The 72,089-nt window shown below is 36.1% G+C and overlaps 3 protein-coding genes across 5 annotated transcripts; all 3 read left to right on the top strand.

Annotated features, from left to right (window-relative positions):
- The first annotated feature begins 15,587 nt into the window (after nucleotides 1-15,587).
- Nucleotides 15,588-33,096, top strand: LOC107814503 (gamma-tubulin complex component 2-like). 3 transcript variants are annotated; one of them, XM_075251543.1, is made up of 22 exons: nucleotides 15,588-15,878; nucleotides 15,953-16,029; nucleotides 16,455-16,500; nucleotides 17,329-17,463; nucleotides 19,159-19,290; nucleotides 19,780-19,863; nucleotides 19,952-20,050; nucleotides 20,468-20,559; nucleotides 21,089-21,161; nucleotides 21,236-21,388; nucleotides 21,510-21,629; nucleotides 21,756-21,809; nucleotides 22,313-22,396; nucleotides 22,502-22,576; nucleotides 22,661-22,792; nucleotides 24,737-24,862; nucleotides 24,962-25,069; nucleotides 25,359-25,421; nucleotides 25,567-25,641; nucleotides 25,939-26,141; nucleotides 26,218-26,340; nucleotides 32,831-33,096. In XM_075251543.1, exons 4-22 carry the CDS (start codon nucleotides 17,446-17,448, stop codon nucleotides 32,895-32,897), a joined length of 1,881 nt encoding a protein of 626 aa, XP_075107644.1. In that variant the 5' UTR covers nucleotides 15,588-15,878; nucleotides 15,953-16,029; nucleotides 16,455-16,500; nucleotides 17,329-17,445; the 3' UTR covers nucleotides 32,898-33,096. The 3 variants fall into 3 exon arrangements, with proteins under 3 accessions (XP_075107644.1, XP_075107646.1, XP_075107645.1); XM_075251545.1 differs by lacking the exon at nucleotides 32,831-33,096 and adding an exon at nucleotides 26,447-26,700; XM_075251544.1 differs by having other exon boundaries at nucleotides 15,644-15,878; nucleotides 17,378-17,463.
- An 8,862-nt stretch (nucleotides 33,097-41,958) lies between these two features.
- Nucleotides 41,959-44,364, top strand: LOC107763561 (endochitinase 3-like). Its single transcript, XM_016582048.2, has 3 exons — nucleotides 41,959-42,505; nucleotides 43,338-43,500; nucleotides 43,843-44,364. Exons 1-3 carry the CDS (start codon nucleotides 42,007-42,009, stop codon nucleotides 44,234-44,236), a joined length of 1,056 nt encoding a protein of 351 aa, XP_016437534.2. The 5' UTR covers nucleotides 41,959-42,006; the 3' UTR covers nucleotides 44,237-44,364.
- Nucleotides 44,365-45,059: 695 nt separating this feature from the next.
- On the top strand, nucleotides 45,060-71,319 carry LOC107763562 (flavonol synthase/flavanone 3-hydroxylase-like). The gene is given in 3 exon segments (NM_001324802.1): nucleotides 45,060-45,418; nucleotides 45,946-46,267; nucleotides 71,050-71,319. Coding segments are annotated over 3 exon segments (951 nt in total).
- The last annotated feature ends 770 nt before the right edge of the window (nucleotides 71,320-72,089 follow it).

Here is a 72,089-nt window from a genome sequence, read left to right as displayed (position 1 = left end):
GATCTCCATTGTATGGTTGATACCTGTCTCTATTCGATCTTGGTACACGATCAATGTCTCTCTTGGATCTGTCACCAACTCTGACGGGATAAACACACCCGGAAGGGGCCCCAAGCTGATCGTCTTCGAAAAAAATACAAAACCCTAGCCGCCGACCTCTTCTTCTCCAAAACTCCTAACAACCGCGCCCCTCATCTCTTGGCCAAACGCCGGAATCCGGCGAGTCAGCAGCCATCGGCGACGCCGCTCTCCCACCTATCTCATTCTCATCTCTCATTCTGACCTTCTTGGTTTATTCACACACACATTTGAAGAATAAATAAGCACAAAGAAAGATTAAAAAAACCAAATTCGAAGCTAAAAAATAAGTGAAACAAAAGCTTTCAAAAATGGATTAAGAGAATTTTCTACATGGATTTCAATTTCTGCTATTTGAAGTACTCTCACGGTTTAGCTGGGCTGAGGGCTACTCTGTTTCGGCCGCTACTTCTTTCACGGTCACTGCTGAGCTCCAATTCTCTTCCTCAATCTTTATTCGGCTTCTTTGTCTTCTAAATCACGTTATCTTTCAAGCTATTGTAAGATATGCCTTAATGTGAAGTTCTGATTGTTCTCTGATTCGTCTGCTGTCTACTGTAAATTTATTGATTTTGATATAGTTTTAGCATAAAATAATTGTCGTCTGCGCTAAGATGAAACCATGGTTGTTCAATGATGCATATGCTGTTATTGTTAGATTGGTTGATCTCATTTAGTTTAATATTGAAATAGAGTGATTTTGAATTTGATTTAGTGCCAGCCTCTGAGTGCAGCCTATGTTCGAAAGGAAATTATACATGAACAAGATTAAAATCAGTACAATTTGTTGTTGTATCTGGATTCAATTTATTGTAATTAAACTTCAATTCTTAAACTCAATTCATGAAGAGCATTCATTTTTGAACTTGTGTTGCTATGTGCATAAATGGCGAGTTGGGCCGGACTTGTACAGGCGGCCCAGTAGAGACAAATCTAGACCTAGGTCGGAATTTGAGCCTGTTTGACACTACCAATTACTGACTCAACATTGATTAGTTTTTTCCTAAAACGGCCCATACTTCCTTAAAAGATAAATGCATAACAGTCACTAGACTTTTCCAGCAATCCAGACTTAGTTAATTCTTCTAAACTCCCTTTAGTTAAATAGAGTCAAATTTCCTCGATTTGGGATTTGAAATAAACTGGTGACTTGGGATACCATAAATTATCCCAAGTGGCGACTCTGAAATTGAATAAATAATCTCATTTCGAATAATGTCACTTTGATTGGAAAAACTCCATATCCCCTCGGGAAAAAGGAGGTGTGACATTTCATTCAAGTTCTTTGTTTCCATCTTGAATCTGTTCATAGGCAAAAGAACTCTCGTAGTTGATTGGTATGAAATCATGATCTAGATTGTTGCGTTATATTTAGTTTAGTTTTAGGGTGTTAGGTCAGATCTATTGGAGAATCCTTGCGAAAGTTTAACAGAATAGGATACTTTAGGAGAATGTGAAGAATGAAGATTTGGAGACTCTTAACCTTCTGTCAATATCAGATGTCAATTTCCATGGACGAAATAAAGAACTTGATGAAATGGCCTTGAGCATAACTTTATAAGAACATAATAGCAGAAATAGGTTAATTAATGTTTCGAAGATGTGGCTTTAGTGGAATGGTCGGTGTTGAAGATTGGATATTGTTGGGCATTATTCTGCAGTGAGCCAATATTTTAGGAGTAGGCTGACATGTTTAGCATTTAGATTAAGTTAGGAAATGATGTTGCTCGTATGTATTCTCTAAAACGCATAAAAGTAAATAACACAAAGTAGAAACACTGACAATAGAGTAGGGGTGGCAAATGGGCGATTTGGGTTGAGTTTAAGCGGGTCAAAATGGACTAACTAAATAAATAGGTCATTAAGAAATCCAACTCAAAGTTTACTTGGGCTAAGATGGTTGAGTCAAGATGGACTAAACTATGGTCATAGCCCAACCTACCTAATTAGACCCAACTTTCTCTTCTTATTTTTTAAGATATCTTTCATAAACAATCTCAGCCAAAAAATTTCAAACAAGTCTTCAAGTGTAATATGTATGTATATTATGTAATATTTTACATGTGTTGTGTATGTTTTTGTATCAGTGGTGTCTCATCAAATATTAAATTTTGTAATAACCCTAATTTCTTCACGTCATTTTATGCCCAAATTTTTGTTTCCGCTTTTGAATGTATAAATTTTACATGGTAGGTAAAGTTCTAAAATGTATTTATATAAACATCATAACTTTTGGTTTGTTTCAAAAGTAACGAATTTATTTACTTTTATAGCAATTTCAAATTTTAGACGTGATTTTCAAAATGAATACTAAAGCATAAATTAAGCACAAAATCGGATATACAACTGCTTACCCTCAAAATTGGATAACAATTGAATTTGTAAATGGTTTTAAGGATACGTGGATTAAATCAATACAAAACAATAAATTAGATTGTAGCTGAAATAAAGTATGATGAAGTAAATTTAAACCACACGAATTGAACAGTTATAGCCTTGGGAGGTGGGCTACCCTTGAACAAGTTGTACTACGATTAGTGTCAAGACACAATTGAATAAGAACTTTAAAGAGAAAATGACAGTATATTGCTTATGAATGTGTGTAATGATGTCCCTTTACAAGTAATCGGACCCTCTTTAGAAATAGTGGACTTAATTTTTTCACCAAGAGCAAGGTGGGGGTTTTTTTGGAGGGAGGGATGTCGAGGGTCTATCGGAAATAGCCTCTCTACCCAGGATAGGGGTAAGGTCTGCGTACACACTGTCATCCCCAAACTCCACTAGTGAAATTATATTAGGTTGTTGTTGTTGTTGTTGTTATAGATTTGAGCATTTTGAAGCGTACAAATGTATTTTTGGTTTTTTATTTCATGGTAAAAAAAAGGGGGCAAGTGCACATATAGTCATTCAGAACGTACTAACTAATTCCTAAATACAGGCCCTTTAGAGTGGCTATCCGGTGTCATTAGCACATAAAAAATTGAGTCAAGTTGAAGATAATACTCTAATTGATATATATTCAATCAGACAAACAACTTGATTCTTTTTCAAGTGCTCATATTGCTTAAAGAATAGTGTTAACAGTTCATATAATAATTGCCTCACCGAAAGGAATTTTTTCAAAATTAAAATTAATAAAATCTTGCCTAAGATCAACAATGTCTTGAGAACGATTAAAAAAAATAGCTATATTATCATTTGAGAGAGAATTATTAGAAGAAATCAATTATAAAAAATTTATTAATAACTTTGCATCTCAAAAAAGCAAGAAAAATAGATTTAAATAAAAATTATTTTTTAAAATTTAAGTTTAAAGCCTCCAATTAAACTTTGGATTTAGGGCACAAATGTTGTTAAGCCGCACTTGCCTGTAAGGTCAATTTGTTTAAATAAATGCGGAATTATTCATTTACAAGAACTCAATATACTTCCAGAAGCTCTAGAAAGCTTGATTGTATTTGACCAAAATCACTTTCATAGGCAAGTAAACCAATTAAGAAGCCAACCCTCATGAGTAAAAGAAAGAGACAATAGCCAATTAGTTGCACTTTAGTTCATTTTGCAGGTAAAAAGACAATTTGTCTATCAGTATTTTGTGCTTGTTCTTTTTACTTATGGATTTTGACGATTTTGGATTGGAAAACCTTTACGAAAAAGACAACAAGACAATAATATATTTTTTCTTTGCATAAAAATGCTAAGTTTCGCAGAAAAATATTGCATAAGAAGGTTGTTGCTCCCATTTAATAGTTGAAGAGATATTGTCTCCTAACACTTAGGGGTCGTTTGGTTTGGATGCGGGTAATGCTGGGATAAGTTATGATGAGATTAGTTATGTTGGGATTAATTATGTTGGGATTAGTTATTCTGGTATTATTTTTTATCCATTGTTTGGTATGTTGTATTAAAAAATGACATTTGCATAATTTCTAAGAAGGTATAGGTTATACCGGCACTAATTACCCCATTCATACAAGGTATAAGTTATCGCGATACTAATTTTAATTATGAGATAACTTATACCAAGTTTGCTAACCAAACAAAGTACTAAGGTGGTATTAAATTTTATACCAGCACTATATCTACTTATACCTCATGCCAAACAACCCTTTAAAAGTTAAGTGGGTAAATTGAAATTTACTCAAAATATGGGTGTGAGCACGTAATTTTTGCCCGATATAAAAATTACTCCTAAAAATTCCAAAATAGCTTTAATTATTTTATAGAACTTTATAACTTCATTTCTAGAAAATACAACAACAACAACAACCTAGTATAATCTCACTAGTGGGGTTTGGGGATGGTAGTGTGTACGCAGACCTTACCCCTACCCTGGGGTAGAGAGGCTGTTTCCGAAGACCTCCGGCTCCCTCCTTCCAAGAACTCCCCACATTGCTCTTGGGGTGACTCGAACTCACAACCTCTTGGTTGGAAGTGGAGGGTGCTCACCACCAGAGCAACTATTTTGTCTCATTTCTAGAAAATACAAAAATAAAAAAATACTTTAATCTTTTTTATATTTTTTACATACAGACACAACATTATACACAAAAACGAGCTCCACGTCCCAAAAATGCCCATCCCTACCAAGCTCTGTATAATCCCCAACCAAATGTTCCCCAATACAATCCTCGCACAAGAGAGCCCATCAGAAGGAATTAGTTCACCCTTATTGGTGAATCATATTCTAACTTGTTCCAAAAGCTAACCATGCTAGGGCTGCTACAACCAGTGGCCCCGAACCCCAAGTCCCTTTCATACCGAGCTGATGCTAGATGTGAATACCGCTCTGGAGCAGTAGGACATGATACAAAAGGTTGTTGGACTCTTAAAAGAGTAGTGAAAGACCTCATCGATATGAATATGGAACCCCATTCACTAGATTTTAGTGCACTGAATAATTGTCCTTTTCCCGTACGGATTTGAGTACGAAAGGCCCACCCCAAAGAGCGAATAGTATTTTTTTGCCACGCGGCTTAATCCCGATCACCCCCTCAAGAATAGGAGGCAATAATAGAGTGAATCCGTCAGAGAGTACTCCACCACGAGCTGCCAAAGCACGCTCAGTCAATCGTCAATCTCTAGCCCAAAGCTGACCAGTACAACCATGTGTCACCCCGCAGGGCTTCGTTGTACCCTGCCTACTCGTCCCGGCCTATTTGTACCCAGCTACAATCTCTTCCCTTATAAAATAAAAAAGGGCCCCTCGGTCAATCGTCACTCGACAGCTCGAAAGCGGGTCAATACAAAACCATGTGATCTGTACTTGTTTACGTACTGCCCCTTAGGCCTAGGGCTTCGTCGTACCCTGCTTACTCCTCTTTCACTTTCACTGGCTTCTACTTATCTTTTTTTTATTGGCTTATTTATAAAATGGTATCAGCATTTGAGACGACTCTCTTCGGCCAATCCTCAGTCGTCCGTCCTTGCTTAGAACCTCTATCTCTTGATTGATCTGTTTTTTTGTACCTTTATAGCTCGCTCTGTAAGTTCACTCTCATCGAAGTTCACACAATATTGCTTAGGGATAAAGAAAACACTAATATGATGAACAATCATCTGCCTACTCACACCAATGTGCCAGTAGTCGGAATGATTTGTGAAGATGGAGAATTTGATCCGGCAGTAAAGGCCATTGCAGCAATTGCCGAGATAGAAAAAAAGCTAAAAAAAAGGCCGCCAAGCCCGAAAATTTCCCCATCATACGGTAGTCTCGGTAGCCAATCTTATTATTCTTTTTTTTGCGTCCGGATTATCTCAGGATGTGATTCGGATGTTTTACTTTTATTGTCTTACTTTTCCGATGTAAACCTTTTTATCTTTGAAAATAAAAAAAAATAAAATGAATTAACATTTAATTGTCGAGGGATGTCTCTTTTCTCAATCTTGTCACTTTTCTTATTCTCTTTTCAGTTCTATTAAATGCAGATTTCAATAACGTGACATGCTTGCGGACTTCATGCCCAGATCCTAAAACATAAAGTCTCCAATACATAGTTACGTTTTCCAACATAGGGTCTCCACTCCCTAGTTGATTTTATTTTAAACATAAGGTCTTCACTCCCTAGTGGCTTTTCCAACATAGGGTCTCCACTCCCTAGTTGATTTTGTTTTAGACATAGGGTCTCCACTCCCTAGTTGATTTTATTTTAGACATGGGATCTCTGCTCCCTAGTCGCTTTTCCAACATAAGTCTCCACTCCCAAGTTGATTTTGTTTTAAACATAGGGTCTCCATTCCCTAGCCGCTTTTCTAACATAGGGTCTCTACTCCCTAGTTTATTTTATTTTAGACACAGGATCTCCAGTACCTAGTCTCTTTTTCAAATGGGGTCTCCACTCCCTAGTTGATTGTATTTTAGACATAGAGTCTCCACTCCCTAGTTGATTTTATTTTAGACATAGGGTCTTCACTCCCTGGTCTCTTTTCTAACACAGTGTCTCCACTCTCTAGTTAATTTTATTTTAGACATATGGTCTTCACTCCCTAGTCACTTTTCCAATACAGGGTCTCCACTCCCTAATTAATTTTATTTCAGATGTAGGGTCTCCACTCCCTAATTCTTTTCCAACATAGGATCTCTACTCTCTAGTTGATTTTATTTTAGACATAGGGTCTCCACTCCCTAGTTGATTTTCTTTTAGACACAGGGTCTCCACTCCATAGTCTATTTTCCAACATAGGGTCTCTACTCCCTAGTTGATTTTATTTTAGACATATGGTCTCCACTCCCTAGTCTCTTTTCCAACATAGGATCTCCACTCCCTAATTGATTTTATTTTAGACATAGGGTCTCCACTCCCTAGTCTATTTTCCAACATAGGGTCTCTACTCCCTAGTTATTTTACTTTAGACATAGGGTCTCCACTCCCTAGTCGCTTTTTCAACATTGGGGTCTTTATTCCCTAGTTGATTTTATTTTAGACATAGGGTCTCCACTCCCTAGTCGCTTTTCCAACATAGGATCTACACTCCCTAGTTGAAGTTATTTTAGACATAGGGTCTCCACTCCCTAGTTGATTTTATTTTAGGCATAGGGTCTCCACTCCCTAGTCTGTTTTTCCAATATAGGGTCTCCACTCCTTAGTTGAAGTTATTTTAGACATAGAGTCTCCACTCCCTAGTCTGCTTTTCCAACATAGGGTCTCCACTCCCTAGTTGATTTTATTTTGGACATAGGGTCTCCACTCCCTAGTCGCTTTTCCAACATAGGGTCTCCATTCCCTAATTGACTTTATTTTGGACATAGAGTCTCCACTCCCTAGTCGCTTTTTCAATATAGGGTCTCCACTCTCTAGTTGATTTTATTTTAGATACAGGTTTTCCATTCCCTAGCCACTTTTCCAACATGGGGTCTCCACTTCCTAGTTGACTTTATTTTGGACATAGGCTCTCCACTCCTTAGTCGCTTTTTCCAACATAGGGTCTCCACTCCCTAGTTTATTTTATTTTTATACATAGGGTCTTCGCTCCCTAGTCTCCTTTTTAACACAAGGTCTCTACTCCCTAGTTGATTTTATTTTAGACATAGGGTCTCCACCCCCTAGTTGATTTTATTTTAGACATAGGGTCTCTACTATCTAGTCTCTGTTTTTCTCAAAGTACACCAATCCCGACCTTTCATTTGCTTTCAATAATAAAATAGTATAGAGTTTTGTTACAAATAACTCACGAAAGTTTCCTAGTAAAAACTCGGGTAGGAAGATTTCGTTTGTTTGTTGGTTTTGGGTGTCTGAGCAGGTTTTACCTCGAGGCACGAGTTCGAGATGACCAAAAAGAAGTCTCAATCAAAAATAAAGAAATAAAAGAAAAAGAAGTGAATCCAAAGTGCAGAAGCGGAGAAAAGATGTGGATTGTTCAAGACACGACTGAAGTCACAAGCTCTACATGTCAAGTCTTGATCCGAAAAAGCCGAAGAAGAATGAACTAGCACCTACAGCTAGCAAGCATCAAGATTCATATCAGAGTCTACATGAAGAACCATCCAAGACTTAAGATCAAGCTTCAGAAGACTTATAGATAAGAATCTTGTAACTCATAGCTCATATACTTGTTTAGTTCCTTTATATTTTGATTTTGATGTAATAACAGGACCACGGACCAGAGTCTCGACAGACCTCACTCGACTCTCGAACTTATCATTCCATTACTCTCCCAGAACTACACTGACATGATTCTTTTATAGCCAAGGATATGTAGGCAACCTCCGAAAGCAATGTTCGGTCAAGCTTTTCCAAAATGCTTCCCGTGAAGTATCAAATGGGCAAAAAATTCTCGTAATTGCTTACTTTATCTTTGCCCAAAAACCTTTCATGTTCTCGAGCAAAGAGGGGAAGATGTGAGCACGTAATTTTTGCCCGATATAAAAATTACTCCTAAAAATTCCAAAATAGCTTTAAATATTTTATAGAACTTTATAACTTCATTTCTAGAAAATACAAAAAGAAAATGCTTTAATCTTTTTTATATTTTTTATACTCCTAGGTCCAACTAGTTAGATAAGTTGTTAATTTACACTTTAATTAGCTTGATTGTTAGACAAATCAGTAAATAGGTTAATTTTACATATTAGGTTAGTTAATTAGTTGGCTAATTATCAAAATGAAGATGAAAAGAGAAGTTGGGTTGATTGGTCTTTCAATGGAAGTGGGCCAAAATAATTTTCAAATGGCCCAATTGTGCTCAAAATCTGTCCCAAACTTATCCAAAATTCCAAAGAACTTTCACTAGGGAGGTGCATAATTTGGTAAATACCGAATTACCATATCGAAATTAAAATTTTTGGTATTTTGGTATTTGGTATGGTATTTGGTTTACATTTTAAAAATATTTGGTATTTGATATTTTTTTTTAAATACCGAAATACCGATACCGTACCGGAATATATATTGGATTAATTTTAAATATCGTGTCATCCTTGTAGCCCCTGGTTACCAGAGAGCTTCACGAGAATGTTTCTAGTTCCATATTCTTTTGTTAAAGCATGTGCGTTACCTATTTTTGTCTATGTGATTAATGGATGTTACCCGAATGATTTATGTAAACAACACTTGTGAAAAACTTATTTTGGTCATATTTGAGAAGCTTACCAGTGTCTGGTATATTACGGAGATGCAAGTTAGAGCTTTAGACCAGACATACTTACATGTTGATGAAGTTTGTAAACGTTATTCTAATCTTATGCTCCTGTTTATACTTACATGTTGATGAAGTTTGTAAACTTTATTTTAATCTTATGCTCTTGTTTATAAAAGTCTCATATATGATGTGTAGTGTTGTTGCATTCATAAGATTGATTTTGCTGGCTAGTTATAATTTTAATTTTGCCGGCTAGTTAAGGTGTTATTCTCCCCTAAATATAACGTTTAGAAGCTGCTGTAGAACTGAATAAACTAAAGTTACCGTACCGAATAAACCAAAACCGAAAGACGAAAAATCGAACCATACCGAATTTAATTAGGTACGACATTGGTATAGAATTTTAGGATACCGAATACCAAATCGAAATGTCTAAATACCGTACCGACCGACGAACACCCCTAGCTTTTATCATTGTTGGCCGTTCGGGCCAAACCTTTAACAACCACTAGCCAGAAATTAATTAATTACAATAGCCAGCTGATGAAACAAAAAGCCCCATCAACCGCATCCCAAACCCGACGCCAGATATTTCAAATGCTTTTTTTTTTCTTCTAAGAATCTCATTTTTAGAAATGAAAAATATATATTTAATCCCCAAACAACATGAAATACAGAACTATTTTAATTTTCTAACCAAATCAAAAAAACTTTCAATTATAAAAAATAGAGTAGTGTACAATAAAACCCAAAAATATATATCCTTGTTATTTTTGACTCTTAATTTGCTAGGTGAAAGGAGTCGGTCATCTTCAAAATAATATATCCTTATTGTTATGGTTTTCGTTTTATGGGTTTATTTATTTGCTTAATACACAATAATATGTTCTTCACTCTTTAAATCAAATACCCCTTTACGTGTAAAGAACGTAAATGTACATTCAAATAAATACTATATAATAGATATAAATTGTCAATAACTATCATCATTGTAATTTTTAACACAATATTAAATTCTAGAAAATCTTTCATATATACATGTTACTACATCACTATGTAGTAAAATGCACGATACACTTTATATATATATATATATATAATTTATACATTGTAGAATAATCTATACACTTTGGATACACAAAAGCGCTCGGGATGCATTAATGATATATTATGGATACATTACAAGATGCACGTTACACTCTATATACAAATTTTATGCAATGTATATACTAAATAGTCTGTCACACCCCTAGCTTTTATCATTGTTGGCCGTTCGGGCCAAACTTTTAACAACCACTAGCCAGAAATTAATTAATTACAATAGCTAGCTGATGAAACAAAAAGCCCCATCAACCGCATCCCAAACCCGACGCCAGATATTTCAAATGCTTTTTCTTCGTCTAAGAATCTCATTTTTAGAAATAAAAAATATATCTTTAATCCCCAAACAACGTGAAATACATAATTATTTTAATTTTCTAACCAAATCAAAAAAACTTTCAATTATAAAAAATAGAGTAGTGTACAATAAAACCCAAAAATATATATCCTTGTTGTTGTTGACTCTTAATTGGCTAGACGAAAGGAGCCGGTCATCTTCAAAGTAATATATCCTTATTGTTATGGTTTTCGTTTTATGGGTTTATTTATTTATTTATTTATTTAATACACAATAATATGTTCTTCACTCTTTAAATCAAATACTCCTTTACGTGTAAAAAAATGTAAATGTACATTCAAATAAATACTATATAATAGATATAGATTGTCAATAACTATCATCATTGTAATTTTTAACATAATATTAAATTCTAGAAAATCTTTCATATATATATTTTACTACATCACTATGTGGTAAAATGCACGATACACTTTATATATATAATTTATATATTGTAGAATAATCTATACACTTTGGATACACAAAAGTGCTCGGGATGCATTAATGATATATTATGGATACATTGCAAGATGCACGATACACTCTATATACAAATTTTATGCAATGTATATACTAAATAGTCTGTCACACCCCTAGCTTTTATCATTGTTGGCCGTTCGGGCCAAACTTTTAACAACCACTAGCCAGAAATTAATTAATTACAATAGCCAGCTGATGAAACAAAAAGCCCCATCAACCGCATCCCAACCCCGACGCCAGATATTTCAAATGCTTTTTCTTCGTCTAAGAATCTCATTTTTAGAAATGAAAAATATATCTTTAATCCCCAAACAACGTGAAATACATAACTATTTTAATTTTCTAACCAAATCAAAAAACTTTCAATTATAAAAAATAGAGTAGTATACAATAAAACCCAAAATATATATCCTTGTTGTTGTTGACTCTTAATTGGCTAGATGAAAGGAGTCGGTCATCTTCAAAGTAATATATCCTTATTGTTATGGTTTTCGTTTTATGTATTTATTTATTTATTTATTTATTTATTTATTTATTTAATACACAATAATATGTTCTTCACTCTTTAAATCAAATACCCCTTTACGTGTAAAGAACGTAAATGTACATTCAAATAAATACTATATAATAGATATAAATTGTCAATAACTATCATCATTGTAATTTTTAACATAATATTAAATTCTAGAAAATCTTTCATATATACATTTTACTACATCACTATGTAGTAAAATGCACGATACACTTTATATATACAAAATTTATACATTGTAGAACTATCTATACACTTTGGATACACAAAAGCGCTCGAGATACATTAATGATATATTATGGATACATTGCAAGATGCACGATACACTCTATATATAAATTTTATGCAATGTATATACTAAATAGACTGTCACTATACAAAAAATATACTCAAAATAGATTGTCACTATACAATTTATATACAATAGACTGTCACTATACAAAATATATACAAAATAGACTGTCACTATATAAAAATATACTAAATAGACTGCCACTATACAATTTATATACAATAGACTGTCACTATACAAAATAGATTGTCACTATACAACAAATATACAAAATAGACTGTTACTATACAAAAAATATACAAAATAGATTGTCACTATACAAAAAGTATACAAAATAGATTTTTACTATACAAAAAGTATACAAAATAGATATTTCGGGATATTAGATGTAATATGTTTGGGCCGAAGGAATATTTCGTGTAAGTGAAAAATATATGGGCTATTAAAATTTTGAGGGTAGTTTTCTTAATTCCAAATGACCAAATCCCTTCCCCCCCATTAAAAAAAAAAAGGGGTTGGGGTAAGGGGGAGGTGGGGCAGACACTCACAAAGGGGGACACAGAACAAAAAGGGAGGGGCGGAAAACTTAAAGATCTGGAAAAAGGGGGCAAAAGAAAATGAGAGATCTAGCAGCTAAAGCAAAAGAGAAAGAAAACGAAGCAGCAAAAACAGCTGTAAAACACCACTCAATTGCTCTTCTTCTTCAACCCATCCTATCTCCTTCTCCTCCACTCACCAGCTGTAAAACACCACAAATACTACCTGAAACTCCCACAAAAACAGCTGCAAATACTGTTCAAAAACAGCCCCAAATCCCAGTGTTAACCACACCTCCAAACACTGAAAATATAGCACAAGAACAAGAACGTAGATCACCAATGAGTTCGATTTGAGTCCGCTCGAGTCGTCTATTTCGGTTTGAAGTTCCGTTAGCAGCAAAGTTCTTAATTGAGCTCGTTGAGGTTCACAGCGAGGTCTCCAGTTGGTTTCACTGTTGCTAGAAGAATAATTCTCTCTGTACAAATTCGCTTTATCAAATCATTGAAGAATTTCTTGAGTTTCAGGTCCATTTCTAGCCATCTCTCCCCTGTTTTAACGAGTTGAATGTCTAAGTGATTTTGTTTCAGTTATATGAGTTTATGATGCTTAGCTTCTGCCTGATTCGAATTTAGCTTCTGTTTGATTAATATTTGTTAATGCCAAAGCACTATATCAATATGTTATTTAGGGACTTAGAACATCAATGTATAGTGAAGGTTAGTCATTTCTTCAATATTTCTCGATGCTTATGTATTTAGGTGCAAAGTTAGCTTACTTTCATGTTTCATCATGTATTTAGCCAAGTTCCTCGATATTCTCATACGTTTTAAGCCCATTTGTTTTGCTCTGATGTATTGTGGAATGCCTTAGATTATTTTGTTGTCTTGATGAGGCAGCAGGAGGTATAGTATCTTGATAATCGACTGCGGTTCTTATAATCAGTCCGTTAATTAACTTAAAATAATTTCGAACCCTCTCCTAAATCAACTTCTCGGTAATATAAGGGAAATTATGCCATTCCAGTAGTTTAATTTGTAATTTTTTTTTTTTTAATTCCAAAAGATAGAATGCCATATTATAATTAGTGACTTGTTAATAATAGCTAAATCACGCCTCTTCCAAAAATAACTCCATATCCATAATTCATGACCTCACAACAGTGTTTAAAAAAGCCCTCGCTTCCTCGCTTTAAGCGAGAAGCGAAACGAAGCGAGAAGGAGCACGCTTCAGCTGTAGAAAAGCGACCGCTTCCCACTAAAAAGCGAGAAGCGGGAAAGCGAAGCGAAGCGAGAGAAGCGCCCGCTTCTGTGTTATAAAACAGACCCAGCCCTATTTTATTAAAAACAAGATTTTGTGATTAAACACTGGTCTTTCATTAATCGAACAACAACGACTAGGGTTTTAAAGCAGAGACATTGGTCGACTTCTTCTTCTTCATCGACTTCTGATTTCTAAAAGCATCAACTAGGTTTTTTCTTCTTCTTCTTCAACCTCAAGTTCAAGTCTTCAACAACAACAAGTATGTTCTGATTTTCCTTCTCCTTCTTCTTCTTCTTCTTCTTTTTCTTTTTCTTTCACTGTTTAAACGTCCAAAAAGCAGTGAAATGCTGGCGAATTTTTTTTTTACCTTCGGTTCTTTCACCGAGGAAGGGAAAAGAGACAGCTACCTTGTCCCTAGTTGATGAAGAAGAAGAAGTTGAAGAAGATGACGAGCAATATAATAATGATAGTGGAATACAAGAATTTGACGATCTTGTAGAAGAATAGGATGCTCATTTTGTGCTTTAATTGATGCTACTCTTTAGTTTTTTAATTGAAGTATTGAACATTTACTTACAATTACATGTGCTGTCTATGCAGTATTTTTTTTTTTAAAATTCCGCTTCACTTAAAAAAAGCGAGCGCTTCGCTTCTCGCTTTAAGCGAAATGGGGGTTGTCGCTTTTCCTCGCTTCACGCTCTTCACAACACTGCCTCACAACAAATCTCAAAGTAGTTTAAGAAAATAACTTATAAACATTCGTAGCTTGCTTTAGGTGTGATTAATAAACATCGTGACAATGGGTACGGTTCCTGTGGCAGAGTCATGATACGTAAACCTCAATTCGAGTGCGCGTTTCACGTGACTCGACCCTAACTTCAAGTAATAATAAAATAAATATGTTGTAAGTCGCGGGTGCATTTCATGTGACGCGATTCGCAATGTGTACAAAAACATTAAGTGCGCGACATCGCGACTTGTTCAAATAAATTCCAGAAACAACTAAAATCGGTTAAATAAATAATTAAAAGCAGTTGAAAATTAAAAATGCACAATATGTTTTTAAGCATGTAATAAATCAGATATTTAGGCCAATTATTAATAGTTGAGCGACCGTGCTAAAACCACAGAACTTGGGAGTGTCTCACACCTTCTCCCCGGGTTAACAGAATTCCTTACCCGATCTTCTGTGTTCGCGGACCAAAAATAGAGTCAATTTTCTCGATTTGAAATTTTAAAATAAACTGGTGATTTGGGACACCATGAATTATTCCAAGTGGCGACTCTGAATTAAATAATTAATCTCATTTCGAATAATGGTACTTTAATTGGAAAAACTCCCTATTTCTTCGAAAAAAGGAGGTGTGACAATGGGAATTAAGAATACAATGATTGGACTAGTTAATGACAAAAATATCCTTGAAAGTAGCTTCAATCATGACATGATTTGGCCACTTTTTTTTCAAAAATTATTTAAAAATATTGTTTGTTCATGTAATTTGACTAGTTTTTGAAAAACAATTTTGAAGAAAAAATTTCAAGTTCCAGAAAACTAGTTTGAACTAATTTTTGGATGAAATTTTCTTTCATTCACAAAAATTCAATATTTTTTCATGTAAAATGATGTCCAAATACCACTTTTAAATTTTAAAATTATTTTTCAATACAACTTCAAAACTCTTTTATTTTAAATTTCAACCAAAATTATGTCAAAACGCTAGATGAGTAATTCTTGTATACCAATTATACTTTATTATTAATTTTCGCAAAAATAAAAAAAAAGGATTAAAGGAGTATCAATTTAAAAAGCATCTCGACCTAAGTAGAAGAAAGTAAAAAGACTTGAGAAAAAAAAGCTATTTAAAGCGTAAATTCCCCTCTTGGCCCAACTTAGTTTTTTTTTTTTGAATTTATTTCGTGCGTAAACCTCCATTAGAAACCCATTGCGCGCCTGCTTTGCTTACCCAAAATTTTCATCTGCAGCTAAATCTAACCATCAAATTTGAGAAACAACTATTGAAAATCGGTCCTTTTGCGAGTTAACAGGTGAAATGCTGTGGCATTGTGGTTTTAACTGCTGCGGCAATTTGACGATTTGAGAAGATTAGAACATGGATTCAGTATCTACTCCTGGTTGGAATGTAGATCGTCCTTTTCTCACTGGCCAATTTTATCAGGTACTCACCCATTTTACACATCTTCTCAGTTACATGTCAATTAAATTTACTAAATTCTTCACTTTTTATTGCAGTTTTTCTGAAAATGTGTACAGGAAATAAAGGCTACACCTGGAACGGCTGAATCCAAGGGTTTTTCTACGGACTCAAGGTATCCTTAAATTTTCTTGGCTTTATGATTTCATATAATTTAAGTATTTTTGTGAATGTCGACAAGAGTGGGTTGCTCTAGTGTTGAGCACCCTCCGCTTCCAACCAAGAGGTTGTGAGTTCGAGTCACCCCAAGAGCAAGATGGGGAGTTCTTGGAGGGAGGGATGCCGAGGGTCTACCGGAAACAACCTCTCTACCTCTAGGGTAGGGGTAAGGTCTGCGTACACACTACCCTCTCAGACCCCACTAGTGGGTGTACGCAGACCCCACTAGTGGGATTATACTGGGTTGTTGTTGTTGTAAGTATTTTTGTGAATGTGTTTTAGCATGGTGTTTTTGATTTGCTATTTTAAAACCAAACTGGTGACTCCTATTTGGTAGGTCTCCTACTTACTTTCTGTTTCTGTTTGGAAATTTTTGTTCAGTTCTGGGACGGATAATGTGATAGGTACCTACCATGCTACCATTCAGGTATTGCTCTTTTGATGCAATTGGAGGTTCATCGTCATTCTTATTGGAGTTGTTATTATTGTTATTACTTGTTAGTACCATTGGTTATTGCACTTATTGACTATGTTGCTCAGACTAGGGGGTACCTGGGTGCGCGTCTAGAGGTTGGATTCTTCATTGCATAAATTTTAGGATTTTTGGGGTATGGGTCCGAGTGCGGATACAAGTGTTGGGATACGACCAATAAATGTGTATTACAAAATATATAAGTACATATTTCGATTAACTAAGCTATTGAACTAAAACTAATAAAATTTAAATCTCTATGAATACCTAGTAATGTTTTGTAAATAAGATATACCGTGTAATAGCAAAGCGTTCTCATACTTTATATAACTATTTATATATGACACGAACTCAAAAATCAAACCAAATACCCAATCAACCTAGACTTCTTTGTCATAGATGTAGTTAAAACACAAAGGTAAGCTGATCAGATCGGCAAGAAGTAACATATAAGCTTGGATAATAAGTTTTAACAAGACTGTAATAGTCAGCAATCAACATGCTTAATGTGTCATGTACTTCTCTTGTACATGCCAATAAGTGGTTCACATCCTTCTCTTTTTGTTTACAACCAATTTGTTTGGAATTTAGTTCCCGATGAACTTTTGCATTGTTTTATTTAAGTTATAATTTTTAAAGGTTAGGGGGAACAAAAACTATGATGTTGTGGCTCATCTACAAGTTTTTTCTTGTTTATATGTTATGTCATATATGGACTTGACGATCTTGGTTTCTAGCTCGGTCAGGGTCAGTCATTTATTAAAATCTTGTCGAAATATGTAGGAATTAATTGTTATTGATGATCTTCTATCCACCTTGGTTGGAATTGAAGGACGCTATATTTCTATTAAGAAAGTCCGAGGGAAGGAGGATGCCATAACTTTCCAGGTTGATGCATCTATGGATTTAGCTCTTCAGGTACATAATTTTGTTTTTTCATTCAAGTTCTTTGTTTCCATCTTGAATCTGTTCATAGGCAAAAGAACTCTCGTAGTTGATTGGTATGAAATCATGATCTAGATTGTTGCGTTATATCTAGTTTAGTTTTGGGGGTGTGGACCAGATCTATTGGAGAATCCTTGCGAAAGTTTAACAGAATAGGATACTTCAGGAGAATGTGAAGAATGAAGATTTGGAGACTCTTAACCTTCTGTCAATATCAGATGTCAATTTCCATGTCAATTTCCATGGACGAAATAAAGAACTTGATGAAGTGGCCTTGAGCATAATTTTATTAGAACATAATAGCAGAAATAGGTTAATTAATGTTTCGAAGATGTGGCTTTAGTGGGAATGGGCGGTGCTGAAGATTGGATATTGCATGGCATTATTCTGCAGCGAGCCAATATTTTTGGAGTAGGCTGACAAGTTTAGCATTTAGATTAAGTTACGAAATGATGTTGCTCGCATGTATTCTATAAAACGCATAAAAGTAAAGAACATAAAGTAGAAACACAGAAGTTGGGTAGATACCTACAAAAAAAAGGAGAGGAGTTGGGATTAAATGAGACATTTAATTCCTAAAATGTCTTAAAGTTAATTAGACCAAGTATGTTACATTGTCAAACTTGACAAGAGGGGTTGCTCTAGTGGTAAGCAACCTCCACTTCCAACCAAGAGGTTGTGAGTTCGAGTCACCCCAAGAGCAAGGTGGGGAGTTCTTGGAGGGAAGGATGCCGAGGGTCTATCGGAAACAGCCTCTCTACCCCAGGGTAAGGGTAAGGTCTGCGTACACACTACCCTCCCCAGACTCCACTAGTGGGATTATACTGGGTTGTTGTTGTTGTTGTTGTTGTTGTTGTTGTTGTTGTTGTTGTTGTTGTTGTTGTTGTTGTTGTTGTTGTTGTTGTTGTTGTTGTTGTTGTTGTTATTATGTTACATTGTCAAACTTCAGCTATTATCTTTTGATTGAATTATTCGCACGTGTGTAAGTGCAGCTTATGTTCTTCATAAAAGAAGTCCAACATATTTCATCCAGTAGTTGCTTGTGTTAATGAGAAGTGAAAGAATGTAAGCTCTTACTCCGTCCATGTTAAAGTGCTCGGTAGTAAGCAGGCACTAAGCGTCTAACTGAACCACAAGAAAGTATCGGAGAATTTAAAAGAGAAATGAAGCTAAATAACGCAAAAACAGAATGTTAGCTTTCAGTAGTTCTCTAAATAGACAAAATTTCAATGCTTGAAATAGTTAATACTACATTCTTCATTTTGTTTGTTCTTCCTAGAAAATCCCAAAATTTTCAAGGACGTCGGCAATTTTTGGTGCAGGGAACTGTCAAGCCGTCTCCGCAGCAAGTTTTTGCCTAACAAAAAATACGGATTAGTGCAAGAAAGATGATTCTCTCTTGCTTTCTGGTCCTTTTCCCTTATTCAAAGCTGTAGGTTTAAGTGGTGGTTATTTAGTAAGCAAAAAAGTAAAAATGTTATGTCCGTGGTTAGCTGACAAATCACAGCGCAACACTTTGAAAGTCTAAGGAGAAAAAGGAAGTAAATAAGTGTATATTTTAATAAAGTAACGAATTACTTTGAGGCTGAAAGCTGAGAACACGTGAAGGCAATTTCCAAGTCTTATATAGTTTATAATGTGTTGAAATAATTTTGACTATTACTGCAGGAATTTGCAAAAAGACTGTTCCCGCTATGCGAAAGTTATATCTTGATTAACCAGTTTGTCGAGGCAAGGTCACAGTTCAAGACGGGCCTAGTCAATCATGCCTTTGCTGCTGCTCTAAGGGCACTCCTCCTTGTAAGTTTCTTATTTATGGATCTTTCTGGTGTTGCATGGGGTATTATACTTTTCTCCATCTGTTAATCTGGTATATTATTCATCTTATGTATAAGCTCCTTTTGAGGATATATTAAATTATATATTTGAGAAAATCACTTCTGGGAAGACGGTGTCGTCTTCATCATTTGTTTACTCCTTTTGTGATAGATAAATTCAACTATATGAAGATTATCTCCTAGGAAGCTGAGACACCTGTCCACAACCTTTGATTTGGTTAGGCTGATTATTGCTAGTTTTTATAATTTAATTGGCCTATTGCATCGTAGATTCCTGGTGGCATGAGTTGTTTCTGTAAATTTTCCTATGCTGGGCATACATGTGCAATGTAGAAGTGCCAATATTTGGTTGCTTTATTAGGCTGAAAACAAAGGAAAATGTTAGAGAAAGAAGTACTTTAAGGAAAACCAATAAAGGAGAGATAATCGGAGCGTGGAATATCTTTTCCAGGATTACCAAGCAATGGTGGCACAGCTTGAACATCAATTTCGCTTAGGAAGACTTTCTATACAAGGATTATGGTTTTACTGTCAGGTAACACTGTTTAATTTAGTCTAATTGCCTAAGCAATCATTTACTTTGACTCGTCGTTTTTGTTGCTTAGTTAAGCTATTTCTTGCAGCCAATGATGGGTTCAATGCAAGCTCTGTCAGTGGTGGTGAAAAAGGCTGCAGCCAATAACTGTGTTGGTTCTGCAGTCCTTAACCTCTTGCAAAGCCAGGTATGGACTATGGCGTCTAATTAATGTCATAGCTTTAGGGGATCTATTGTCTGAGTTCCCCTAGATTTATGGAATTCTTTAGTAGTTCGTTAGTTAGTCTTTCTCGTTAGGAAAATCTTCTCTTTTTATGAAAAAATGCATATTGTTTAATTTCAATTGAAAAAAAGACTGAGGATTTCATTCAGAATTCAAGTTATTTGGATATTGGGAAGTATACATAATCCAAAAAAAGTGGTTTTTCTTTGACCTTCTTTTTCCCAGTTATTCATGACTTGTATTGGCAAGACAAACGGAACGCAGAAAAAAGTTTCAACCATTCCATGATAGACACTATTTTGAGATGTGTCGAATACAAACTACATATGTTATATTTTAGGAGGATCTACATTTATTTCCAGACTAATTATTCCGTTTTAGGCAAAAGCAATGGCTGGTGATCATGTAGTGAGATCTTTGCTGGAAAAGATGTCACAATCAGCAAGCACTGCATATCTTGGGATATTAGAGAGGTATTTACTGTAGATGCCTCAATGATTTTTCAAGTTTGTTTAAGGTCTGGTTGACCCACTACTACCTGGGCATAGTTGCCTAATCAAATTTCTGGTTATGTAATCTGATAATCATCAATTTGTTATTACTTTTTTATGAAGTATAAAATGAAGTTGGTGAGACATAAATTGCTATAGTTAAAATCTCATTGCTTTCTATTTCTGCTATTTAATCTTGGTGGGTCCTCTGATAATGTCTACTTTGGATATCACCTGATAGAGCTACTAGACATTTTAATAAGTAGTAACATATGTTTCCTTGAATAATGACTTTCAGTTAAGTGGAAATGCACAAGTTTGTATCTTTATATTTGTCCCATGATAAGAAGCAAGGAAAGTACTGGTTTTCTTGTTCCTTGTAGAGTAGTATTAGGTTTTCATCGTAGTGCCTTTTGTAGGTATTAGGGTTTTCATCACTTCTCTCACGTTCCACACTTGTATGCTCAACTTCCCCCCTTTTAAGGTGAATTGATATTGTTGCTCAATTTAGGTGGCTGTATGAAGGAGTGATTGATGATCCTTATGGTGAATTCTTTATTACTGAGAACAAGTCTCTTCAGAAGGTACATCTTTGTAAGTAACTCCACTTTTTTACTTAGTTGCTGATATCTCGTTGATATCTCTGTATTTCCCACAGGAGAGTCTTACTCAGGATTATGACGCCAAGTTCTGGCAACAACGTTACAGCCTGAAGGATGACCTTCCTAGTTTCCTTGCAAATGCAGCTGAAACAATTTTGATCACTGGAAAATATTTAAATGTCATGAGAGAGTGTGGACATAGTATTCAGGTTTTGACAAGATTTTATTGCTCGTTACATGTTTCACCCAATAAAGTTATTCCATATTTCTTTGCTCTACAAATCAATTAGTAATATTAGCAGGAGCTCTTGACCAAAATGAGTTTGTTAGATCCCTGTGGCAGAAAAGTCAAAATTGACAAGTGTTGGCTCAAATCATCTCTATTTGGAGTGCATCAAGTCTGCTTATGATTTTGCCAGTGGCGAGCTATTAAATCTTGTTAAAAACAAGGTGTGCTTGAAGCAAGAAAGTCATTCCTTGACAGTGTTTTTTTCTATGTATCTTAATTCGTGAATGCAAGTGCTTTTATTTTATATGAAACTCCTTACTGATAAAACCTTTCTTTTCTGTTGGTAGTATGATCTAATGGGAAAATTGCATTCAATCAAGCACTATCTTCTTCTTGATCAGGTATCAGCTAACAATTAAAAGATTATACATTTAAGCTTATGATAGTTTCGGGAGTTGGGGCTGGATTGGGGGAAGTACCTGGTATGGAGTTCAAACGCTACATGCAGCAGGGAAATGCTGCATTAACTTTGTTTATTAACTCCTCATCCCCTTTGTATTTCATTCCGTAAAGAAGATATTTCTTGGGCTAGTAGCTGACATCAAAAAGAGTTGAAGGAAGAGGGCAAATATGAAACATTTTTAACCCTATGTTGACCAAACAAGCATATCAGTGAATTAAATACACAAATTCAAAGCTATTGGATGCTTAGGTTCTCCGCTCTCTAGGCCTGGTTTCGAGATTATTCTTTGGTTTCATTCTTTATTTTCTTTATGCGTGCTCTCTGCAGATGGAATTAAAATATTGTTACCTGATTCTGTAGCCAGTTTTTATATCTTTTAGGTTAGATGCATTCTGGCTACTAAGAACTTTGTCTTCGTACTCACTTCAATGGGTCATGCAGGGTGATTTCCTAGTTCACTTCATGGATACAGCTAAAGAGGAGCTCATGAAGAAGCCTGATGAGATCTCTGTGGAGAAGCTACAGGTTTTTTACATAGTTGTTTCTTTGGTTTTCTGCTATCTGTAACATGGAGAAAACACTTGAAGCTCCCCAGTAACATGATGTTCTTCTTTTCTTTCTTCTGAGTAGTCTCTTCTAGACCTTGCTTTGAGATCTACTGCAGCTGTCGTGGATCCTTGCCACGAGGACTTATTGTGTTGTGTGGTGAGTTGTTATTACCTTAGCTTGTTTAGCCTTCAAATATGGGAATAATCTGCAGGATTTATGTCAAATATGGTATTCTCCCAGGAGCGGACTACTTTATTGAAAAGGTTGAATACACTGAAAGATTTTGAAATCAGCCAGTCTGCTCCAGATAGCAATGATTTAGAGGAACCACTAAGCATTACTGGCTTGGAAACTTTTTCTTTGAATTACAAGGTTTGTATTCTAATGTCTCTCTTTCAACATTTTTGAAGAAATATCCACCATTGCACCCACCCAACAAAAAGGAAGAAAGAAAAAAGAAATGGTAAGAAAGCGCAGACATTGCTTTTAGAAAGCAGTCTCTATGTCTTTTATATCGATCATAGATCCAGATTGTAGTTACTCATGGTACTGGATTGTTGTTTAAAGGGCCCAATTTTAGGTTTGAAATGTAAAACATATCCAGAGTGCGCAATTTTAGGTACTGGATTGTTGTTTAAAGGGCCCAATTTTAGGTTTGAAATGTAAAACATATCCAGAGCTTGGTTGTTGTCCCCTTCCACTTCCTTCTTTGGGCAGTCAATGAGTGCGCAAGAGAAACATAGTCATGTAAAATGAAAACAAACTAAAAATGCGAAGATGAAGAAAATAGGTAGGGTTTAAGAGCATGGCATGAGGAAAGAAGAAAAAGACAACTAGGAATTACAAGTGTAAAAAGCGTTGGGACATATGAAATAAAAATACGTAGCAAGAAAGTAAGGGTGGACGTCAAATTGTGAAGACGAAGAAATGAAGCAACTGAAATCTGAAGGTTCCAAAAGGAATTAAGGAAAAGACCTCCCTTCTTAGGAACCTGTCCACCAAGTCACCGCTAGCTACTTCCCCAGTTACAAGATCAGAGGGATCAATTGGCTTGAGAGGGGATATTATTATCCTGATCCAAGAGATAACATACATGTTTATTAGTTTTGGTGTCTTTGACAACATATTAATACCTCCTTTGTCCTAACTATCTAGATAGACAAAACTAATATTCCGCAGATGCTCATCACTTTGATCCGGATAGCTAGAGAGAAATGCATCTATGATCATCCTTTTATATTCCCGTAAGGGAGAGAGAGATGCTGCTTTAACACTGGATTGAAAGGAAGTCTTAGCTAAAAGTTTGTTTTAACAAAGAACGGGCTCCGACCAGCTGTAATTTATTTATTAGCATTCAGCTGGACAAAGTCACGGAGGGCAGCAATATCTGCACTGATTTCATGCTACTGTGGCTTTATCGGGTAACTCTTCATGAACAATCACCATAATCCCACAACCAACAGTGGTCTGTCGGCTTCTGGTGGGAGGCACTAGCATTGCCTCCACCATCTCTTGATCTTATGCTTTCTTGCTTCCTTTATGCTTACTCTTTTATCTCTTCTCTGTTTTGCATCATATTTCTGTTTTTTTACCAGCCTACATCATCTCCTTGAACATGTTTGCTTGAAGGCTAACATTTTGTATCTCCCCTAAAAGATCCTACTCCAAAGTCCCATTGGCAATTTCCAACCTTAAGGCTTAAGCATGTTGTTTTCATATGGTCTGCTTTTCTTATTTTTTTTTTTTTTTACTTTAATTGCATTTGTTCTTTGCCTTAAAAATTTTCCTACTGAACTGCAGTTTGGGTATTTTCAATACTTGTATTTAGATGTACGAGAAATAGTCTGCGACAATTTTGTAGTTCAATAGCTGGCCAATCTCCAAAAAGTAATTAGCTGGAAATTTCATTTATACTTTTAGCTAAGTTAAGAAAGTGGAATGGGAATAAAATACTCAATTCTCCCTCCTTTACATGAGTTCACATTGTCCTATACCTGGTATATTTGTCTAATTTATCAGTCTTAGGTTGTCTTTGTAGTTGTGTCCAATGATGTTAATGTGTTCATCACTTCAGTCAGTGCCACCTAGCAACAAGCATATTTAGCTTATGCCGATGGAGTGCATCTTCTTCTGTTATCTTCTTTATCTGTTTTGGGCTTTTGGCAAGAATGACAATTTTAGCTGTAGCATGAGTAATTATATTCCAAAAGGTCCGTAATAAAAAATAAAAAGCTCTTTTAAAAGGTCATGGTATCATTTCTGCTGGATAATTGTATTAGCATCTCCTGATCCTGGTTCCATTTTAATGTGTTTCAGGTTCAATGGCCGTTATCTCTTGTAATATCTCGGAAAGCCTTGACGAAATACCAGTTGATTTTCAGATTTTTGTTTCACTGTAAGCATGTTGATAGGAACCTCTCCGGGGCATGGCAAGTACATCAGGTATGAGATTTCAATTTCTTTTTTGATAGTAGTCAAATAGCTTCTCTTTTCCTTTCACTTCTGATAGATTTACTCATTTGCTTATTTTGTTTTTTATAGGGTCTCCGGAAACTTGACATGCAAGGGACTACAGTTTCTGTATCATCTTTGTTGTGTCGTAATATGCTAAAGTTCATCAATAGCCTCTTACACTACTTGACATTTGAGGCAAGTTTCACCCCTTCGCAGGAAACTGCAGTTTTCGTATTATCTTTGTTGTGTCTACCTGCCTTGGGTACATCAATCTCTTCTTGAATGCTTTGAATTTCCAGTTGTTTTTGTTATTATTTGTTATTTTAATTTGATGTTGTATACTTTGGTGGTTTCCCAGTTTTTCTCATTGTTCTTTTCGTCACCGTCACCACAGTGCTACTAATGTATCCTTTTTCTCCGTTCCTATTCGTTTTCATTTATCATTGCTATAGTGGACATGAGCAATATTTTGTTGTATCTTCAGGTTCTTGAACCTAACTGGCATGTAATGCTCAGTAGACTTCAAACAGCAAAAAGCATTGACGAGGTAAAAGGATTATGCCAAATTCTTGCTCTTGTACAAAGGAACCTTGTGTAAACCCATTTATAGAACAGAGTCCTGCTGGTATGCTCCTTTTTGTTTATACTTTAGTGTATTATCTCATTAGTTCTTTGATTCATCTTTGGGGCAGGTTATTCAATACCATGACTTTTTTCTTGATAAGTGTTTGAGAGAATGTTTGCTACTTTCACCAGCCCTTCTCAAGGTTAGTTATGATTTTTAATTCCGGTTATTGGTGGCCTTTAGTTACTTTGTTCCTAATTAGAAAGTCTTTCAAAGTGTTGAGATTGATGACAACTAGCCTTTCTACAATGTTCAAGAAGAACCTGTTAGTGGACACATTTCAATAGACAATACGTTTTAGGTTTCGACTCTGATAATATATTTGTTGTTATTTATTTGTTTGCTGAAGTTCCTTTTCTTTTTGGGTCGAATTTGGTATTTTGTTGTTCTACCTATTTTTCCTTTCCTGATTTTCTCATTAATGTTTCTCTAAATACAGAAGGTGGAGTGGTTGAAATTGATATGTCTGCAATATGCAGCTGCAACCCAACGGTTGATTACCTCCTCGTTGGATACTGCTGATACTAACATGTTGTCCGATGATTCTTCCAGTATAGAAAAATATAAGAACCTGAAACTAAGGACCCCATCTCAGATGCTGAGACTAGCTCCTGAAAACGTCACAGTATTTGAATCCGTTCTGTATGTTACGATGACTTGATACTTTTGGTTTTGATCTCTCTGTTTCTGTGTCTCATAGTTTACTAATCATTTGCAGGAAATTTGAGAGGGAATTTTCCTCTGAGCTTCATAGCCTGGGCCCGATATTAAGCAGTGGCTCTCGGGCAGAACCGTACTTGACTCATCTTACACAGTGGATCCTTGGTGTGGGAAAAGACCAGTAAGCTGTTTGTATTTGTCGGCAACAAACTTAGTTTTAAAATTGCAGTTTTAGTAATCTTTCTTTTTATCTATGTTTGTTAAGCTCCGGGTCGATTTCTTTCCAGATCGTTCTCTTTTTAACCTCGGTTGAGCTTGCAGAGTGAGCATTCTGAAATCAAAATCAAGCTTGTGAGGCCTATTTCCCTTTTTTCTTAATCTCTTTGCTACTCTTTTCTCTCATCAACACCACTGTGAAGCTCTTTTGAGAGCTTTCTCCCAAATACACGTACAAGTATATGTGGTTGCACAACCAAAAGATTGTACAACACCGTAACCTTTTCATTTTTATTTTATATAGAGCTTCTAATTAGTATACCTCTTATTTTTCATGTTCATCTTCTACTTCGAATTTTCAATTCAAACCACCTCAAAACTCTACCAAATCATCCCAAATTGACATTTAAACTCCTTAAGATGTATCCAATCTATTCTAACAATACCCACTCAAAAGAAAGTAAAAATTTGACATTTTATTTTACTACAGATAGCTAATTGGCTAATATTGGTAATATTTTATAAATTGGCTAATTTTTTTAAGTACTTATGAGCTGACATAATTGGTAATTTCCCTTTAAAAAATGTCCATCTGGCATTATTTCTAATAAATATTAAGGACGTACTGAATTTGTGTCGTCATATTTGAAGTTTTACAAAAATTGACTTTTTGTTTCCAAATTAATTTTTATTTCCTTTTTTCAAATTTAATAATTTTTAATTAGTGAGTGTTATGAAGAAAGATAAAGAGTAGTTTAGACAGATATTATGATGATTTAGGCTATTAAGTATAATTTTCATATGTATGGGGAAAACCTAAAAGGAAAAATAACATATGGTTAACTAAATTGTTCTAAAATGGCCCTGTGCAGTATGAATCTAAATTTGTCCGGCCAATGCCCAATATTACCCAGATACGAGATGATTAAACCCAAAAAATAAAAAAATAAATTGTGCTTTAGAAAGAAAAGAAAATCCAAACAGAAAAGTTGAAAATTGCCAATGTCAAAACAGTTAAAAAGGGTTAATGTTGACCCATAGGTAAAGAAGACAAAAAGGTCCAGTCAGTAAACAACAGGTTGTCTGTAATATGAGTAGTCACCACACCTGTAGTGTCGTACTCATGATTAGTTCTAAAGGGTTCTAACTTTTATTTCAAGGCTGTGCCATGCATGATTTTCATTTTCAATAAAAAATGTTATAGAATCAGAGAAAAAGAAGGGGACAAAAAGGGTTGGGGGAGTGGTTTTCACATGGGAGACATGTGATCGATATCCGTCACTAGTAGTCTCTTCGGTTAAAATTTGTTTTATCGGACTTGTCTAGTGCGATTTATATCTTTTGTGATTTACGAGCTATTACATAATGAACAGGTTATCCAGTGCGCACATGAAAGATAACGGTAGCGAGTTTCCCTGCAAATTTTTCAAAAAAGAGAGGATATGTAGCTAGTATGAATAATTAATAAGAGAGATAGAGTAGAGTAAATATGGATAAGGTGTTTCTTCTGAAACCTGATTGATAAGTTGTTTTCTTAATCCCTTTCTCCACACATGTACAGCCAGAGAAAAAGAGCCCTTTTAGGTGAGTTTTCCATCTGATGATAGGAAAGTGTAAGTGCCAAACTCCAAGAAGGAACAGAATAAAGCTATGGGGAATGGAATAGTCAAGAGTGGGATAGAAGGATTTCTTAATTGTTTGTGTCTGCATTTCAGACTGAAAGGAAAAGAGAAATATTAGAAAGAGAGGAATAGGATTAGTCAATTCTGAGTCTCTGACTACATGGAGGGAACAAGAACACGGGTTTTTTTTTCTTTTTTTTTGTGGGGGGGTTGGGGGTTTGGGGGGGGGGGGGTGTATTACCCCAAAAGTCACTTAGCTCCCATTTAACCATAAGTTATTTGCACTTTTTTTTCAAAAATATTTTGGAAATATTGTTTAGTTATAAAAGTGACCAGTTTTTGGAGATGAATTTCAAGTTTCAAAAAGTGGTTTAAACTAATTTTTATATAAGTTTTTAAAGTTTAAAACTCACAAAACTTCAACTGTTTGTTAGAATAAAATATATGTCCAAACACAATTTTAATTTTCAAAAACTATTTTTCATCTTATCTTCCAAAACTCTATTTTTCAAATTTCAACAAAATTTATGTTCAAATAATAATTTAGGATCAAGTGGTGTCATCCAAGAAATAAAGGGTGATTTAAAAGCCGAATTATGACAATAAACTAACACCCTTTAAATAAATTACACATGATCATCACTAGTTATACGTACCATATGGGTTGGGGGTGGGGTGTTGGCATTGTCCAATAAATGCGAGTTCAGAAAAGTGAGGGGGGTTGAATGTGGGGTGTGGAGGGGGAATAAGTAGTAGTACTACACAGTAATTGCTGAAACCAAAAAAGCATATCTTTTGAATATTTTGCATGAACAATAGAGAGAACAGTGATGGCAGAAGTATTATCACAGGGACAACCCGAAATTAAATGCTTTTCTACCAATCCTTCGTGTATTGTGTCGGGATATCCCCCTACTTTTAAAACTGTCCCTTTCACTTCTTCATCTCCCTACTTCCCTTTGTTTTTTAGTCTATGTTTGTATGGGATTTTTTGTATTCTTTTGGACACAATAGAGTTACTTTTTTTTTCTTTCCTTTTGGTTTTTCATCTGGTGATTGGATTTTATTGGAGCCCCGGCAAATTTACATTTACACCTTCGTAAGACCTATTAGAGAGGGAAGTGCATTTTACCTGATCTTTCTTAATTTACAAAGTTTTAGATCTCTGATTAAGGGTAGAGAGATCTGAGACAGAGCTACAAGCCGATAGAGTTCGATCAAACCCAATAGTTTAGTTTAAATTTAATATTACATTGAATTCAGAACCCATGATGTCTCTTCCTAGAATTTAGAACCTCTGGGGGGTCATTTGGTTACCAGGATGGGATAGATAAGGATATCCTATGGGCTTGGATATCCCATAGGATTAACTATCTCACATTCTATATAAATATGTAATTCTACCATTATAAAATTTATCCTACCACTAGCTAATTCACTTAAAATTTAAAAACACTTAATCTGCTTCAATCTATTTTCTCGAGCACCAAATTTTCAAGGGTTCCTTAGGACAACAAAACCACTAAATTGAGATTTAAGCAATAAAACGTAATCGAATTTCGGCTATTGTCTACATTTAATCGATCAAGAGGCATATTTTCCAGGGTTCCTTAGCACAACAAACCACTAAACTGAGATATAAGCAATAAAGCGTCATCGAATACTTGCGAATTGATTGCCAATGGATTTTGACATTTCTTTTTAATGAAACATTTGGAAGATATGGAGTGGCAAGCAGGGGGAAGCTAGGGGGACAAACGGGTTCACACTGAGTTACACGATATATATAAGGTCTAAAATAATTTTTTGACATAAAGAATTAAAAAATTATTTATACATTTAATTCTTTATATTTTGAATTCCCTTAATAAATTTTTTAACTCCTTTTGTGGTGGCAAGATCTTAAGCTCTCCTATAGAGTAGGGCCAATTAATTTGGACATGACCCTCTTAGTTTTGTTGCGGTCCTTAGTTTTAGAAGTAATGTCCCCATGGAATTGTTGTCGTGAAAAGAAAAGAATCACCTCAACGGTTTTAAAGATATCACTATTTTCCCTTCATTGTGTGCATTGTACAAATATCTAGGATTCTCTCTGTACAAATATATAAACAAGTTGAGGGTTGAAAAGTTGAAATAAATATTTTTAAAAATAGGTTGATGATTTAAACATTTTTCAACCATTGAAAAAAGAGTTGAAATAAATATTAAAACTGTAACGACCTGACCGGTCATTTTGAGCTCTAGCGCGTCGTTCGGCGGTTTGAGGCCATGAGCAACTTCACTTCGGGAATCATGACTTGTACGCATGGTCAGAATTGGAATTTCGGAAGTTCAGAGTTGATTTGGAAAGAAAATTTTCATTTCTGAAGCCTTAAGTTGAAAGAATTGATTAAGGTTGGATTTTCGAGTAAACGACCTCGGAATCGGGATTTAAAGGTTCCAGCAGGTTCGTATGATGATTCCAGACTTAGGCGTATGTTCGGATCGGGTTTTGGATGACCTGGGAGCATTTCAATGCCTATTGTGGAAGTTAGCATTTTGAAAGAATTTCATAAATTTGGGTTGAAGTATATTTCAATGTTATCGATGTCCGTTTGGAATTTCGAGTCTGGGAATAGCTTTGTATGGTAATTCCGGTATTGGGAGCGTGTCCACAAGTGGATTTGGAGGTCCGTAGGTCATTTCGGGGTCATTTAGCGAAAGTCAGAAATTTGAAGTTTTTTGAGAAGTTTGACCGGAGGTGGACTTTTTGGATATCGGGGTCAGATTTCGATTCCGGAAATTGAAGTAGGTCTGTAATATCAAATGTGACTTGTGTGCAAAATTTGAGGTCAATCGGACGTGATTTGATAGGTTTCGGCATCGAATGTAGAATTTTTAAGTCCTAAATTGGGGTATGATTCATGATTTTAGCGTTGTTTGATGTGATTTGAAGGCTCGACTAAGTTCATAATGTATTTTGGGATGTGTTGGTATAACTGGTTGAGGTCCTGAGGGCCTCAAGTGGAATCCGGATGGTAAACAGATCAAGTTTGGACATGGAAGAAAGGCTGAAGCAGCTGCCTTCTGGTGTAACCGCACCTGCGAGGTTTGGGCCGCAGGTGCGGAGCCGCAAAAGCGGCCAAGAAGGGCACAAATGCGATTTTTGGTGGGGAAGTACTGAGACCGCATATGCGGTCATCTCGCCGCAGAAGCGAGATTGCACCTGCGGAAGAGAAGGCGCAGAAGCGGAGCGGGCAACTGGGGGCATCTCCGCAGAAGCGGATCATTTGCCGCACCTGCGGAACCGCAGAAGCGGTCAAGTGACCGTAGGTGCGAAGATCGCTGGACAGAGGGGGATTTTTATAAACGGGACTTGGCCCATTTTTCTTCCATATTTCACTTGGTGGAGGCGATTTTGGAGAGCTTTAAGGAGGGATTTTCTTCAAGCAACACAAGGTAAGTGATTTTCACTTATTATAAGTTAAATACATGATTTGCATGAGGATTTAATTATGAAAATTAGTAGAAATTATGATTTTTTGTAGAAAACCTAAAATTTGATATTTTGACCACGAATTTGGGCATGGAATTGAGAATAAAGTATATATTTGAGTTCGTGAGGTAATGAGTAAAGTTTATCTTCGAAACTTTTCGAAATACGGGCACGTGGGCGCGATAGTGATTTTATCAACTTTTCGAACGGAGCTGGAAAATTATTTCAATTGAATTGTTGTGAGTGTTAGAGTATATTTTTATGGGTTTGCACATTTATTGATTAGTTTGGAGCGTTGGGCATCGGTTTGAATGGTTGAAAAGTCTTGGGAGCCGGCTATGGAACTTCGGAGCGAAGTAAGTCTCCTTTCTAACCTTGTAAGAGGGAATTAATCCCATCGGTGAACTAAATTAATACATGCTTCTATTTGTCTATTTGTGGGGGCTACGTACGCACGAGGTAACGAGAGTCCGTACGTAACTACTAATTATGCCTATGTCCGGGTAGTTCTAGGTTTACACTATGAGTTGCTAATACCGTTATTTGACCTTGTTATTTACTTGCCTTGAAAGGAATTTAGATCGAGTATGCTATTAAATGCCTTGAAAAGAGTTGAAACTGAGGATTTCAGGACTTGAAAATTTTCACTTGGATTTCATATGTTGGAAAGAATTAAAGAATATTATAATAATAATTATTTGAGAAATTCTATGTGTAATCGCGTTGTAATTATATTCCGCGAGCGGGGTAAATTTCTACTACTCTTATGGGATCGGGCCGTTTGCCTCGGCAGAATTATGTATTTCACTCATATGGGATCTGGCTGTTCTCCTCGGCAGGATTTATCTACCACACTCTCATGGGAGCGGGCCGTTCGCCTCGGCAGGTTAATAGATGCATGGTTCGTGTCGTTCGACCCTCGACAGTGCACAATTTACTTTTATGTTTGATCGGGCCGTACGCCTCGGCGGTTCCTATATCATATCATCATGAAATCGTGCGTGATATTCGGCAAGCAGCCAGTGTATCTGTGAGTTTTCCGAATTTGAATTTATGATAATCTACTTGATGAGGTCCACTACACCCTTATGTGTGCTCCGATTAAGGAGAAAATTTCAAATGGGAAGCTTGAGTTCATTGTAGGGGGGGAGGGGAAGGTATCACGTATCTTTATGTTTATTAAATTCATTTATTTACTCTGCCTCACATTTATTTTTCTCTGTACTGTACCTGATATTATTGAACTACTAGTAAGATCAAAGTCGACCTCTCGTCACTACTTCTTCGAGATTAGACTTAATACTTATTGGGTATGCGTTGTTTTCGTACTCATACTATACTTGCTATACATTTTGTAGTACAAGCACATGTATGGTCAGTGGCCTTGTGGGCATAACAGCGTGGTTGATGCAGGGATTTAGGTGAGCTGTACTCCATGTTACGATCCACATTCAGCAGAGTCTCTTTCAAAGTGTTTGTATTTTCTTTCCTGTCCAAATTTGTATTCCGGATAAATGCTGTATTTTATTTCATTTTATCTCCTAATAAATGTTCATGCACTTGTGACACCGGGTTCTGGGATGATTATCGGATATTCAGTATTGAAAGTGGAAACATTATTATTTAATTCTGTAAAGTTCATCTTTTACTAGTTAAATTGAAGGAAATTTATGATTTCAAAAATATTAAAATAAGAATTTAATTAGCTATTTTGTGTTGGCTTGCCTGACAACGGTGTCCGACGCCATCACGACCTTTAACGAATTTTGGGTCGTGACAAAAACTGAGTAAATTAAATTATTCTGCATACTCATGTGACATGATTCAATTGCAGATATATCCTTGCATTTTAAAAGAAAAAACTCAATTTTCTACATAATATAATAGTAGTATATTATGTAGAATTTTCATTATATAGGAGTTTACGTGTTAGGTTTCTAAATATAGAGGATGCATTAAAAAAATGAAGTTTAATTGTTGATGGCTGTATTATAAAATAAGAAATACGTAATATTACCACCAAAATTGTTATAGGATATGAATATATAGGATTCCTCCCTCCTTAATCAAATGTCTCGAATTCAAACATGAAAAAAAATCTTAATAAAAGATAATGTTTTCTTTTTAATGAGTCTTAATCAAAAAATTTAAATAACACCGAATGAAAAAGAAAGTGTTATTATCTTATTCTGCAGATTTATTATTACCATTATTTATTTTAGTTTAGTTATCTTTATTATTTTACTGTCATTACGTTTTCTTCAATCATGTTTTGAAAATATATTTTTTTTAGCCGAGAGTATATGAAAAATAACTTTTTTATGTCACACAAGGTAGCTACGGATATTATCTGCTTATATCTCACTACCCAGAACCCAATTGTAAGAACACATTATGTATGTTATTGTTATTGTTCAAGGCAACCCATTCATGGCAACATTGGTGGATCTAGAGCATTATATATACGTTTCGGGAACCCAGTAACTTTTGCGTAAACGTTGTATTTCTGAGTTACTACAACAAAATATTTATAAATATTTAATTATAAATTTAATTATTATTGATTAAAACTCATCAAATTAAAATCTAATTGTGAGACTATGAGATGTGTGAGAGAAAACATACCCACCACCCTCACTGTTGACTGTTCTCTGCCAACAATATTTACATTTCAAAAAGGGCAAAATACCATCATTGCGTTAGTACATCATCACTTTGACTACTATGTCCTTTTTCTTTTTCTTTTTCTTTTTTGCTATCCGAAATAAAAAACTCTAACCCTAATATATACTACTCCTTAAATGCTCCAACATTTAAACGTCTCTGGTTTTAATTTTTTGATTGTGCATTGTCCTTCACTACTTAATGTCTTCAACAACCCCTTCACTTGTGGATTTCACATAGGCCCTCAATCGGTCTATTCTTTTATAATTGTGGTGTCTGAATTAACTTGTGTACATCTCGATTACTTTTACGAGGTACATGTTACCTTTCTCAATCGATTTTTTTATAACTGTGATGTCCGAAATAACTTGCACACACCTCGACTAGTTCCACAAGATATATGTTACCTTCCTCAATCGATTTATTATCATAATTTGACTTTTAAGTGGTTCGAATATGAAGTTGGGGTGATTTTAAAGTTTTGTTTTATCATTAACATAAATATTTATTTTTGTATTATATATCTCCTCGCATGTACCTTTTTTAGATCGAAAAGCCGACTAGCAAGCTAACATTGTGTATATATACATATATATTAAAAATCATAAGGATTATATCATGACCTGACTTGTAACTTGAATTTCTCAATTAAACAACAACATAGAATGAGTTTTTTGGGATAATTTTTTGTTTATTTCATTAATTGAAATGCGAATACAAAAATGAAATATCTAATTAACTGAAATTAAGATAAACTACAGAGTCTCCTTGCATGGCTGAAATCTGCAGAATTGAAGAGGGAATCACTATTAGAACGAGAAGAGTGTAGAAGAAGAAGAAGAGAGAGGAGGAAGGAATTTGGATTTATCGGGTGTATGTTGCCCTTCGTTGCATTCTGTTAGCTATGTAACAGAAAGGCTGAGTTGGCCCAAGCTGAGTTGGCACAATCTCCTCCCTCGAAGCTCATTAATTCACTTACAATCTGGATCGTTCGTTTTCAACTACCAAATCTTCGGCTTCTTTCTTCACAACCCCTCATCGACTCTTAACAACTACACTATTTATTTAGCCTAATTATTCAGTTCAATACATGGATAATAACAGATTACTTACGGCAAATAATTAATTAAGGGAGTTTTTAGGAAAGATGAGTCAAGTTAAACCCTTTACTAAAGAGTATATCCGTGTTATTGGTGAAATAAAATAAAATAAAGAGTATCTCCGTCACTATCCCACTCTCTGCCCCAAACTCAACACATCGAATCTGTGTAATCCCTAAACTTTAGAGTTGTGATGACTTATTTTTGCTTCAATTTTTTTAGATGTCTTTGATGTACCGATTCTCACGTGTGTGTCCAAAGGCGGACCAAAGATTTAAATGTGGCGGGGCAGCACAATCGAATAAAAATTTGAGCAATGCTGGATTGGAATCAAACCTAGACATCATACTAAAAAGTCAAGTTATATCATCCTTTCAAATTGACCAATATAGTTGGCTAAGCTTTGAATCTTTGGGTGCCAATCAGAATATATATATACATGTTATTTAAGATATATACACATATATACATATATTTTTTCTGAAATTACAGCGGAACACCTTTATTGACAGTGTCACACTAACGTCGTTATAGGAAAAATTCTCTTCATATATGTTCATGTAAATAATATATTTTTGAAAAACAATATGAATAAATAAACTAGACTGCTCTTACATTAAACTGAACTCTTAGATATATATAGATTTTTTACAACCAATTATTACCTATAGTTATCCTAAAGGTAATATGATAATATAAAGATTCTTTTATATGAGCTCATTTGGTTACCGTGATTATGAACATAATCTTTTAAACCTAATATTGGACAGGATTATCTTATGCTTTGTAATTTGGGTGGTTTATTTTTTTCAGTATAAGTAATACTGGTATAATTTTATACCATATCCATTGTAGAATAACAATTCAAGAATTAGCTAAAACCTAAATAAATAACAAATGACTAAATTATCCTTCTTCCAGCCTTTCTGTTATGAAGGTTAAAGTTTGAAACTAAACTTTATTCAATTAAAAGCAAACATATGTTTTAAATCTTGTACACTGTATAATCTATTTTTTTCATTATAATGAACTAAACAGATGATCATACGTACTGAATAATTCAGGAATTATTAATCTCAATATTACAATCTGTATATATAAGCTCAACATAATTTTGCCTTTAAACAAATAATTTCTCAATGTGTAAAAGTTAAACTCCAAAATTATTACTTCCTCCTTCAAATCTTCATATAATTTTTTGTTGTTGTTGATGTTGTTGATCTCTAGGGAAAAATTGATGGTGATACATGTGGTGGTTATGGTCCGGCCTCCCACCCCCTCCTCCTCTCATGAATAACAACAACAACAATAACAACAACAACCCAGTATAATCTCACTAGGGGAGTTTAGGAAGGATAGTATGTACGCAGATCTTACCTCTACCCTGGGGTAGAGAGACTGTTTCCGATAGACTCCCGGCATCCCTCCCTCCAAGAACTCCCCCCTTGCTCTTGACGTAACTCGAACTCACAACCTCTTAGTTGGAAGCGAAAGGTCCATGAAATTGAACCCCAAATTATGCTGGTTGCTAGCTGCCAAGAGGCCATAACGTTCGTACTAGCAATGCCCCTTGTTGAATAAAATAAAATAAATAAATAGAAGTTTGTTACCTTTACTAACTTAAAATTTTAAAGTAATAATTAATGGTCATACAATTCAATATCCATTGTAAAAAAATTAGGCTCGCACATGAAGAAGCGTCCTGATGATGTATATTGAAGGGGCAACCTGTGCACTAAGCATGGGCTGATTTAAGGGGGTGGAAGGGGGTTCACCCACCCCCATACCAAAAATTACATTGTATATATAAGGCAAAACTATTTTTATTACCTTTATATATTATGTTTTGAATCCCCTTGACACAACCAAAAAGCATAGTTTTGTGATCGAGGGGGTTCAAAACCTTTGTGAGGTAACTAGTTCAATTTTCACTAGCGATAATTTCTTTTAATTTTTTAACTTTTTCCTTTGTTGAACTCCCTTAGCGGAAATTCTGCTTCCGCCACTAGCACTAAGCTTTTACTATGCACGAGATCCGAGAAAAGGCTGGGCCATAACGGTCTATTGTATGCAGCCTTACCCTGGTGCGACAGCTGGTGCTGTAATCATAGGTTGAGAACCCTGATGTACTACATTGCCCCAAAGTCTGGGACAAAACCTCTTCATGTGGCCAGGATCCACGCACTCGTAACAACCCCTCAGAGCATTGTAGTGCTGACCTAAAGTCTGACCCTGATGGCCTGAATACCCACTAGAGGAACCCTGAATAACTGGTGGGCGGTAGGAACTCTCTGGTATGGCGCTGAAATAGAGTCGCACTGGAGCACCCCGAGGAGGCGACGGTGTTGGATATGTGGGCCTGCTAGGCTGACCTCTCCCAAACTAACCTCTGCCCCTAGACGGAGCACCACTGAACCTCCGAAATAGCGAAACCGTTTGTCCCGCGGAATCTGCTCTCGACCCCGCTGACGATAACCCTTAATCCTCTGAGCTATCTCCACAACTAGCTGGTAAGAAGTCCTCATTTTAACCTCTCGGGCCATAGTGGCCTGAATACTTGAGTGCAACCGCGCAACAAACCTCCGTACTCTCTCCTCATCAATAAGAAGTATCATAAGTTCATGGCGAGACAACTGAGAGAATCTCGCCTCATAATCAGTCACTGATATCTGACCCTGCTGGAGCTACTCAAACTGAAGCTGCAACTCTTCCCTTTGAGAGGGTGGAATATACCTATCCAGAAAGGTACGTGTTAACTGGTCCCAAGTCAAAGGAGGAGAACCTGCTGGTCTGCCAAGAAGATAAGACTGCCACTATCTAAGGGCCCTACCCTCCAGCTGAAAAGTAGTAAAATCTACCCCGTGGGTCACTAATATCCTGATGTTGTGCAGGGTGTCCCTGCACCAATCAATGAAGTCCTAGGTATCCTCATGTCGCGCACCTCCGAAGACAGGAGGGTGTAGCCTGGTTCATCTGTCCATTAGCTTCTACGGCTCGCCGGCCACAGCTGGTCTGGGCTCAGGTATGGCTGCAGCCACTGGCTGGGATCTGCCCACGGGTAATGCGCCGGGGTCTGGTACATGACAACTGCATGCCCAAGAGCCTGAGCTGTAAGGGTCTGTGCACTCCCTCCCGCCTGAGATGTGGCTGGGTCTGCTGGAAATAAACTAGCCTGGGTCATAGTATCGATGAACCGTAGCATACGGTCCATGACCTCCTAAAAGCCCGGTGCTAACATGAAATCGACTTGGGCTGGCTCTGCTGCGGGCACCTCGTCTTGCTCCTCCACAATGGGATCCTCTACTGGATCCGCTGGTAGTACAACTGGAGTATCCCTGAGATGTCCTCGTCCTCTACCATGGACTGGAGCTCTCCCTCGGCCTCTAGCAACATGGGGAGCAGCTCCTCCCGGGTTTGGAACATCCGCTGTGCGCGTTCTTACCATGTGTGAGAGAATAAGAGAAAGATACTTAGTATAACATCACCTGCATGATTGGAGATGAAAAATGAGTAGTTTCCTAACATCCAATATCATTTTGAAGATAAGTACATATGTCTCTGCACCGATTCGCAAAAATCTATTAGGCATGCTCATAAGACATGAGACCTACGTAAACCTAGTGCTCTGATACCATGTTGTCACGATCCAATTTCTCCTATAGGCCCTGATAGAGCCCAACGTTACCGCTAGGCAAGCCAATAGTGAACTAACCGAATTATTGTTTCTTTTAACAGTTTAGAAATAGTTGATTTTTTTAGTTATTGAATAAATAAGAAATGAAAAATTAAATAACATGAGAAATAGACATTCTTAAAAGCAAATGATATAAAGTAAATAATCAAAATTTACCAAATGTTTACTAACATAATTTTCGAGACATGGTGTCACAAATGTATGAGCTACTAGTATAATATACAAAAATAATACTAAACTACTATCTGAAATGAAGTAGACATAAAGTAAAAAGCAAAATAAAAATTTCGGGTATTGCAGAACGGACTCGGAAGGCAGCTCACCGTAAAGTCTCAAGTATTAGGAGTGCGCGTCGAGATGATAACTAGATGCACTTGCCTCAGATCCTGCACGATTAGTTCAAAAGTGTAGCATGAGTTCATAAACAACATGTACCCAGTAAGTATCTAGTCTAACCTCGAAGAAATAGTGACGAGGGGTCGACTTCGATACTTAAGTCATTTTCGGAAAAGTCAATAAAACGTCAAATTGGGGCCCACTTTTCGGAACCCGACGAAAAGTCACGAAATCCGAACACCTGTTCCGATACTAGTTCAACCATACAAAAGTTATCGAATTCCGACATCGAATTGACCTTCGGATCCTAAAATTATAGTTTATGAAGTTTCTATAATTTTTTCCGAAATTCCATCTCAAAATACTAATTGAATGATGAAAACAATGAAATGTTCATGTATATTAAATTGGAGAATTTTTAGACAAATCAACTTGAACATGGAATTATGTGTTGGCCAAATAAAGAAGGAGCTCGGAGAAAGATTGAGCATATATGTAGAGTCCAGAAGAGCTAGACAATGTCCATTGTTGTTACAACGATTGTATAGTTAGTTTGTAGTTCAGTTGATTTTTCTTTTTTCTTGTAGTGGATGAATTCCTGTATTTAGAAGGATGTTTTTGAGGTCTTGTTGTATTGGGACAAGCTAGTACACTTGATGCTCTTAGGATGTAAAGCTTTTGGGTTGTTATGGTATAATCAAGTGCGTACATAGTTTACGAGTTACAAGTGCATATGAATTTATTACTTTGGTTTTACTCATATATATATATATATATATATATATATATATATATATATATATATATATGTGTGTTAAATAATTACTAAATATGTACAAATAATATATTTTATACGTCAAATAGACCGGTAGAATTATGAAATCGTACTCATATATTATTGATGTGAAATGAAATGCTGCATTTTACTTTTAAATAATATATCACTCTCCAGAAAATACAGTTGAGAAGCAAATTTCGTTCACAATGCTGATTTCTGCAGATGAATCAACTATCTGATGTGAACTGGTTAACAGCTCTTTCTATCCACGTTCAACTTGGTTCCATTTTTTATTTTGGCATTCTATCTCAACCGTATTCTATTTTGGCCTTTCAACTCTATTTCTTATGTTTCATTTTAACACAAAAGCTGAAACTAGTGCAAAAAAATATAGCGCGTGTGTATACACAAATCTGAGGTGTAATAAATATTCAATTAAATGTTACCACCTGGTTTTTTCATCCTTTATTTCATATAAGCTAAAATTATTTTTTCATAATGGAATGGATATTTGTTCTTGTGGATTTCAAATTGAACTGAAAGTATCATGGACACCAAGAAATTCGGGTCAGGTATTTTAGTATTGATCCGTTTGATAAGGATGAACAATATTTAATTGGATATTTATTACACATATTTGTGTATAAACACGCGCTATATTTTTTTGCATTGGTTTCAACTTTTGTGTTAAAATGAAATATAAGAAATAAAGTTGGAGAGCCAAAATGAAACACAATTGAGATAGAATGCCAAAATAAAAAATGGTACCAAATTGAATGGGTTGTATATGGGTTTCGCCTAATTACATATACTATTGATGTAAATTACAAACTTCAGTCATAGTAAAGGTTAGACTAAATTAACCCACATATACAGACTGGCAAGTACTAACTACAGAAATAATATCCTATTATACTGCATGCTATTAGGTTGGTGGATTATATGGTACTAGTTAAATCATTAATGCTTTTTATATTCGGAACATCGGGTTCAGAATCTAGATGCGGACCCTCAGCCCCACTACTATTTGGTTAGACCTCCTCAATGGACTAAATCACATAATTGGAAATAAATGGTAGAACAAATTTTGAAAGAGTAAAGCATCCACAACTCCTTTTAACTTTATAGATTTGTGAACAATGTTCCAGCTGTTACCTTTTGAAAGGACCAGCCAACCTATTTACATAAAATATTATTCAATTTATATATTCAAGAACTTGATTCCCGTTGGGATATATAATTAAGAGAGTGTTTGGCTAAACTTATAAGCTGGTCAAATTGGCTTATAAGCACATTTTGACTTATCTACGCGTTTGGTAAACACTCAAAGTGCTTATAAGCTAAAATCAGTTATAAGTCATAAGCTGACCACCTCCAACTTATGGCTTTTCAGCTTATAAGCACTTTTAGTTTGACAAACACTTTTACTAGTTTATCCTTAATAATATTTTCTAATTTACAAAATACTTGTTCCAAAATAAATTTCTTGACTTTCTCTTCATTCCATATTCGTTATTAATTCTTTTCTTTACAAAGAAATTTATAATTTATAACTTTTTGAAAAACATTCAAGGGTATTTTAGTCATTTTAACAAAAATAGCTTATCAGTACTTTTTAATCAAACACATCAACTGCTTATTATCAATTTCAGCACTTCTATCCAAACACGTAAATGCTTATTTTAAAAATTAGTTTCAGCACTTAAAAAAAAATTCAGCACTACAAACTTATCAGCTATTTACAATCAGCTAATCCAAACGGGCTCTAAGTGATCAGAAAAAAATTCTTCGTAAATTAATCTACGTAATTAACTCTGACGTGAATCTGACCAATGAAAAAGTCGATTAATTTAGCAGTGGAGAAAAGTGAACAGAATATATTCCAGCATAGTCCTTGAGACTTGTGTTATAAATAGCTTAGCGTCTAACCATTGTTAATCATCAAGGCATCCTTCATTCAAGATGAAAATGAAGCTAAGCCACATTGTATTTGCAACTCTTTCACTTCTTGCTTTGTTACTGATCCCAAGTGTATTGGCCGCACAATGCGGTGAGCAAGCCGATGGTGCACTGTGCCCCTCTGGTTACTGCTGCAGCAACCATGGTTGGTGTGGAACCACCGGCGATTATTGTGATCCAGACAAGTGTCAAATCCAGTGTCCTTCACCGTCTCCTCCACCTCCTCCATCCACTCCAACCCCTCCCCCTCCTCCACCCACCCCAGCCCCTCCCCCCCCTCCTACTCCATCCCAAGACATTACTGAAATCATTAGCAGTGATTTATTTGATGAGCTGCTTTTACATCGGAATAATGTTGCTTGTCCTGCTAGGGGCTTCTATACCTACGATGCCTTTGTACAAGCTGCCAGGAATTTCATTGGTTTTGGCACCACTGGCGATATTACTGACCGTAAAAGAGAGGTTGCTGCGTTCTTGGCTCAAACATCGCATGAAACTACTGGTAATCTTTAGCTATTTAATTACGTGCTTATATTATTCCAGCTACGTGCACGTATACTCAGCTTAATTAATTTGTGTTATAAATCTTTATTGCTGTAATAAATAATTAAACCATTAAATTTTTTGAAATATAAACAAAACAGAAAGTGGGTAATACTTGCTTAACGAAATAAATTCTGGAAAAACAGTATAGGAATAAATCGAGCCACTGAATACACAATGTGTCCTTAAGGAAATTATTCCCCTCAAGTACCCGAGGTGCTAGAATATATCCTCCCAGGATAGAACGATTTAACTCACTAGAGTATTGATACCAAAACGCCGGTGAACAGCGAGCCACTCGAAGGCCGTAAAACACACTAGAATTTTTGTGCAGAAGAAGAAGAAGACCTTTCAGAAACAGCCATGGCTGTTGGAACAAGTTGTTTGAAATATTGCGAGAAAATAGATTTAAAATAATCCGGGAAAGAAAACGTGCCTAATTTTGTCCAAAAAGATTAATTAATCAATCCGAAGCCAAGCGACGGCGCGAGACTTTCCTTCTTCTTAACTCTTTAAGAGTTAGAAGAAGAGCAATTATATATATACCCATCAAAAGCCTTTTCTTCCTCTAATATGGGACAATGTCCCTTTGCCAAGGAAAGAAACTCAAATATTTTATTTTTCCTCCATTTCTCATTCAGTCTCTTTAAGCTACACAACCTTACGATCCCTATAATTTGGTCAAATATATTCCTGATTAAAATGGTCTATGTCCCTTTTGTTTAATTTTTTTTTCAAGCCAACTAGTACTTGTGTTAAATTCCTAAGTTACAAGATATATACTTGGACAGGTGGTTGGGACACTGCACCTGATGGCCCTTATGCATGGGGTTACTGTTTCAAAAGCGAAGTAGGCAATCCTGATGACATGCCTTCCTATTGCGAATCAAACGTTGACTGGCCCTGCGCTCCTGGCAAGAAATATTATGGACGAGGCCCCATCCAAATTTCATAGTATGTTCCCTTCTCTTTTTAATTTGCACATTAAGCAAAACTCATTCGGTTCAAAGAGCAGCACTATTTTCTTATTAGCCACACAAATATAATGATATATTATGATCAAAATTTTAATTGTTTCTTTATTTCTTAAATTTCGTACCTACTCAAAATACGACATATAAAATTAAAATTAAACAAAGTGAGTGCATGTGTTTTATGAATTTACTTGTCCTATGCTTTAAAGATAAAGATCACAAATCTCTTTTTCTGAATACATGAAAGAGAATTCAAATCTTGATAGTAATATATAAGGTTATACTACAACTTTGCTTATAATTCCTTTTTACCCTATTTTAGCAACTACAATTATGGACCTTGTGGAGTCGCCATAGGAGAAAACCTCCTAGGTGATCCTGATTTGGTGGCTGCAGACACAGTAATCTCATTCAAAACTGCACTTTGGTTCTGGATGACTCCTCAACCACCAAAGCCTTCGAGTCATGACATTATTCTCGGGATATGGGAGCCAACCCCATCCGACATAGCAGCCAATAGGCTCCCTGGTTATGGGGTCATCACAAACATCATAAACGGAGGATTGGAATGTGGTCATGGCCCTGACAAGAGGGTACAAAGTCGAATTGGCTTTTACTTAAGGTACTGCCAAATTCTAGATGTTAGCCCTGGTGAGAACCTTGACTGCGGCGACCAGAGGTCTTTTGCGGACGGACTCCTGTTTAACTCTATGTAGAATAAGCAACTACTGTCGTACTAGTTCTTCTAATTTCTCGTTTTAATCCATTAAGCGGATGCTTGTAATCGGATAATCGTGGGCATGTGATGACGCCATATATAAGTAAACAAATAAGGTTTAGAATATCCTCTATATAGTATCAGCGTTAATTACTCACGAGTTGGCTAAATGATAAATTATAACTGTGTCCCTCTATGCGATCATGTTGGTTTAAAATGGTCATTTCACCTCATTATAGGAAAACAGGGGAAGAAAATAGAGCATATAATATACCTTTTCTGAGCTAATCCGCTACAAAATCCTAAGATTTTCATCGTGTGCAGTTACTCCTGATAACGTTACGATCGAGTGCAAATGTTATCGTACTTCTACCAGCTACCAAGCCAGAGAGATTAAAAGTGGTAGTCATGGGCCTTTGTTAGGCTACAATATGATATACACTCGTGATTGGATATTTTCTATAATTAGAGCCGAAAAAGGAAAAGAAACTAAATATTCTAGCTGTCCAAAACTTTAACTACGTTTGGTCGTTATTGCCATGGGGAATCTATACGATAGCAGGATTGGCAGAAAAAAACAAATATAGGTAAGTAGTTTACTATTGCAAGTTGCCTTTAGTAGACAAACACCATGTATATTATAGTAATATGTAGGGTTGATGGAAATAAACAACTGATATATGGTAACAGGAGTTGTTGCAAGTTGTCTTAGAAATAACAAAGAAATTGCTCAATTTTTTTTCAAACAACCTCTTTAAAATAAAATAATCTTTTTTAAAGAGGTTTAAAACAACGGTGAGAGTCAAGAGAAGGAAAACATCATGGCTAGTTTTGATATTCCAACGATTGATGTTTCTCCATTTTTGAAATCAGAGGAAGATGAAGATGGGAAAAGGAAGGTTATCGAGCGAATAAGGGAAGCCTGTGTTAACTATGGCTTCTTCCAGATTGAGAATCATGGAATTCCTTTGGGGTTGCTGAGCAAAACTATGGATTTGTACAAGACTTTCTTTGCTTGTTCAGATGAAGATAAATTATTGGTCTCTCCAAAACCCGGTTCATCAATACCAGCTGGTTATTTGAAAAGCCCACAAAATTCAGCGGAGAAGAATGAACACTTCGTGTTTCTTCCTCCATCCTCTGGCATCAATGTCTATCCCAACAATCTACCTCATTTCAAGTATGTCTTTATATTCCCTTCCTCATTTGTCCAACTTATACACTTCCGAATGAACGATTCACACTAGTTAAGATGTTTTAATGTTAAAAAAATTAATAGTTTTATTACTTTATTCTTATAGTGGATAAAGCTCAATTATTTTAATATGAACAAAAGTAATTTTTTTTGACTTTACTGATCCAATAGGTAAAATTCAGTGACCTTATATAAAAATTAGTCTAAATTGAATCAAAGGAAAACCAGAGCAAAGCCCCAAATACCTCCGATATGGTGATTCCAAAGTTAATTAAAAATTAATTTGCGCTATCATCATAGTTAAGCTTTTAAGGCGCATTATTTCCTCTTTGTGAAATATACTTTTTATATCCGTAGACATGTTTTGGAGATGTTTTCTCATTTCGCCAAACTATGTTATGGTGCTTCCAGTAAGAATAAAAAATAATTATCCCAACTTGCTAGGAATTAGGGTGTAATTGTTATTGTTGCAGTATTCTTACTTCTTAGCAAAGTATTTTTCATATTCTTAGACAAGTTTTGGATGAGATGATTTCGCACTTCACCAAATTAGGAATGCTGTTGGAGAGCATCATAAGTGAGTGTTTGGGCCTCCCTCCTAACACACTCGCAATATTCAACAATGATCGATCATGGGACTTTTTGATTGGTCTCCACTATTTCCCAGCAACAGAAGCTGAAGACAATGGAAAATCTGCACATGAAGATGGCAACTGCATTACTTTTGTCTACCAGGATGAAGTCGGAGGTCTTCAAGTGCACAAAGATGGGCAGTGGATCCCAATAGCACCTTCCAAAGACAAACTAGTTGTTAACATTGGTGATATTATTCAGGTAATTCGGTTATTTTTTAACCTAAATAAAACGGCTAATTTCACGAATATTCATTTAACTTTTTAGTTTATAGCATTAAAGTCATAAAATTGAATTATTTAAATTCTAACTTATATGCCCTAGATCCAATCTCATATTTGATGATTTGAACATATTTTGTGAATGTTATTTGATATAAAAATATATGGCATTTGATATTTGTTTATCATATTTATTATTAATTACTTGATTAATTTAATAAGGTCCTTGATTAAATTTTGAGACTTGTCATCATGATGGAGATCATGATAATGAGAGCAAAGTCTCTTACAATATAATCTAAATTTTGTTCTTGATCGTAGGATTATTAATTTAGACATTAGTAATCTGGTTAGATCAATATTTATGTGATCGTCTTTATGGGATAAAGATTAGTTGATCTCATTAACTAAATAATATAAATAGATGATGCATATAGAGATATAATCATTGAACCGATTCATTGGATAATTCCTAATGGTTAGAATTACCATAAACTGTCAATAGGATATTCTCTTGAAGAATGTGATGTAAGAGTTTCCTTTGACATGATATTATCATAGTAATTGATAAGTTATTTATTGTGCTTTGATACTAGACACCTATGGCCCTAGGGCGATAGTTGAAAGGATATTGGGTACGATTAAATACTTGTAGAATTAGTGATTGATCAAGATGAAATCTGTCAACTCTTGGTAATGAGTTTAAGCTCCATGTTGTCATGAATTATAAACGACCAAATTAAGACCTTGGCCAAGGCAATTGAATGAAAAGAAGAAAAGAGTTTCTTAGGTCATTCAATGGTCGATTATATTTGACATGAACACATCTAGTAGATTATACAAAACCTCAAATATTGTGTGAAATAAAAATAGACAGAACGAAAAATACAAGGAGAGACACTAGTAGCTGCAGAACGGATCAGAAAGGCAGCTCACCACTATGCCCCTGGATAACGTGGGTGTAAGACGATAGGTCCCCCACTAGTACTTACCTCAGGTCCTGCACAAAAAGTGCAGCAAGTGTAGTATGAGTACGTAAATAACATGTACCCAGTAAGTATCAAGCCTAATCTCGAAGTGGTAGTGACGAGATGACCGACTTTGACACTCACTATGGGTCAATAATAATAATTGAAATACAACTATGATATTTAAATCAGCATAATTTACAGAATTTAAAATAATTTATTTAATCAGCGGAAATAATCAAATTCCTTCAAATGCAACAATTCTCAATATATTAATTAAATTCCTTAAATTCAAATAATTTCCAATTTATCAATTAAATATCATTTACAGGAATAACAATTAATTCTTTAACAAACAAGAATAATAATTCATTAAAATCTAAGGATTTTTCAATTTATCAATTAGCTTCACAAGCTGAAATAAACTATTAAAGTATCGTGTAATTATTATTATTATTAAGCACGATTTCTGCCGAGTACGTACGGCCCGATCCAGAGTGTCGTGTACACTGCCGAGGGACGTGCGACGCGATCCATAGATGCATCTATCCTGCCCAGGCATTCGGCCCGCTCCACAAGAAAGGAGGACATTTTCTTATGTACCTCCGGAAGGAGAGTATATTTATTATAAGATAAATTCGGGAGGAAGAACAATTTATTTTAACAATTAATTAATTTAAACAGAAAATCAAACATATGAATTTCCAATCCTTTAATATTTTTATCTAACAATTCACAACATATATATAAATATATCAAATAATATTAATTAAACAAGGAATACAATTTACTCAAGTAATTCATGCTTTGAGTCCTAAACTACCCGACCTTTAGCAATAATAGTAGCTACGCACGGACTCTCGTCAAACTGAAAATTAAAACTTGAAAACAAATATCTAATAAAAGCTTAACTTAGTCACGTAGCTAATTTCTAAGTCCCCGGCAACGGCGCCAAAAACTTGTTGCGACCAAACACACTCACGCAAGTATACGCGGTCGTCAAGTAATAAAGTGACTCAAAGTCGGATGTCGAACCCACGAGGACTTATGATTAACTATTAACTAAATTAGACTATCCCAATTATCTAAACAAGAATTAAATCTAAAAATATTTTATTCTAAACTAATTAAATAAGAAAAATATAAATAATAGACTTTGAACAGAGAAAGAGCAGATTTTTATGATATCAATGTAATGAAAACGATCTAGGGTTATGGGCTATCTAACAATCCTATTGTATTCTTCAATTGAATTGACCGACTAATTTATCTAGCTTATTGGTTGACAGGGTTAATATTGCTCATAAGAATCTGTCGAGTTCTTACTCGCCTATTCAAGCTAACCTAACGCCTATATGTCTATGGAGTTAGAATCAACAAGAACGCATTTATAATTCCTGTAAATCAACCAAGCAAGGTAATTAGGTATATGTCTATCCTAACCACGAATCCGTTCCCCGATGCCCGAGTTCAAGAACTTGCCCTACTCAATCCTATATGCAATATAGAATTCCCACTTTCGAGTTCAATTCTAGATTCGTAAATAATATTCAATTGGTGATCAAGCAATTAAATAATTAAGTGCAAGATTGAATAAATAAACTAATATGATAAATCAAGAAGTCAAAATCAATATCCGAATAACAATAGTCATGAAAGAACCACAACCCTAGAACGTGAAGTTTAGCTCCACATAGACATGGTAGCCAAACAACAAATCATACAAAGAAACATAAAAATTACTAAGTTTGGTGGGAGAAAGATGAAACTTGATGAATTCTGGCCTCCACAGCTTTTTCCTGGCTTTTTCCCTCTTCCCAATATGTTAGATAACCTAAAGGAGGCGTTTTTGGCTTATATATTGCGTACAAAAGTCGTGGGCCAAAGCTCTCCTATTCCTAGTCCAAATCGGCTTCAGGGATTGATGCTAAGGTGGATGCGACGCATCCACCTTGTCCTCTATTTCAATTTTTCTTCTGCGAAGGTGGATGCGACGCATCCACCTTGTCCTCTATTTCTCAGCTTGCATGCGATGGTGGACGCGACGCATCCAGCTTCACTTCTACTTCCCAGTTTCGCACGCGATGGCGGACGCGATGGCCCAACTTCACTGCTAAGGTTGCATGCAGGATGATGTTTTCCTAGGTTGGATGCGACGCATCCAACCCTTCTTCCTCTGGCTAAACCACCTTTTCTTCATATTTTGCACTCCGAACACCTTAAATCGTCACACATAACTTAATTAGTCATCAAACCAATAATTACACCATGTTGGGTGTTTTAAAGATTAAATAACATCAAGAAGTGGTTAAAACATGGGTAAAGTAACATCAACACATATCGAAATATGCCAAACATCACTACCCCACACTTAACCCTTTGTTCGTCCTCGAACAAACCATCCTATAGTAGACGAAACAAAATTAAGCTCTTATCATTCAAAGCACACTACATCTATGACCATGGTTATTTGCTACAATTAGGCTCTAGACTATGCATCAACACACTTCCCTTTTCTTATGCCCTTCTTTAAACATATTCGAACAAAGACAACATGCTCACAACAATCCTAACCTCAAAAACCGACTCAATGTCACTATGCACTCATGGCTTGAACACCCAACATCATAGAGAAGTCTAATAACGTTACCTATCCCTCGTGAAACCATGTGCCCTCACAACAAAAGCAGAGAGAGTAAAATCAATCCACACATTCGAATCTCATGCTCACAAAGAAAATCGCTCACTCTCACAAAAGAAGTCACATGCATGTAATTGGTACCATAGGCTTGCCCTTAATGTAAATCTCTACTAATGTAAGCTCGCTCGATCTAAAATCAATTAGGACTTTTTCATGGTTGTAATGTGGGCTAAGGGACGGGTAGGATATATTTAAGGAATAGTGATTCACCCTCCTAAGCACTTTAACACATCATCAAATAACTTAAGCGCAAATTCTTCAACACCACTTCAATTTCACAAATAATATCACCCCAACAATATTTCCTCCTTCTTTAAGCACTACTTTAATTCATACCCACTAGCAAGAACAAGACAATAATTTATTCATTTATATTTTTCTTTCTTTCAATTTCCGCTAGTGGTGTATTATTTTACAAAATAAGTGCACCCTTCTTTCTTTCATTGGTTCCACTCAAAAGTCACCCCACACTTAGTCCCTTCTTACTTCTTTTAGCGCTCATCTAACAATTAAAGTGCTTTAAGAGGTAAAAGGATCAAAACAATGTCAATTAAGAATAAAAAGGGTATAGGCTTGTAATGTGGGTACCAAATAAAAGGTCTACAGGCTCAAAAGGTTTAACTAGGGATAGATTTTATTTGTGATAAGCAATAAGCTCAAAAAGATCAAAGAAAGCCTAAAATCATTTTTCAAACCGAGCATCACCTAAAATTTCGCTTCAATTCACATACCGGGCAAGTTCTAGACACAAGTACACTACATGGACTACACAAAAACCTCACCACACATGGCACATGACTCATTAAGGACGGTTACATTCCGACTCTCAAGTAATGCAAGTATTCACGGAGCCACGAGATATTAAGCATTAAGCGCAAAGTGAACACAAGTCAAGAAAATGAGAAATAGGCTGCAACAAAACATGCTATCCGTTTTAACAAGGCATCATCAATAATTTCAGAGTGAGAAGGGAAGATATTACATATGTAAACGCTTAAATATGCCAGTATCAACCAAGTCAAGGTCACCTAGGTTCATCATTCTTCCTCCTTTTATTCCCTACATTCCTACTCTACTCTAAAAAGAAAACAAAATTACCCGGTTCGAACTACATCCCATGGAAAAGAACCGAGGCACAAAGAAAAACCACAGGGGATTATTACTACCTAAAGAAAGCTAAAAGACATATTTTTTGGATTTTTGTTTAGATTTTAATCCCTCAAGAAAACTGTCTAGGAGATCAATCGTCGGGAAAAGTCCAATTTTTCTAATTTTTCATTTTTTTTTTCCCCCACAAAATCTACTACACTTAAGAATGAGTACTACAACTAAGCTAAAATAGCACAGAAACTCATCCAAACGATCTTCTCACCCCACACTTAAAATTTTGCAATGTCCTCAATGCACATTATAAATAATAAGAGGGTAAACGAGACTCCCTGGTAGGCCAAAGGCCGAAGCAATAGCGGCTCACGAGGTACTCAGACTTCCCCCAGGCATCGTCCTTTGTGTGGGCACCCCACACTTAGTCCTCACCATCTAGCTCACTTTTGCACTCTTCTAATGGCTTTGCTTCCTATGCTCATAATCCTACAAAACAAAAATAAATACTACAAAATAATAAAAATAAAATAAAATAAAAAGTAAACAAAAATAAAAGAAAGCAGTAACGCTGGGTTGCCTCCCAACAAGCGCCTGATTTAACGTAGCGGCACGACGTGAACCACTTTTTGCCTCCACCTCGAACTTATGAATTGAGCCCCTAACATGGCATCCAGTTTGCGGCTATGCTCCAGTGGTGGGGCTACAAAGATAACCAGGCCAAGTAATAAATTTTTCACTCTACACTTCTCGGCCTTTAGATGAGGAATGTATTTTTTGCTTTTTGGCATGACAAATTCAAAAATATAGGCATCATCTTCCTCTTCCATTGACTCCTCCAAAGGCTTAGATGACTCGATTTCCATGTCATCATCCAAATACAATGTCGAAAAATGTTTAGAATGAGGACCAACACGCCCCAACTTTAGAATTGTATTACTATTTATATCCTCATATGTGCACACATTAGAGTCTTCAAATATAACATTATCTGCTACCTCGCATGGCTCTAGTGTACTTTTCTCAACATGGGCATCATCAACAGAAATATGCTCGAATGATTGGCTCTCCACTTTTAGCTCCTCAATTTGGCGTATAAGCTCCTTTTCAGCTTCTGACAACTCATTACTATTTTGTTGGGCGATAGACGCAACAACCTTTGCATTTAATTTATCTTGCAAGTCGTGAATAGTAGTGACAAATTTATAGATCCCTTGTCCCAGTTTAGATCTTCCCTCTATAAAGTGTCTCATCCCATCAGTAAGTTCCTCATGTTGAGCTTCATATATTTCTAACTTTTCAGCCTGTTCTGCCAGCCAAGTTTGGCTCAAAATCTCCTCTTTTTCAAAAATTTTCTCTTGCTGGTACTCGCTCTCTTCATTCAATTCTTCCATATTGGCCTTCATTCTTGTGATTGCTGCCCTCATTCTTTTCATATCTTTTTTGAGTTCATCCTGTTGCTCTGCTACTTGCCTCAGAATATCCCTAATATATGCATCAGGCTCCATATCCTGCACTTCATTGCCCCTATCAAACTCAGAAATATCATTAGAAAGATCATAATAAGGGCTCAGAGAAGGATGAACAAAATTAGGACAACCATCCCAATGGCCATCTTGACCACCACACATATTACAAATATTCCACTCAAAAGATTGAGATTGTGCGCACAACTCGCTCCTGGGAACATTCTGACAATTTTTCCACCAGTGGGGTCCTCCACAATATGGACAAGGATCATCAAAATAAGAATAACCATCATTCGAACAATTTTTATTCCAAGATGCCATGCTAAAATAAATAAAAAATACTAACTAAAATAAAATAATAAAAAAACATGAATAGATAAAAAAAAGTCTAATCTAGAAAAATAGCAAATTTCTAAGTCCCCGGCAACGGCGCCAAAAACTTGTTGCGACCAAACACACTCACGCAAGTATACGCGGTCGTCAAGTAATAAAGTGACTCAAAGTCGGATGTCGAACCCACGAGGACTTATGATTAACTATTAACTAAATTAGACTATCCCAATTATCTAAACAAGAATTAAATCTAAAAATATTTTATTCTAAACTAATTAAATAAGAAAAATATAAATAATAGACTTTGAACAGAGAAAGAGCAGATTTTTATGATATCAATATAATGAAAACGATCTAGGGTTATGGGCTATCTAACAATCCTATTGTATTCTTCAATTGAATTGACCGACTAATTTATCTAGCTTATTGGTTGACAGGGTTAATATTGCTCATAAGAATCTGTCGAGTTCTTACTCGCCTATTCAAGCTAACCTAACGCCTATATGTCTATGGAGTTAGAATCAACAAGAACGCATTTATAATTCCTGTAAATCAACCAAGCAAGGTAATTAGGTATATGTCTATCCTAACCACGAATCCGTTCCCCGATGCCCGAGTTCAAGAACTTGCCCTACTCAATCCTATATGCAATATAGAATTCCCACTTTCGAGTTCAATTCTAGATTCGTAGATAATATTCAATTGGTGATCAAGCAATTAAATAATTAAGTGCAAGATTGAATAAATAAACTAATATGATAAATCAAGAAGTCAAAATCAATATCCGAATAACAATAGTCATGAAAGAACCACAACCCTAGAACGTGAAGTTTAGCTCCACATAGACATGGTAGCCAAACAACAAATCATACAAAGAAACATAAAAATTACTAAGTTTGGTGGGAGAAAGATGAAACTTGATGAATTCCGGCCTCCACAGCTTTTTCCTGGCTTTTTCCCTCTTCCCAATATGTTAGATAACCTAAAGGAGGCGTTTTTGGCTTATATATTGCGTACAAAAGTCGTGGGCCAAAGCTCTCCTATTCCTAGTCCAAATCGGCTTCAGGGATTGATGCTAAGGTGGATGCGACGCATCCACCTTGTCCTCTATTTCAATTTTTCTTCTGCGAAGGTGGATGCGACGCATCCACCTTGTCCTCTATTTCTCAGCTTGCATGCGATGGTGGACGCGACGCATCCAACTTCACTTCTACTTCCCAGTTTCGCACGCGATGGCGGACGCGATGGCCCAACTTCACTGCTAAGGTTGCATGCAGGATGATGTTTTCCTAGGTTGGATGCGACGCATCCAACCCTTCTTCCTCTGGCTAAACCACCTTTTCTTCATATTTTGCACTCCGAACACCTTAAATCGTCACACATAACTTAATTAGTCATCAAACCAATAATTACACCATGTTGGGTGTTTTAAAGATTAAATAACATCAAGAAGTGGTTAAAACATGGGTAAAGTAACATCAACACATATCGAAATATGCCAAACATCACTTACCTCGTCTCAAAGTCCACTTTTCGATTATCGCGTCGCGTAAAATTCTCGATTCAATACCGAAAAATCCGAAACTATCTAAAAGTTATATAAAATAATTAATATATGTTCAAAAATTCAAAATTTATCTATTAAATAAATTACCCTATCCAAAATGGATTTTTTTTTAAAATTCACCTCGGGCCCACATGCTCGGATTCTGGAAAATTTCGGATAAAAATGTTACCCATAATCTCAAGAACTTGAATATATAATTTCTACCCAATTCTATAACTATTTTCGTGGTTAAAATCTCATTTTTATAAAAATCTACTTTTTCACCTAAACCCTTGATATCTAAGATTTACTAGTTATAATCTACCTATAATCTATATATTTAACTCAAGGAGTGTGGAATTAACTTACCTTTCAATTGCTAATTGAAATCTCCTCTCAAAAGTCTCCAAAATCACCCAAGAATGGAAGAAAATGGACTCAAAATGACTGATCCCCGATTTTTAACACACTCTGCACAATAGTGATTTTCGCACCTGCGGACAGTGTACCGCACCTGCGGCTTCTGCACCTGCGGAAAATCCTCGCAGGTTCGAGTCTCACTAGCCTTGGCCAAACTCGCATCTGCGCACACTGCTTCGCACATGCACGATCGCAGGTGCGCCAAAATTCTGCATATGCGGAGATGGCCTCCCCTTCCCTTTTCCGCTTCTGCGAAGAAATCTCGCATCTGCGAGTTCCGCGCCTGCGAGCTTCTGTCGCATCTGCAAATGTCGCACCTGCGACTGGCCAAGCGCAGGTGCGATTCTGACAGTAGCTGGGAGCTTCAGTTTTGGCTCCCAACTTCCAACTTGGTCCGAGCCTCGTCCGATTGACACTCGGGGTCCCCGGGACTCTGCCCGAACATACCAACAGGTTTGAAATCATAAAATGGACTCGCTCAAACTCTCAAAACGTGTAAAACAACATCAAATCTAAGAATCATACCCCAAACCAAATTGATTCAAACTTAAGAATTTCAAGTTCTTCAATTTACTTCCAATGCGCCGAGATATACTTAAACTACCTAGAATGACACAAAAATTTGCGTGCAAGTCTTAAATCACTATACGGAACTATTCCCAAACTCGGAATTCCAAACGGTCTTTAATTACTCAAAATCCTACTCCAAACTAAATTTAAAGAATTTTAAAGCTTCAAATAGTTAATTTTTACTATTAAGCGTCAAACGCTCCCGGGTTATCCAAAACCCGATTCGAACGTACGCCCAAATCTAAAATCATCATACGAACCTATTGGAACCGTCAAATCCCGATTCCGGGGTCATTTTTTCAAAATATTGACCGAAGTTAAACTTCGCCTTTTAAGGCTAACTTAAGGAACCAAGTGTTCCGATTTCAACCCAAACGCTTTCAAATTCTGAACCAACCATCCCCGCAAGTCATAAATTAATAAAAGCATGTTTGGGGAGTTTTATTTTAGAGAACGGGTTTCTAAAAGTCAAAATGACCGGTTGGGTCATTACATTCTCCACATCTTAAACAAACGTTCGTCCTCGAACGAGTTTAGAATAATACTGGAGTGGTAAACAAGTGTGGATATTTGCTCCGCATGTCCTCCTCAGCCTCCCAAGTCACTTCCTCGACTGGTTGGTCCCTCCACTGGAACTTTACTGCAGAAATCCTCTTGGACCTCAACTGGCGAACTTGTTTATCAACAATGGCAAATGGCTCTTCTTTATAACCCAAACTCTTATCTAGGTGAACTGTGCTGAAGTCCAACACATGTGATAGGTCAGTATGATACTTCCGGAGCATAGATACATGGAAAACCGGATGAACTCCCGATAGACTGGGAGTCAATGCAAGCTCATAAGCAACCTCCCCAACTCGTCTCAACACCTCAAGTGGGCCTATAAACCTTGGGCTCAACTTGCCCTTCTTCCCGAATCTCATAATTCCCTTCATCGGCGAAACCTTCAAGAGAACTGTTTCACCTACCATAAATGATAAATCACGTGCTTTCTGATCCGCGTAACTCTTCTGTCTGGACTGTGCTATACGAAGTTGCTCCTGAATCAAATTTACCTTTTCCAAGGCATCCTTTACCAAATGAGTACCATATAACTTAGCCTCACCGGGCTCAAATCATCCGATAGGTGAACGGCATCGACGGCCATATAAAGCCTCAAAATGGAGCCATCTCAATGCTGGATTGGTAACTGTTATTATAAGCAAACTCGGCCAAAGGCAGGAAATGATCCCACTGACCTCCAAAGTCAATCACACATGCCCTGAGCATACCTTCCAAAATCTGAACTGTCCGCTCTGACTGCCCGTCGATCTGCGGATGAAAGGTTGTGCTGAGCTTTACACGGGTCTCCAACTCACTCTGTACTGCTCTCCAGAAATGTGAAGTAAACTGAGGGCCTCTATCTGATATAATAGAAATTGGCATACCGTGCAACCGAACTATCTCCTGAATATAAATCTAGGCCAACCTCTCTGAAGTATACGTAATCACAACAGGAATAAAATGTGCCGACTTGGTCAACCTGTCAACAATCACCCAAACTGCATCAAACTTCCTCAAGGTCTGCGGCAACCCAACTACAAAGTCCATAGTAATTCGTTCCCATTTCCACTCTGGTATAGTCATCTGCTGAAGTAGGCCACCTGGCCTCTGGTGCTCATATTTAACTTGCTGGCAATTTAGACACTTAGCTACATACTCAACTATGGCCTTTTTCATTCGTCGCCACCAATAATGCTACCTCAAGTCACGATACATCTTCGTAGCACCTGAATGAATAGAATACCGAGAACTGTGTGCCTCCTCCAGGATCTTTTTCCTCAGTTCATCCACATTAGGAGCACACAGACAATCCAGGAGTCGCAAAACACCATCCGCACCAATAGTAACTTCCTTGGCACCACCTCGTAGTACCGTTTCTCGAAGAACCATTAAGTGTGGGTCGTCATACTGGCGAGCCTTGATCTGTTCAAATAGTGAAGACTGAGCTACAACACATGCAAGAACTCGGCTGGGCTCTGAAATGTCCAGCCGCACAAGTCTGTTGGCCAAGGACTGAATATCCAAAGCTAATGGCCTTCCCTCTGCTGAAATGAAAGCCAAACTACCCATATTCTCCGCCTTTCTACTCAAAGTGTCTGCAACTACATTTGCTTTACTTGGATGATATAGGATATTAATATCATAATCTTTTAGTAATTTCAGCCATCTGCGCTGCCTCAAATTTAGGTCCCTCTGCTTGAACAAGTGCTGCAAACTGTGATGATCAGTATAAACTTCACAGGACACCTCATAAAGATAATGCCTCCAAATCTTAAGGGCGTGAACAATCGCAGCTAACTCCAAATCATGTACCGGATAATTCTGCTCGTGGGGCTTCAACTGACGTGAAGCATATGCAATAACTCGCCCTTCCTGCATTAATACACAACCCAAACCAACGTGTGAAGCGTCGCAATACACTGTATACATCCCCGAACCAGAAGGTAACACTAACACTGGTGTTGTAGTCAATGCTGTCTTGAGCTTCTGAAACTTGACTCACAATTATCGGACCATCGGAACTGAACACCCTTCTGGGTTAATTTGGTCAAAGGTGTTGCAATAGATGAAAAATCTTCCACAAATCGACGATAATAACCTGCTAAACCCAGAAAACTCTTGATCTCAGTCGTCGAAGTGGGACAATGCTAATTCTAAACTGCCTCAATCATTTTGGGATCAACCTTAATACCATCACCCGATACAATATGCCCCCAAAATGCTACAGACTCTAGCCAGAACTCACATTTGGAGAACTTAGCATATAGCTTTTGTTCCCGCAATGTCTGAAGCACTACTCTCATATGCTGCTCATGTTCCTCCTTATTGCGCGAGTAGATCAAAATATCATCAATGAAGACAATGACAAACAAATCAATATGTGGCCTGAATACCCTGTTCATCAGATCCATAAACGCTGCCGGGGCATTAGTCAAACCGAAAGACATTACCAGAAACTCATAATGACCATATCTAGTACGGAAAGCAGTTTTCGGAACATCCGAATCTCGAATCTTCAACTGATGATACCCCGACCTCAAGTCGATCTTAGAGAACACCCTAGCACCCTGTAACTGGTCAAATGGATCATCAATATGCGGAAACGGGTACTTGTTCTTAATTGTGACTTTGTTCAATTGGCGATAATCAATACACATCCGCATTGTTCCATCCTTCTTTTTCACAAATAATACCGGTACACCCCAAGGCGATACACTCGGTCTGACGAACCATTTGGCTAGTAACTCTTCAAGTTGTTCTTTCAATTCTTTCGGAGCCATGCGATACGGTGGGATAGATATAGGCCGGGTATCTGGAGCCAAGTCAATACAAAAATTAATATCACGATCAGGTGGCATACTTGGAAGATCTGAAGGAAATACATCGGAGAACTCCCGAACAACTGGCACTGAATCAATAGCCGGAGTCTCTGCAGTAATATCCTAAACATAGGCTAGATAAGCCAAACAACCCTTCTCAACCATGTGCTGAGCCTTTATAAAAGAAATAACCCGATTAAATGAACTAACCGACAAACCCTTCCACTCCAGCCTAGGCAAAGATGGAATACCCAAGGTAACAGTTTTGGCATGACAATCTTGAATAACATGATATGGAGATAACCAGTCCATACCCAGAATAATTTCAAAATCGATCATCTCGAGCAATAAGAGATCTGCTCTTGTTTCATAACCACAGAATGTAATAATACAAGATCGGTAGATCCGGTTCACAATAACAGTATCGCCTACAAGAGTGGACATATAAACAGGAGTACTCAAGGACTCACGAGAAATACCCAGGAATGGAGCAAATAGAGATGACACATATGAATACGTGGATCCTGGATCAAATAATACTGAGGCATCTTTGCCGCAAACAGAAATAATACCTGTAATCACAGCATCTGAGGCCTCTGCATCTAGTCTAGCCGGAAAAGCATAGAACCGAGCTGGAGCGCCAACTGGCTGGCCTCCGCCTGACTGACCTCCACCTCTAGGATGGCCCCTACCCACCTGTCCTCCAACTCTTGGTGGTCGGACTACTGGTGTAGCAACTGGTCCGGTAAGAATAGGCTGCTGACCCTGCTGTACTGGTCTACCCTGAAGCCAGGGGCAAAACCTCCGCATGTGACTGGGATCGCCGCACTCGTAACAACTCTTTGGTGCGACGGGTTGTTGAATAAGTGTCTGGCCCTGGGGAACTGAATACCCACTAGGAGGACCCTGAATAGCTGGTGGGCGGTAGGAACTCTCTGGTATAGCACTGAGATAAGGTCGCACTGGAGCACCTCGAGGAGGTGGTGGTGCTGGAAATGGGGGTCTACTGGACTGCCCCCTCACGAACTGACCTCTGCCCCCATACGGAGCACCTCTGAACTCTCCAGAGTACCTGAACCGCTTATCTCTCATAATCTGCTCTCGGCTCTGCTGACGCACACCCTCAATCCTCCGGGCTATCTCCACAACTCGCTCATAAGAAGTACCCATCTAAACCTCTCGATCCATGGTGGCCTGAATACCAGTATGTAAACCGACTACAAACCTTCGCACTCTCTCCGCCTCAGTAGGGAGTATCATAAGTGCATGACGAGATAATTCAGAAAACTTCGTCTCATAATCAGTCACTGACATCTGACCCTGCTGGAGCTGCTCAAACTGAAACCGTAACTCTTCCCTCTGGGAGGGTTGAATATACATGTCCAAGAATATACGGGTGAACCTGTCCCAAGTCATGAGAGGAGAATCTGCTGGTCTGCCAAGAACATAAGACTGCCACCATCTACGGGCTCTGCCCTCTAGTTGAAAAGTAGCAAAGTCAACCCTATGAGATTCCAATATCCTCATGTTGTGCAGTCTGTCCCTGCAAGGATCAATGAAGTCCTGTGGATCCTCATGTCGCTCACCCCTAAAGACAGGAGGATGTAGTCTAGTCCATTAGTCCAATAGTTTTTGAGGATCGGCGGCTATAACTGGCCTAGGCTCGGGTGTAGCTACTGCCACTGGGTAGGCTCCACCCACAAGTAGTGCACCCTGGGTCTGATATACAGCAACTGCCTATCTATGAGCCTACGCGGTAGGGGTCTGTGCTCCCCCGCCCGCCTGAGATGTGGCTGGGTCTGCCGGAAATAAACCGGCCTGAGTCATATCGTCTATGAATCACAGCATATGACCCATGACATCCTGAAATCCTGGTGCAGATGTGAAATCCACCGGAGCTGGCTCTGCCACAGATACCTCATCCTATTCCTCAACAATGGGGTTCTCTGCTGGACCCACTGGCGGCATAACTGGAACAGTCCTGGGACGTCCTAGCCCTCTACCACGGGCTAGAGCCCTCCCTCGGCCTCTAGCAACTGGGGGAGTAGCTTTTCCCTGGCCTGGAACCTCATTTGAGCGCGCTCCCACCATCTAAGAGAGAATAAGAGAAGGATATTTAGAACTACATCAATTGCACGATGGAATATGAAGAAAGGTAATTTCCTAACACCCTATAGCCTCTCGAAGATAAGTACAGACGTCTTCGTACCAATCCGCAAGACTCTATTGGGCCTGCTCATAACTTGTGAGACCTACGTGAACCTAATGCTCTGATACCATGTTGTCACGACCCAATTTCACCTATAGATCGTGATGGCGCCCAACACTACAGCTAGGCAATCCAACTTAATAAATTAAGCATACATTGACAAAATTTAAAACCAAGAAAATAATAAAACATCAAATTCTACCAATGTGTGTGCCAAGACCTGGTATCATAAGTGTATGAGCATCTAGTAGATTATACAAAATCTCAAATACTGTCTGAAAAAAAAATTAGAAAGAATGAAAAATACAATGAGAGAGACTAGTAGTTGCAGAACGGATCAGAAAGGCAGCTCACCACTATGCCCCTGGATAATGTGGGTGTAAGACGACAGGTCCCCCACTAGTACTTGCCTCAGGTCCTGCACAAAAAGTGCAGCAAGTGTAGTATGAGTACGTAAACAACGTGTACCCAATAAGTATCAAGCCTAATCTCGAAGTGGTAGAGACGAGATTGCCGACTTTGACACTCTCTATGGGTCAATAATAATAATTGAAATACAACTAGGATATTTAAATCAGCATGATTTACAAAATTTAAAATAATTTATTTAATCAGCGGAAATAATCAAATTCCTTCAAATGCAACAATTCTCAATATATTAATTAAATTTCTTAAATTCAAATAATTTCCAATTTATCAATTAAATATCATTTACAGGAATAACAATTAATTCTTTAACAAGCAAGAATAATAATTCATTTAATTACAAGAATTTTCCAATTTATCAATTAGCTTCACAAGCTAAAATAAACTATTAAAGTATTGTGTAATTATTATTATTATTATTAAGCACGATTTCTGCCGAGGACGTACGACCCGATCCAGAGTGTCGTGTATACTGTCGAGGAACGTGCGGCGCGATCTATAGATGCATCTATCCTGCCGAGACGTTCGGCCCGCTCCACAAGAAAGGAAGACATTTTCTTATGTACCTCCAGAAGGAGAGTATATTTATTATAAGATAAATTCAGGAGTAAGAATAATTTCTTTTAACAATTAATTAATTTAAACAGAAAATCAAACATATGAATTTTCCATCCTTTAATATTTTTATCTAACAATTCACAACATATATATAAATATATCAAATAATATTTAATTAAACAAAGAATACAATTTACACAAGTAATTCATGCTTTGAGTCCTAAACTACCCGGACTTTAGCAATAATAGTAGCTACGCACGGACTCTCGTCACCTCGTGCGTACGTAGCCCCCGCAATTATCAATAATTATTCAATTTAATCCTTATGGGGTAAATTCTCCCTCACAAGATTAGACAAGAGACTTACCTCATCTCAAAGTCCACTTTCCGATTATCGCGTCGCGTAAAATTCTCGATTCAATGCCGAAAAATCCGAAACTATCCAAAAGTTATATAAAATAATTAATATATGTTCAATAATTCAAAATTCATCTATTAAATAAATTACCTTATCCAAAATGGAAAAATTCCTAAAATTCACCATGGGCCCACATGCTCGGATTCTGGAAAATTTCAGATGAAAACGTTACTCATAATCTCAAGAACTTGAATATATAATTTCTACCCAATTCTATAACTATTTTCGTGGTTAAAATCTCATTTTTATAAAAATCTAGGGTTTTCACCTAAACCCTTAATTTTTAAGATTTACTAGTTATAATCTACCTATAATCTATGTATTTAACTCAAGGAGTCTAGAATTAACTTACCTTTCAATTGCTAGTTAAAATCTCCTCTCATAAAACTCCAAAATCGCCCAAGAATGGAAGAAAATGGGCTCAAAATGACTGATCCCCGATTTTTAACACATTCTGCCCAACAGTGATTTTCGCACCTGCGGACAGTGTACCGCACCTGCGGCTTCTGCACCTGCGGAAAATCCTCGTAGGTGCAAGTCTCACTAGCCTTGGCCAAACTCGCATCTGCGCACACTGCTTCACACATGTGCGATCGCAGGTGCGCCAAAATTCTGCATCTGCGGCGATGGCCTCCCCTTCCCTTTTCCTCTTATGCGAAGAAATCTCGCATCTGCGAGTTTCGCGCATGCGAGCTTCTGTCGCATCTGCGAATGTCGCACCTGTGACTGGCCAAGCGCAGGTGCGATTCTGACAGTAGCTGAGAGCTTCAGTTTTGGCTCCCAACTTCCAACTTGGTCCGAGCCTCGTCCGATTGACACTCGGGGCTCCCGGGACCCTGCCCGAATATACCAACAGGTTTGAAATCATAAAACGGGCTCGCTCTGACTCTCGGAACGTGAAAAACAACATCAAATCTAAGAATCATACCCTAAATCAAATTGATTCAAACTTAAGAATTTCAAGTTCTTCAATTTACTTCCAATGCGCCGAGATATACTTAAACTACCCGAAATGACACAAAAATTTGCGTGCAAGTCTTAAATCACTATACGGAACTATTCCCAAACTCGAAATTTCAAACGGACTTTAATTACTCAAAATTCTACTCCAAACCAAATTGAAAGAATTTTAAACCATCAAATAGTTGATTTTTAACGCTCCCGGGTTATCCAAAACCCGATTCGGACGTACGCCCAAGTCCAAAATTATCATACAAACCTATTGGAACCGTTAAATCTCGATTCCGGGGTCGTTTTCTCAAAATGTTGACCGAAGTCAAACTTGGCCTTTTAAGTCTAACTTAAGGAACCAAGTGTTCCGATTTCAACCCAAACGCTTTCAAATCCCGAACCAACCATCTCTGCAAGTCATAAATTAATAAAAGCATGTTCGGGGAGTTTTATTTCAGGAAACGGGTTTCTAAAAGTCAAAATAACCGGTTAGGTCATTACAATCAAGATGTAATCTGTCAACTCTTGGTAATGAGTTTAAGCTCCATGTTGTCATAAATTATAACCGACCAAATTAAGACCTTGGCGAGGGAGATTGAATAAAAGAAGAAAATAGTTTCTTAGGTCATTCAATGGTTGATTATTTTTGACATGAATACATAGTCGGCCACCTAGTAGGATTTGACAGTCGAACCATATCCTAGGGTGACCCAGAGCTATAAGGACAGAAGGAATTAATACATTATTTTTCTACAGGTTCTTGAGAGTAAATTATATACTTCATGTTATCCGGTCGTTAAGGAGTGTTACTAGACGCCACCCTTGATTAGTATATTGATGTGATCAATTTACTACCGGTTTAGTATTGAACCTATGGGGTCGCACACTAACGAGTGTTCTGATCTTTGCTAAAGGATTAATTACTTTATTATTTGATAATTAAATTAAAGAATTTAATTAGTCAAATAAATTTAGTTATTAGTCCAAATGAAATATTATTATATTCTTTACTAGCACAGAGGATATAATTAATATTGTGGACAAGTTGAAGTTTTCTATTTTAAATAAGAAAATTAAATTACATCTCTTGGTTGATATATATATATATATGTACTTGGACACACACACACACACACACACACACATATATATGCACTTGGTAATTATAACTAATATTTGTAGAATTCAATTTAGAATTGAATTCCATAAATGAGTTACATGTTTTATTTTAAAATGTTGACTAATTTGTAGAATTCAATTTAGAATTGAATTCCATAAATGAGTTACATATTTTTATTTTAAAATATTGACTAAGTTATAGAATTCAATTTAGAATTGAATTCCATAAATGAGTTACATGTTTTTATACTAAGTTATAGAATTCAATTTAGAATTGAATTCTATAAATGAGTTATATGTTTTTATTTTAAAATATTGACTAAGTTATAGAATTCAATTTAGAATTGAATTTCATAAATTAGTTACATATTTTTTTTAAATATTTACCATAAAGCATGTGATTTGTATTATCCAATAGAAATTATGTGTATATATATGTGTGAGTCCTAATTAAGAATTAGGGTGATATAGATCATATACATATTGTAAAACCCAAGAGAGTTATTCTTGAGAAGAAAATTGCTTTGAGAAAGTAATAGTGCAATACAAAGCCAAGATAAAAAATACTAGTATAAGAAATTTTTTTCTTGTTCTTCTACCTTTGAGTTGAGATTTTTGAGAAATATTTCAACACAATATTTTCATTCAATTTGTTCACGGAATTTCATTGATCAAAGAGTTGATAACAAGGATCAGTTTTGGTGTGAATACGCATAGAGTCTTCGCACTATCGAAGAAATTTAAAACGAGAATCTCTTCACCAGGTACGTCTTAGATCCAATCTTTGACACATAAATAAATTTTTAACATGAAAAGTTCTGCCTAGGACTGTTATTGTCTTCCGTTGCGTGTTATGAACACCTCTATGCAATCCAACAGTGATATCAGAGTCGTGGTTTATTGTGTCTAAAATTTATTTACGAAATATTTTAAGATTATATTTGAAGAGTTCAAACCATATTACATGTGTCTCGTGCAATAGTCAAATTGTTTTAATGCCTATGGATTGATATTATTTTGTTGTGAATAAAATATGTATAAGTTAAACTATTGAGATAGTTCGTAACTTGAATTTGAAATTTCGTACAAGATACGACAGTAATCTATAATAAGTTATTAGATTATACAATTATTTTAATTGTTATTAGTTTATGAGATATAAATTAATAATAATGTTCTAGCATGAATTATTTTATGTGACATATAAGATAAACATGTTAGAAGATGTTGAATTTCGTTTTTATGTCACATGTTTGTTCATTACATAATTTTGAATTATTTATTACATGTGATGTAAATTAATTTAGGACTAAGCATGTAGACAACTTGAACTAAATTCACATGCTATAAAAGATTTGATCTTTATGATATTAAAATTTATTTTAGTAACAATTCCCTCTTACTAAAATTTGAGTTCTTAAATAATAAAATATAAGATATGGTGATAATTTATATGTGAATGGATACCTCCAACATGATGTTTATGTCTTACCTAATATGAATGCTAATTCGATTATGCATGTTTCAAGTCTTAAGAGGAAAAGAGATGATCAAGTAAATCATACATACCTTTGGCATTATAGACTTGGTCATATTGGAGAGAAAAGAATTAATAAGTTGTACAAGGAAGGGTACCTTGACAAGTATGATTTTGAATCATATCCAACTTGTGAATCTTGTCTCAAAGAAAAAATGACCAAATCTCCATTTACTAGAAGTGGAGAAAGAGCTACTGAATTATTGGGACTAATTCATACAGATGTTTGTAGGCCCATGAAAATTCAAGCTAGAGGTGGATATTCTTATTTTATTACCTTCACTAATGATATGTCAAGATATGGATTTGTGTATCTTATGAAACATAAATCTGAATCTTTTGAAATGTTCAAAAGGTTCCTTAGTGAGGTTGAGAAACAGACTGGTAAAAGTGTTAAAGTACTAAGGTCTGATAGAGGTGGAGAATATCTTAGTAAAAATTTTACTAGGTATCTCAAAGAGAATGAGATTCTCTCATAGAGGACACCTCTGGGAACACCACAACACAATGGTGTGTCTGAAAGGAAAAACCGAATCTTATTAGATATGGTGAGATCTATGATGGGGTTCACAAATCTTCCAATAAATTTATGGGGATATGCTTTGGAAGCAGCAACATACTTACTTAATAAAGTTTTCACTAAGTCAGTCTCTACAACACTATATGAGATATGGAAAGGACGTAAGCCTAATCTTAAGCATATTAAAGTTTGGGGTTGTCCAGCTTATGTTAAGAGATTTCAATCTGATAAACTTAACTCAAGATCTGATAAGTGTAGGTTCATTGGGTATCCCAAAGAAACAATGGGATATTATTTTTATCACCCTGACTATAAAGTGTTTGTGGCTAGAGGAGCAACCTTTTTGGAAAGGGAATTTCTTTTGGAAGGAAATTATAGTGGATAAATAGAACTTGATGAAGTTCAAGAAATAAATGAATCAACACAAAATCAAGATCATGAGACACAAGTTGAAGAACCTTTATTGGATGTTTTGAAGTTGACAAGGAAGTTGCCATCTTCAACGGTTGAAGTTCAAGAACTATATGTAGTTCAAGAACAGGTTAATGAACCAGTTCCAAACCAAATTGAACAACAACCAAATCCAGCACAAGATGAACAAGTTGTACAAGCACCTCTTAGAAGGTCTACACAAGAACGTCATGTAATAACTAGATTAAATCTAATGGTACAAGATGATGTATCAAATGAGGTTGATCATAATGATGATGACCCTAAGACCTATGAAGAGACTATACAAAGTTCTGATTATGAGAAATGGCAAAAGTCCATGGAATCCGAAATGGAATCCATGACGGAAAATAAAGTATGGACTTTAGTTGAACCTTCAAAGGATATAAAACCTATAGGTTGTAAATGAGGTTTTAAGAAAAAGATTGGAGCAGACGGAAAGGTGGAGATCTACAAAGCCCGTCTTGTTGCCAAGGGATATCGTCAGAAAGAAGGAGTCGACTATGACGAGACTTTCTCTCCCGTGGCAATGCTCAAATCAATTCGGATTTTGCTTGCTATAACAGCCTACTATGATTATGAATTATGGAAAATAGATGTGAAAACAACTTTCCTTAATGGTGAGCTAGAAGAGGATGTGTACATGACACAACCTGAAAGTTTCACATCTCCGTCTTATCATAATAAAATTTGCAAGTTACAAAGATCCATTTATGGACTAAAGCAAGCTTATCGAAGTTGGAATATTCGCTTTAACAAGACAATTAAAAAGTTTAATTTTTTTAAATGCGAAAAAGAACCTTGTGTGTACAAAAAGGTTAGTGGGAGCACAATTATATTCTTAATACTTTATGTTGATGATATATTGCTCATAGGAAATGATATACCGGCATTGCAAAGTACCAAGATTTGGCTATCTGAACAGTTCTCCATGAAAGACTTGGGAGAAATAGCTTATATATTTGGAATAAAGATCTATAGAGATAGATCTAGGAAGCTGCTTGGGCTTTCCCAGTCCTTGTACATTGATAGCATCTTAAAGAGGTCTAACATGGATTATTCCAAAAGAGGCTATCTACCAATAGGCACTGGAATTACTCTCAGCAGGGAGGATTGTCCTAAAACACCCGAAGAGAGAGAACGCATGAGTAGGATCCCATACGCTAGTGCAGTAGGAGCTATCATGTATACCATGACATGTACACGTCCTGATGTGGCTTATGCACTAGGAGTGACTAGCCGATATCAGGCAAATCCTGGTGAGGAATATTGGAAGGTGGTGAAGACCATTCTTAAGTACTTAAGAAGGACTAAAGACCAATTCCTTATTTATGGAGATTCTGAGTTGAAACTTGAAGGTTATACTGATGCAAGTTTCTCTTCAGATAGAGATGATAGCAAATCTATTTCTGGTTATGTATTCACCTTAAATGGTGGGGCAGTGAGTTGAAAAAGTTCCAAACAAGCTACAGTAGCTGATTCAGTGACTGAAGCAGAATATATAGCACCTAATGAAGCTGCTAAGGAAGCTGTATGGATGAAAAAGTTCTTAAATGAACTTGGTGTAGTTCCTTCAATAGAAGGTGCAGTTCCATTATTGTGTGACAATACTCGAGCCATTGCTCAAGCAAAAGAACCAAGATCACACCAAAAATCCAAACACGTCCTGCGAAGGTATCACTTGATAAGAGAGATCATTAAACGTGAAGACGTCGAAATTTAAAAGGTTGATGGAAAGGAAAATATTGCAGACCCATTCACTAAAGCACTAGGAGCAAAAGAGTTTGACAAGCACAAGTGAAAATTGGGAATGAAGTACAAGAGCAATTGGCTCTAGTGCAAGTGAGAGATTGTTAGGGATATATTATATATGCCCTAGATCCAATCTCATATTTGATGATTTGAACATATTTTTGTGAATGTTATTTGATATTAAAATATATGAAATTTGATATTCGTTTATCATATTTATTATTAATTACTTGATTAATTTAATAAGGTCCTTGATTAAATTTTGAGACTTGTCATCATGATGGAGATCATGATAATGAGAGCAAAGTCTCTTACAATTTAATCTAAATTTTGTTCTTGATCGTAGGATTATTAATTTAGATATTAGTAATCCGGTTAGATCAATATTTATGTGATCATCTTTATGGGATAAAGATTAGTTGATCTCATTAACTAAATAACATAAATAGATGATGCATATAGAGATATGATCATTGAACTGATTCATTGGATAATTCCTAATGGTTAGAATTACCATAAACTGTCAATAGGATATTCTCTTGAAGAATGTGATATAAAAGTTTCCTTTGACCTGATATCATCATAGTAATTGACAAGTTATTTATTGTGTTTTGATACTAGACACCTATGGCCCTAGGGCGATAGTTGAAAGGATATTGGGTACGATTAAATACTTGTAGAATTGGTGATTGATCAAGATGGAATCTGTCAACTCTTGGTAATGAGTTTAAGCTCCATATTGTCATACATTATAACCGACCAAATTAAGACCTTGGCCAGGGCGATTGAATAAAAGAAGAAAAGAGTTTCTTAGGTCATTCAATGGTCGATTATTTTTGACATAAATACATAGTCGGCCACCTATTAGGATTTGACAGCTGAACCATATCCTAGGGTGACCCAGAACTATAAGGACAGAAGGAATTAATACATTATTCTTCTACAGGTTCTTGAGAATAAATTGTATACTTCATGCTATCCGGTCGTTAAGGAGTGTTGTTAGACGCCACCCTTGATTAGTATATTGATGCGATCAATTTACTACCGGTTTAGTATTGAACCTATGGGGTCGCACACTAACGAGTGTTCTGATCTTTGCTAAAGGATTAATTACTTTATTATTTGATAATTAAATTAAAGAATTTAATTAGTCAAATAAATTTAGTTATTAGTTCAAATAAAATATTATTATATTCTTTGCTAGCAAAGAGGATATAATTAATATTGTGGACAAGTTGAAGTTTTCTATTTTAAATAAGAAAATTAAATTACATCTCTTGGTTGATATATATATATATATGTACTTGGTAATTATATATATATATATACGTGGTAATTATAATTAATATTTGTAGAATTTAATTTAGAATTGAATTCCATAAATGAATTACATATTTTTATTTTAAAAGTATGACTAAGTTTGTAGAATTCAATTTAGAATTGAATTCCATAAATGAGTTACATGTTTTATTTTAAAATGTTGACTAATTTGTAGAATTCAATTTAGAATTGAATTCCATAAATGAGTTACATGTTTTTATTTTAAAATATTGACTAAGTTATAGAATTCAATTTAGAATTGAATTCCATAAATGAGTTACATGTTTTTATTTTGAAAGTATGACTAAGTTATAGAATTCAATTTAGAATTGAATTCCATAAATTAGTTATATGTTTTTTAAATATTTACCATAAAACATGTGATTTGTATTTTCCAATGGAAATTATGTGTATATATATATGTGTGAGTCCTAATTAAGAATTAGGGTGATATAGATCTTATACATGTTGTAAAAACCAAGAGAGTTATTCTTGTTTTGAGAAAGTAATAGTGCAATACAAAGAAAATTATTTCTTGTTCTTCCACCTTTGAGTTGAGATTTTTGAGAAACATTTCAACACAATATTTTCATTCAATTTGTTCGCGGAATTTCATTGATCAAAGAGTTGATAGCAATGATCAGTTTCGGTGTGGATACGCATAGAGTTTTCGCACTATCGAAGAAATTTAAAACGAGACTCTTTTCACCAGGTACGTCTTAGATCCGATCTTTGACATATAAATAAATTTTAAACACGAAAAGTTCTGCCTAAGATTGTTATTATCTTCCGCTGCGTGTTATGAGCACCTCTATGCAATCCAACATAACTCAACTATGTCTATGTATCAAAGAAAATGCTGACCGTGATACCCAAAAACGCAAGTATGGTGCCATATGGATAAAAGTATCGGCATGTAACTATAAGCATAGCTACATCAGCAAATGATCTTCTATAAAAGAAATTATAATTCATTTTCTGACGAATTTTCTTTTTAAATAAACAACTCATGATCTGGTATATGGTATAAAGGTGTTAAGCAACAACAAATTCAAGAGTGCAACACATAGAGTGGTGAGATCGAAGGGGAAAAGCCGTTACTCGTATGCATTCTTCTATAACTTGCACGGAGACAAGTGGGTTGAGCCATTACCACAGTTTACAGAGGAAATTGGAGAATCGCCCAAGTACAGAGGATTCCTCTTCAAAGAATATGCGCAGCTAAGAGTCAAAAACAGGACTCATCCACCAACTAGACCTGAAGATCTCATCCATATAACCCACTATTCAATTTCTAATTAGAGAACTCTATATGTGATCAAAGGTTTTCCTCTATGTCGAAGGAAACATGGCAATAGTATCTATTACTTCACTCAGAATTAATGTGGAGACAATTTATTTGAGTGTTATCTCTTCAATCAGCTATCCCATTTCACTTGTTTCCTGCAGAACCTCTTCGTTCATTTTCATAGATTACTGGAACAATATCATACAAGTTATTATTACACTAATTCTGATTTTCCGGGATCGAATTTTAGCATTTATCATCATTTTCTATTTTCTGTGATATATAAGCTTAGTTGAATTATTTTTTCTGTTGCAAAAATTAGTTTTATGACGTTGGTGCAGTAAGCTAAAAGTTAGATGAATATTGATGAAATTAACCCTTTGCGAAGATTTGCCAACTGTGGAGGGTATTCTAAACTATTGGTCTTCCTGCTAACTTCCGTAAATATTACAACAGCTTATTTGATTATCTCAACAGTTCTTCAGATTCAATGCTTTTTTTCCCTCTTCCAGCTCTCTTTTACAAGCTGTGTCTTGATCGTTGTTCCATTTAATTTAAAACTACTGAAATTGTATATACTGCAACCTTGTTCCTTTCTTTCTTTTTCTTTTTTCGAATAATGTCAAGTACTCCTTATATTGTTAACTAATATATTCGTTTGTAAGAAAAACGTTAGCACGTTATTAAAACTTTATTAACTAAAGCATATGATACAGACTTGAATATGAAACAAAGTTGCAGCATCTTCTTTTATTTATGACAGAGCTGTCCAGAAGCTGAATAT

Source organism: Nicotiana tabacum, chromosome 4 (genome assembly GCF_000715075.1).
Source record: "Nicotiana tabacum cultivar K326 chromosome 4, ASM71507v2, whole genome shotgun sequence".
Taxonomy (NCBI): Eukaryota; Viridiplantae; Streptophyta; class Magnoliopsida; order Solanales; family Solanaceae; genus Nicotiana; species Nicotiana tabacum.
Note: the sequence above shows the minus strand (reverse complement) of the source record. Positions and strands in the feature narration are given on the sequence as shown.

Coding starts and splice junctions, on each gene's coding strand:
- LOC107763561 (XM_016582048.2), top strand. CDS start 42,007: ATGAAAATGAAGCTAAGCCACATTGTATTTGCAACTCTTTCACTTCTT. Junction 42,506..43,337: donor AACATCGCATGAAACTACTG/GTAATCTTTAGC, acceptor ATACTTGGACAG/GTGGTTGGGACACTGCACCT. Junction 43,501..43,842: donor GGCCCCATCCAAATTTCATA/GTATGTTCCCTT, acceptor ACCCTATTTTAG/CAACTACAATTATGGACCTT.
- LOC107814503 (XM_075251543.1), top strand. Junction 21,810..22,312: donor ACTATCTTCTTCTTGATCAG/GTATCAGCTAAC, acceptor TGGGTCATGCAG/GGTGATTTCCTAGTTCACTT. Junction 25,642..25,938: donor TTTCACCAGCCCTTCTCAAG/GTTAGTTATGAT, acceptor CTCTAAATACAG/AAGGTGGAGTGGTTGAAATT.